Source organism: Vitis vinifera, chromosome 18 (genome assembly GCF_030704535.1).
Source record: "Vitis vinifera cultivar Pinot Noir 40024 chromosome 18, ASM3070453v1".
NCBI lineage: Eukaryota > Viridiplantae > Streptophyta > Magnoliopsida > Vitales > Vitaceae > Vitis > Vitis vinifera.
Window position 1 is genome coordinate 34,258,348 of NC_081822.1, and position 72,089 is coordinate 34,330,436.

The 72,089-nt window shown below is 34.4% G+C and overlaps 2 protein-coding genes and 1 pseudogene across 16 annotated transcripts; 2 read left to right on the plus strand and 1 right to left on the minus strand.

Moving 5' to 3' along the window:
- The first annotated feature begins 6,579 nt into the window (after nt 1-6,579).
- Nucleotides 6,580-30,760, plus strand: LOC132253206 (uncharacterized). 15 transcript variants are annotated; one of them, XM_059734769.1, is made up of 18 exons: nt 6,580-6,925; nt 8,060-8,163; nt 8,365-8,505; nt 9,101-9,181; nt 9,268-9,332; nt 24,443-24,690; nt 24,782-24,994; nt 25,060-25,152; nt 25,251-25,364; nt 25,463-25,840; nt 26,361-26,585; nt 26,701-26,948; nt 27,061-27,240; nt 27,341-27,445; nt 27,514-27,583; nt 27,744-27,836; nt 27,932-28,029; nt 28,159-28,252. In XM_059734769.1, the coding sequence occupies exons 6-17, from the start codon at nt 24,481-24,483 to the stop codon at nt 28,025-28,027; spliced, it is 2,025 nt and encodes a 674-aa protein (XP_059590752.1). In that variant the 5' UTR covers nt 6,580-6,925; nt 8,060-8,163; nt 8,365-8,505; nt 9,101-9,181; nt 9,268-9,332; nt 24,443-24,480; the 3' UTR covers nt 28,028-28,029; nt 28,159-28,252. The 15 variants fall into 15 exon arrangements, 12 of the variants coding, with proteins under 12 accessions (XP_059590752.1, XP_059590749.1, XP_059590750.1 ...); XM_059734764.1 differs by having other exon boundaries at nt 6,581-6,925; nt 24,432-24,690; XM_059734762.1 differs by lacking the exon at nt 8,365-8,505 and having other exon boundaries at nt 6,583-6,779; nt 6,866-6,925; nt 8,060-8,144; nt 24,432-24,690.
- An 11,501-nt stretch (nt 30,761-42,261) lies between these two features.
- On the minus strand, nt 42,262-44,664 carry LOC100260112 (valencene synthase-like). The gene is made up of 7 exons (XM_002274745.4): nt 44,503-44,664; nt 44,138-44,411; nt 43,674-44,046; nt 43,376-43,594; nt 43,159-43,297; nt 42,829-43,077; nt 42,262-42,726 (listed from the first exon to the last, which is right to left on the minus strand). Exons 1-7 carry the CDS (start codon nt 44,623-44,625, stop codon nt 42,436-42,438), a joined length of 1,668 nt encoding a protein of 555 aa, XP_002274781.1. The 5' UTR covers nt 44,626-44,664; the 3' UTR covers nt 42,262-42,435.
- A 16,763-nt stretch (nt 44,665-61,427) lies between these two features.
- LOC100251749 (valencene synthase-like) lies at nt 61,428-64,727 on the plus strand (annotated as a pseudogene).
- Nucleotides 64,728-72,089: the final 7,362 nt, after the last annotated feature.

Here is a 72,089-nt window from a genome sequence, read left to right on the forward strand (position 1 = left end):
GAGAAGCTTCCTTTCACACTATGGGCTTACAGGACCTCTTTTCGTACCTCTAAAGGAGCCACACCTTATTCCTTAGTGTACGACATGGAGGCAGTGCTACCTGTTGAGATTGAGATGGGATCATTGAGAGTAGCACTAGAGCAGCAGATTCCCGAGATGGATTGGGCTCAGGCTCGATTTGATCAGCTCAATATCCTAAATGAGAAGAGATTGAGGGGGGCAGATCACGTCCGTGCATATCAGAGGAAGATGGCCCGTGCTTTCAAAAAGCGGGTCAAGCCCAAACCACTACATGTAGGTGACTTAGTTTTGAGAGCCATCAGAGGATTGATCAGAGATCCTAGAGGGAAGTTCAGACCCAATTGGAGCGGACCTTACTTCATCAGAGAGTTGTCTCCAGAGGGCGCTGCATGGTTGATGGATTTAGATGGAAACCAATTCTCAGAGTCGACCAACGTGGATCAGCTAAAGAGGTACTATGTTTGAGTCCATGGTCGCAGGATGGGTGGCCATCATTTCGGTTAGCTATATCCCTTTATCCCCCTTCTGATATATACAGTCCGTTTGCTACCCCACTTGAGCCTCACACACGCATTATAGCTTTTCTTTCTCATTGAATTGCTCGCACTTTCATATCGGGATCGGGGCCCTTTAGTGTGTGCATGCATTGTTTGAGAGTTCCATGAGCCTTAGACATAGGGGCGCATTTCTTCTCACTATCTGTTCTCATCACTACATCATTGCATTTCATCTCATCTCACTGTTTGTGTTATTCATCTCATCATCCTATCCTATCTACTGTTCGTTTCACATCATCTTCTTTCATCCTGAAGGATGATCATCCTCAGTTCATTACATGGAGGGTAGTCATGTCATTTCCACTATCTATCCTATGGACACTGATCCAAGGATCCTCAGTTTGAGAAGGTCACCTCATCAGGGAGAGTTTGTGATATATTGATATTTGAGAGCATGTTTATTCATTTTTAATCCCGTTTTTGAGTCTTCTTTGTATGCGTTCAGAGAGCATGTACAGTTCATTTATATGTTGTAAAAAAAAAAAGGAAAAAGAAATAAAAGCATGTGTGTATTGTTATCTATCACTGAGTATGTATTGATATTCGAGGGTCACTTGATCGAGCATGTTTGTTGATGGGAGTTCGTATGTGAGCTTCCCGGGATCCCTCAGGCTTTGTATTCATTTTGTCGTATATCTTGTGAACGGGATGAGTGACCTTCTCTTAGGAGCTTTGGCTCATTGTCCATTCCATCATCGTGTTCGTAGTTGACGTGACTTCACTCCATGTTTGATCCGAGTCGATCATTACTCCTTTTGGTGTTATTTGCTTCATTATCATCATCCTCGTTTTCGTTTCTGATTCATTATTCTCACTTCACCTCTCATTCTTTTCCTACAGTGACCCATCTTGGGTTTGATACTTCCTTCACATCATCATCACACATCTCACTATCAGTTTGATTTGCTTCATTTGTCTCCTCATTTACACTATGTTCACATTAGGCACCATTGGGTATTTGGGACTAGTTTCCCTTCATTTCTATCACCCTATCACCCTAGCCTACGTTACGTCCCGTGTCTTAAGACCACCCTGAGGCCATGGGATCAGATGTCGTCTTCGACAGCCTCTGCTTGGACAGGTGTTTGAGATCTGGTTGCTTTTTAGATATTGTCATGCTTCTTCTTCTGGGAGACGTCTTTCTGATGGTTAGATTCGTTTCAGTTGTGTTTGGATTATCGGGATCGTGCATTTGACGGAGGATGATTTGATGACACTTGGCCTTTTCTGGTTTATCACACATTCGATGTTGATTACTACTCAAAAAGTGTTATTTGATAGCTTATAATTAATCATTTTAAACACTTTTGAGTAGTAGTTTTGACCTTTTAACTCAATTGGCATGTTAAGGACCCTTGAAAGCAATTTTAATCACTTTGTGTAAGTTTTGGTGTTTTTGTTAGTAATTTGATCACCAAAGCAAGTCAAGATTGAGGAGAGTTATGAGGAATCTTGGGTAAAGCTTAGAAGTCATTTGCCAAGAGTAAATCCGGAATGCAAGGAGAAAAAGTAAAGAGAATCTGCCATGAAGCATATTCTTGATGACAGTCGTAGCAGCCACTTTTGGAGAGTTTATGAAGTCCAATTGATGCATGCTATACACCATTTCAAAGCTTAGGAAGTCAACAATCCAATGCTTCAAATGGTGCACAATTTGGAGTTGAAACGAAGAAGTTGCAGCCATTGCAAGCCAATCACTCCCAGTTGAAGGAAGCATTTTCCAAAGTGTTGCGAAATCACCCTTTTGTTGCGAAGTGATTCCGCAGCCTTTTTGTACAGTGTGGTGTATTTCCTCCTGAAGATACCCGACATATGCCGCGAGAGGGAAGCTGGGAACCTCAAGGTGGAAGCCAACTTCGTAGCCCTGCGAGAATAGCTTGTTGTTGCGAAATGATTTCGCAGCCCTTCTTGAGTGTCTGCGAAATCTCGTAGACACCATTTTCTCATGCGAAATGGTTCTTGGAGCCTCCCGATATTTGCTACCGACATTGGGAGATATTTTACATCAGATTTTTGTTGTTTAAATCCCAAAATACTCCTTGCAAGCCACCAATTACAAGATTCCTTAGCTTTTAAGTTAGTAAAAAAGAGAAAATATCTATGTAATAATTAGTTTTATATTATGTTCATATATATACCTCTCGGGAGCATGTTCTTGGAGAAGAGATCCTTTTGTAAAGTTTTGGGTAAGCAAGTAAAGTTTAGTTCTTTGTATTGCCTTACCTTCTCACTTCGTATTTATTATTTATTACGAAGTTATGAACTCTCTGAGGAGTTTTCCCCAGAGAATGAGTAACTAAACCTCTAATTCCTTGGAGCTAAGGTTGTCGAGGAAGGTTCCAAGTGCAAGAATGAAAAGCTTTGTGGTTTTAGTCAGTAATGAAGAGGAAGTGAAATCCTTTAGTGATTTCTATGTTTTTAGTTAACTTAAAACACCTTAGAGTCACCTGGGCCAACACTTGGTAAGGCAAGTGATTTCCAACCATGGAAATGCTCTAGTTTACCCCTTGCGAGCCTCTGGGAGGTGACTTTAGGGTAGGATTTTCTAGAATAGCCAACACTTGGTAAGCTTTTGGACTCCAAGGAGACATCCATTAGTTATTTCTTGCGAGCTTTTGACGAGTAATCCAAGGTTAAAGATCACCTTGAATGGTTAAGGCTTAGTGAGAGGCTTAAGCCATTGCAAGTTGCATCAGTGAGAGAATTAAAGTGAAATCTAATTGAAGGATGTATCTGTACAACACCGGTTAGAGAATTGACTATATGTTGAATCTCTAACGCGAGGAAATGAACCATCTGACCGGAGCTATGTCTTTTGCATGAGGAACCACCCTAGTGAACCTAACTCTCCAAGGAATGTTTTTCTTCCTAAGTTATTCCTATTACTTGTTGTGTTAGTTAGTTTAAGTCTAAACCTTTGCCAATCAAAGTTTGTGTTTTATTTCTTAAGCTAACCTTGAAATGAAACAAGACCAATTCACTTTGAATTGGTATCATTGATAGCTTGTTAATCCTTCCCAGTGAACGATTCTAGAGCCGCTATACTATAGTAGCTTTTTCTTTGCTACCCTAGTGTATGGTGTTATAGGTTATAAATTTTGTTGATTACTCCCTCAATCAAGGAGCACCAGCTGGACACGAATCAGCTGAGACACCAATTGGGCACGAATCAGATGCCATACAGGGGCATATTTCCGTCCAGATGAGATTTACAGATCATGAGGGAGTTGCGTGCTTATCCTTATTTGCGAGATGTATGTAGAGATGATGATATATTCGCTATCCTCACGATGATTCCTTAGTGGAGCCAGGCCCGCGCTTTTAGATGCTTAGATGTTGTCATGCTTCCTTCCGAGGGACGCCTCTTTGATATGTGGGTTTGATTCAGTTGCAGGCATAGATGATTTAAGCTCATCTGATTTTGTGACATGTTGCATTCTTGGTGCCACACTGGGGCATATTCCTCATTTCGGTTGAGATGTAGAGATCCCCCACTGGTTTACATGATCATCCACGGATATGAGATACATGCTAGGTTGATGATTCGATTTTATTTTGTGCTGATACTCCGAGGAGCCTCTCTTGAGTCGTTCAGCCAGATTATTACTCTCTGATATAGTCGTGGTTCTTGGACGAAGTCATGTCGAGTGCTTGGATTCCCACGTCATCATTTTAGTGGGGTACGCGTAAGGCCTTTTACGCATCCCCATGATGTTGTTCTCGGGTCATCAGGGCATATCGGGTACATCTGATGCCACACTGGGGCATATTTCCCTCATTTAGCCATGGAGGCGATCGTTCTCTCACATGTCCGCCACAGTTTCCATCACTCGGCCGGGATATATTGTATTCGCCTCACTGACCATTATTCTTGAGCTCTTCATCGATATGAGCTATTAGTGGAGCGTCGTTCGAGACTCGTAGAGCCCCTTTCAGCCATTTCCAGCGGATTGAGATTTGCAACGGCATGCCGCACTGGGGCATACCCCCGTCCTTGAGTTTATCAGGCCTTTTGTGTACTGCCTCACTGCTCGATCTATTTCTTGATCTTTGTGAGTCATCATACCGGGGCATACCCCCTTTATCACATTTCCTACTGGGTCATACACCCTCTCTTTGGGTTTGCCATGCCTCGTGCAGATTCCATGATTGTTAGACCCATTTGCCGATCTTTATGAGCTATCACCTAAGGCATCCCCCTACTGTCATCTTGTTTAGGCTTCCAGAGCCATTACTGTCATCTTGTTTAGGCTTCCAGAGCCATTACTGTCATCTTGTTTAGGGCATCCCCCTACTGTCATCTTGTTTAGGCTTCCAGAGCCTTTATTCTTCCAGTTTAGCTTTTAGAGTTAGTTTTTTTGGGTTGGCTTCCAGAGCCTTTATTATTCCAGTTTAGCTTTTAGAGTTAGTTTTTTTAGGTTGGCTTCCAGAGCCTTTATTCTTCCAGTTTAGCTTTTAGAGTTAGCTTTTTGGGTTGGCTTCCAGAGCTGTTATTTTCTAGTTTAGCGTTTAGAGTTTAGCTTTTTAATTTGGCTTCCAGAGCTATTATTTTCTCAGTTGAGCATTTAGAGTTAGTTTTTTGGTTTGGCTTCCAAAGCCATTATTCTTCTAGTCTAGTGTTTAGAGTTAGTTTTTTTGGTTTAGGCTTCCAGAGCTATTATTTTCTCAGTTTAGTGTTTAGAGTTAGTTTCTTGTTTAGGCTTCCAGAGCTTTTTTTTTTTTTCTCAGTTTAGTGTTTAGAGTTAGTTTCTTGTTTAGGCTTCCAGAGCTATTATTTTCTTAGTTTAGTGTTTAGAGTTAGCTTCTTGTTTAGGCTTACAGAGCTATTATTTTCTCAGTTTAGCATTTAGAGTTAGTTTTTTTTTATTTGGCTTCCAGAGCTATTATTTTCTCAGTCTAGCATTTAGAGTTAGTTTTTTTGGGTTGGCTTCCAGAACCTTTATTCTTCCAGTTTAGCTTTTAGAGTTAGCTTTTTGGTTGGCTTCCAGAGCTGTTATTTTCTAGTTTAGCGTTTAGAGTTTTGTTTTTTGATTTGGCTTCCAGAGCTATTGTTTTCTCAGTCTAGCATTTAGAGTTAGTTTTTTTTTTGTTTGGCTTCCAGAGCCATTATTTTTCCAGTTTAGTGTTTAGAGTTAGCTTTTTGATTCGGCTTCCAGAGCCATTATTGTTGGTTTGTTTAGGGCATCCCCCTACCGTTAGTTTGTTGAGGGAATCCCCATTCTTTCAGCTATCACCACCGTAGATTTTCATCTATGGGCATTTTTATTGTATCACCATCGTAGGTCTTTACCTATGGGCCTTCTAGTTTAGCTTTTAGAGTTAGTTTTTTTTTTTGTTTGGCTTCCAGAGCTGTTATTTTCTAGTTTAGCGTTTAGAGTTAGCTTTTTGGTTTGGCTTCCAGAGCCGTTGTTTTTCTCAGTTTAGCGTTTAGAGTCAGTCCCGTCATTCAGAGTCACAGCTCCCAGCATTCATATTCATTGGCATTGCACATCTTACCCTCATGGTTTTGCACTTATTCTCACTCTCCTCACGTCATTACCCTGTGCTTATCTCATATTCATCTCGTAGTCCACATAGGGCAGTCTCCTTTGGACACGTTCTTGTTCGTACTCTAGGGTGGTTCAACCGTTACTCATCTTCGACATCGATCTTCGGGTCACTTTTGGAGACATCTTAGAGGGAGCTTGGATCCTTAGTGTGGCCGTAGAGGCATTTTGAGACATCATTTTGTTTTAGGATCAGAGCCTTTGTGTTAGTCTGTCAGCCTGAGCGAATTCGTGTTTTCACTACTACAAAAAACACAATTTATGGCGCTTGATTCTTTGGCGCTTTCAAATAAGCGTCATTACTTGGCTTTTAGAGTGGCAGTTGAGTAAATAAGTGGTCGAAGTTGGCGCTTAAAAGGAAAATTTTAGACCATGGCGCTTTATGCTGAAGGATGATGGTGCTTCTTATAGCACGATGTTTTATATAAGCGTTTTCATTTATCAATTTTTACCTTGGCGCTCTATAAAAGTGACATTAAAATAACACCTTTATATATGGCTCAAAAATTTCCCATTCTTACCCACGACCTCATAGTGCCAAACATTCCCTCCATTTTCGCAAAACCCCGACAAACCCTAGAAGCCCAGTTAACCGTAATCAACGTCGATCAATGACTCCAGATGAGGCTCTTGACATTGGAGATCTAGCTAGACGGTGTGTTTCCAAGCCTTAGTGTGAGATCTTAAGTATTAAAAATTGGAGATCATTTTTGAATCTCCATTTTGTGACTCTCATAACAGAGAATAAGCACTGAAACTCCATTCTTCTCTTACAAATTCCACCAACGAGCGACAAATCAGGTGATTCTCCACTCTTTCAACTCCATATTCATCATTTATTGCAAGTGTTCTGATGTTGGTCGAGTTTCAAATCGTGCCCTAATTTTATGGGCTGTAGTGGAGAAGAAACACGGTTCGTGGTACATGCTCTGTTCTACTCTGTTCTTGATTTGTTGATTAGGCATGAAATATGGGTTTTGTTCATTTTGATTTACCCATTTGTGCCCTGATCTGGTCACATTTTTTTACTTTTCTTGTGGCTGGTAGTGGAGAGTTCCAGCTGTGTGTTTTCTCCACCCTCAAAGACATCCTCCTTCTCGGTTGTGTCTTCTCACCCCTTATCTTTCCAATTTTTTTTTTTTTTTATTCCCATCTCCTTCTGTGCATGTTGAATGTCCCTTTTAAAATAAATTCCTCCACTCTCCAAAACCACCAGCCCCCATTTTCCATTGCAATTGGTGGCTGTGTCAATTGGTAACTGTGTGTGCATGTGCAATGAATGTACGTGAGAGACAAAACAAGTTCTACTGTTATATTTTTTTGGTCAATCGAGCATAAAAAAAATTCATAGGAATTGTTTTAATTCATATGTGATTCTTTATGATTAGTTTTTTTGAGAATTTGTACTGCTCCCGATTTTTTTTTTCAATGTATTTGTCCATTCTTGATTCATTCATTATTCTTTTATGGTTCTTGAAGAATTAGGCTGCATTTGGTTGGGTAGAATTGGATTTGGTTCAAAGTTCAATTTTTACGGAACTGGAGAACCAACTTTTATCTTGGAGTTGCTTACTTGTTCTTGAGGAATTTGGGTTTATGGCTTTTAAATTCAACTAGAAATCCAGTTGGTATAGAAAACAACCAAACGGTGGACTTGACACTGGGGCATCCACCACAAAAGGGGAAAATTATCAATTCCAAGGCTGCAAATTCTATACAACCAAATTCATCTTTTATGCTTTAATTTCTTTTTCTTTTTCCCTATAATTGGTTTTAGGAAATTTTGAGGGAAAATGTGAGGAAAATTATCATACGGTGCTAATGAGATGATGTCTTTTTATTTTTTCAATTACAGTCAGTTCACATGAGGAATTACGAAATAATTAATTTTTCCTGTCATGACACAATATATTGTATCTTATTTCTTATGTTCAGGATTCTATTTCAGTTGAAAAGGAGGTTAGCATCAGCAAGAGCATTTTAGCTTGTCCTATTTGTTATCAACCATTCACATGGAATGGTAATCTAGGTTTATCAATGTAAGCCATATCTATTATTGCCTTAAAATGAAGACATGTCTTTATTTTTCTGATAATTCTTCTACACCCTCCACCTTTTATATGCTAATTGATATTCTGTCATGTCCTTTTAAATTACCTTTTGATTTATTCTTTGTCAAGTTACAAGCTAGTCATTCTCATTTACTTAGTTTAATGTTTATATTGGATGGTTATGGACAGAGAATCTATGTGAGGGTCTAGTTTCCACTATAGTTCTTGTAAGAAGGCATGCTTTGGTAATGAAACACATCTTGACCTGACAGTAGCCAGTGGGGCCAAGGAGTATGATGAATCCATGCCAGCTGCAACAGAGATATTTAAGTACTAAGAAATTTTTTAAATAGCAATCAAACACGTTTCTATGAAAGGATGGAGTGGGTTGGTGGATCATATAGAGGATAAAGGGTCAAATGTCCATCTATGTGACACCTATTTAGTTTATGCTTTTAGGAAGTATATTTTGAATTTATGTATAGTATTGCTGGTTGCATTTGGAAGCAATTTCAAGGAAAAATGACTCATAATGGCTGCTGGAGATTTTTGCTTGTGCGTTTGGTGATGACTGGTCTCACTTTTCCTTTCCTTCTTATGGTGCTCTTTTTAAAAAAACCAATGTATGAGGCCCTTTTGGTTACTGAAGGCTGATCCAAGTTGAAAATGTGCAGCTCAATGTAGCAATTCTCTTTCTTGGGAATTTTCTTTCAAACAAAAATACTGCATATTTCTAAGCATTTGCTTTTGTGCCCGTGTATGCGAGAGAAAGAGAGCATGTTCCACTAAGATCTCTTTTGGGTGATACATAGACAATATTGGGAATTTAGATGGATGGTTCAAACTATGATACGCTGACCTTTTTCTTTATTCAGTAATTACATTTTTATGTAGTCTGATGCATTTAGTTTATCATAATCTGTAGGTGCATGACCTTTTGACCCTATACAATGAAATTGATGTCCCTCCAAAGTGTTTGTTATTTAAAATTCCTTCAACTTGGCAAGTGAGTATCTGAATTTAGTGCTTGGTATATAGAAGCTAATAACTTTCATCCCACTATGGTCCCTTAATAGTTGGTTTTCAATTCAGGGAATAGAGGCCTCAAGGTTGCTGGAATCTGAGGGCATACAGACACATTTGACTTTTGTTTACAGGTTAGTTTTTCAAGACAGATTATCCATTCTATTACCCAAACCTTGGTTTATAATATGCAAAAAGTAATTGTGTGTAAGATGAAATAACTCAAGGCTAGTTTGAAATTCCACTTTGAAAATCAAGTGATGGTTAAATTGTTTCTCATGATTTGGCAAATCAAAAGGTTTTCCTATGCATTCATCACTAAATATTTCTTGATACAAATACACCAACTACTAGGTAGCTGCCAAGAAGCACAAGCACCATTGTATCTCCATGCCTTGATTCCTCATAGTCCCTCCTATGACACTCAAAGAGACCCATGCATTGCTTTGTCCTAAATGAGCCATGAAAAGCATAATGGTGGTGTATCCATTATATCCACATTGGATCACTATGAATATGCCATGACAGAAACTGTGAATATGCCATGATAGAAACCTTAACCATGAAATGAGGTTGATACTAATATGTTATTCAGCACTTAGGAGGAGTTAAGAGCTACAATTGATATTCTTTGCCTTTTTCCTTGTTATATCTCTCATTCTTATTTTGATTTACTGTAAACAACAACCAACTTCCATATTTGTTTCCCTTTTATACATGTACATGTACAGTGAATCTCATCTTAAAACCTTATGGCTAATCATTTGATGACTTGATCTTTAAAATTTAATATCTCCATTTAAAAAAATAATAATTTTCCACTAAATAAATAAATAAATAAATTAAATAATAATAATAATGATAACAATAAAGCTAATTATCTTTTTCTTTTATTAAAAAATAAAATATTCCGGCATCAAATTTTCAATCTTTTATTAAAAAATTGATTTTATTAAAATAAAAATAAAAATCTCTTTTTTTTCAAAAAATTATCTTATTTTCCAATCTAAACACTTAATATTTTATTTTCAAAAAAAAACATTCAAGCGTGAACTCCTACGTTTAAAAAATATCCTAATTTTTTGATTTAAAACTTTATCTCTCTAATAAAAAAATGATTTTTCAATAAATAATAATAATAATAATAATAACAATGAAGCTAATTCTCCCTTTTTTTTATTAAAAAAATAAAACATTCTGGCATCAATTTTTCAATCTTTTATTAAAAAATTGATTTTATTAAAAAAATAAAAATCTCATTTTTTATTAAAAAAAATTCTGATTTTCCAATCTAAAAACTTAAATTTTTTATTTTCCAAAAAAATAACATTTAAGTGTCAACTCCTCCGTTTAAAAAATATCCTGATTTTTTTATTTAAAATCTCTCTAATAAAAAAAATAAATTTTCAATAAATAAATAAATAAATTAAATAATAATAATAATAATAATAATAATAATAACAATAATAACAATAAAGCTAATTCTCCTTTTTTTTTATTAAAAAAATAACATATTCCGGCATCAATTTTTCAATCTTTTATTAAAAAATTGATTTTATTAAAAAATAAAAAATAAAAATCTCCTTTTTTATTAAAAAAAAATCTGATTTTCCAATTTAAAAACTTAATCTTTTATTTTCCAAAAACAAAAAAAAACATTCAAGTGTCAACTCCTCCGTTTAAAAAAATCCTGATTTTTCGATTTAAAACTTAATCTCTCCAATAAAAAAAATAATTTTTCAATAAAAAAATAAATAAATAATAATAATAATAATAATAATAACAATAAAGCTAATTCTATTTTTTTTTTTAAAAAATAAAATATTCCGGTATCAATTTTTCAATCTTTTATTAAAAAAACTAAAAAAAATCTTCTTTTTTATTAAAAAAAATCTTCTTTTTTATTAAAAAAAAATTCTGATTTTCCAATCTAAAAACTTAATCTTTTATTTTTTTTAAAAAAACATTCAAGTGTCAACTCCTCCATTTTAAAAATATCCTGATTTTTCAATTTAAAACTTAATCTCTCCAATAAAAAAAATGATTTTGCAATAAATAAATAATAATAATAATAATAATAATAATAATAACAATAAAGTTAATTCTCTTTTTTTTATTAAAAACATAAAATATTATGGCATCAATTTTTCAATATTTTATTACAAAATTAATTTTATTAAAAAAAAATAAAAATCTGATTTTCAAATCTAAAAACTTAATATTTTATTTTAAAAAAAAAACATTTAAGTGTCAACTCCTCCGTTTAAAAAGTATCCTGATTTTTTTTATTTAAAACTTAATCTCTCCATTTATTTTTATAATAAAAATAAAAATAAATAAATAAATTGAGGGTCATGCAAGTCATGCAACCATGCAAGTTACGTAAAGAATGCCTAAATGGTGACCTAAGTATGCTTACGGTGGGTCTAGGTGATCCAAAGTGTGCCTAGATTAAACTAATTGAGCCTAGATGGGTCAAATGTGCCTAAAAGGGTCTAAGAGTGTCCAAATGGGCTACTAAAACCAACAAATGGGTTATCAGTCATGACTTTTCCTTTGCATGCTTATCCACCTCCTCCTGAACCTTATATTCTATTATAAGTAGTGACATTCATATTACTAGTTTTCTAGGTGCAATTCATTTGCATGATCATGTCACCATGGTTTTCTTTTAGTTCTCTTATTATTTGTTTTGTAAGATAATTACTTATTGTGCATTTAAAATTGTCAAATCATATTAATTTGATTATATTTACTATGAACCCTTTTTGTAGAAGATGTTGGTCTAAGTTGTGAAAAGGTTCTTATGGCTCCATCTTAAATGTTATATATTTGAGATAAACATGATAGAATGAGAGTTATGTTGCTATGTTATAATAATTCAATAAATCATTATGATGTTTTAATTTTAATCAAACATGCATGCATGAAACCTTAGAGCTCCCATTCAAGTATCATTGGAAGACAAAAGGTTCTCTTATTACATAATAAAGACATTTAAGTTGTCAAATGGTGAAAATTGTCTATCTAGGCCATTTTCAAGTTGACAACTTTTAAATTTGTCTAGCTTGTGATAAAGTTCTTTTCTCTACAAATGATGCTTGAATTGTCCAATAGGACAGTATAGGAAAACATAATATCTATGAAGTTAATTCTTTGTTCTTAATTCAATTTTTAGAAAGTTTGGTAGTCTTTCCTCTTGTTCTCTGGGTGCATATTTGGACAAGGTTACATATTGTGCCTTGTCCATTTTGTGTACTTGGAGAACTATAGGAAAATGCTGCCGAAATTTCTTTAAAATTAAATTGAGTACAAGGCAATTGATACATAGGGATTATGTATTCCTATATGGGATAGGAACCACTACCTAATTAAGGATGTTGGAGATGTTAGAATGCATAAATCATGCATAAATCACTTGCTTGTACTCATCGAAAGCTTAGCCATATTAGTTCACTTTTTTAGTTCATGTTATCATTGTCTCCTCTAGGAGCAAATTCAATGAAATTGATGAAAGCTTTATCATTGAGTATCATCCTTCTACTTACCTTTCTTATTTTGTGCTTCATCTAACAAGTGAACTTTTAAGTCTCATTTTAAGTACTCTATCAAATTTTGATGGAGTAAACCCATTTTTTCCTATTAATTGAAACATTTGGAAACTTTTGTTGTTTTCCATAGTGATATTTATGTATTAGTTGGTATTATCTCAATTATTACTCTTTCATATGTCTATGTTTGATACTATTCAACAATCAAGATGATGTTAAGAAGATACTTAGATTTAAAAGAAATGATTTTCAACCCATAATTAAAAAGATATTTCCATCCATGTGTCTTGCTCATCTTGTGGCATTACAGAAATTATGTGATTTAGTATTTTTCAAACTTTTTAAAATTTCAAACTTGGTGTACTTGAGAATAGAACACAAGATTGAGAGTTACATCTAACTTTTGATTCCTATTCATGCACAAACCAAACATAATGATGGAATTCAGATCCATTTTTTATTCTAATTTTTTAATAACCTAATATACTAATTATATTTGTTGTCATATTGCTTATAGTTAGATGACTTACACATTATTGTTTTTTGGATTGGTAAAAGTATTTGTGACAATGTTTGAAATTTGAAATTGGTGGATCATATATTTTGAGGTTATTAATAGGATAGTTATTAATAACTTTAGTGGTTGGTGGTATCTAGGAGCTTTGTTTCTCTGTTGTACATCAAATGGATCGCTCTTGGATGACAAAGGATAGGAGATCAAAGGATTATGCGGATGGGGTAGAAAGCTTTCTCGCATTCGCATTAAAACATTCTGCATATAAAAACTCCATTAAATGCCCATGCCTTCAATGTGGTAATATGATATTCCATACTTCTCAAAAAATTAGAGAGCATTTATTTTTCTATGGAATTGATCAGAGTTATCATACATGGTATTGGCATGGAGATGCCGCTCCAAGTGGACCACCAACTAGTCGGGCAGAATGTCATCATACGGTTCAATTTACTGATGTGGATAGTACAGTAGAAATGGTTCAGCTGCACATGATGATTGTAAGAATGACCCAGAATTTTATGAAACATTGCTTGAAGATGCCCAAAAACCTTTATATCCTGGTTGTAGAAACTTTACAAAGTTGTCTGCATTGGTGAAATTATACAACCTGAAAGCACGGTATGGATGGTCTGATAAAAGTTTTTCAGAGCTTTTAGGAATTGTTTGAGATATGTTACCTCTAAACAATGAGTTACCCTTGTCTATGTATGAAGCAAAAAAGACATTGAATGCATTGGGAATGGAATATGAGAAAATACATGTTTGTCCGAATGATTGCATATTGTATAGGAATGATTTGAAGGATGCATCTTCATGTCCAACTTGTGGAACTTCACGATGGAAGTTAGATAGAACAAAAACTAAAAAGAGGAAGGGAGTCCCTGCAAAAGTAATGTGGTATTTTCCTCCTATTCCAAGATTTAGAAGATTGTTTCGGTCCCCAACAGTTGCAAAATACCTCATATGGCATGCCCAAGAAAGAGAATTTGATGGAAAATTACGTCATCCATCTGACTCCCCATCATGGAAACTAGTCAATCACAGATGGCCTGATTTTGCTTCAAAACCTAGAAACCTTAGACTTGCTATTTCAGCAGATGGTATAAATCCTCACAGTTCAATGAGTAGTAGACACAGTTGTTGGCCTATTATAATGGTAATTTATAACCTTCCTCCCTGGTTATGCATGAAAAGGAAGTTTATGATGTTGTCTTTGTTAATATCGGGTCCACGACAACCTGGAAATGACATTGATGTTTATTTAGCACCATTTTTGGATGACCTAAAATTGTTGTGGGAGGTGGGGGTTGAATCTTATGATGCACATCAACAAGAGTTGTTTACATTAAGAGCTGTTCTACTGTGGACAATCAATGATTTTCCTGCGTATGGAAACTGATTACTACCAAAAAGTGCTATTTTGTAGACCTAATAATAATGGTTTTAAGCACCTTTGAGTAGTAATCATATTCATTTAACCCAATTAATTCATTAAGGTCCTTAGTAATTGGTTTTAACCATTTTGTGGCAAGTTTACATGTTTTTATCAGCTTATGAATCGATTCAAGCATGCCAATTGATGGAGGAGCTACTTGGGCGAGTTAAGCAAGGATTTTGTACGTTTATAGGCTTGAATTTCAAGTGGAAACACGAGCACAAGCAATGGAGAAGAGGAAAACAGAGTGAAGAAAACAGAGTGAAGAAAACAGCTGCAGTCTTCCTTTGAACTTTTGGAGCACTTCTCGAAGTCCATTTTTTGCATGCTATATATCATTTGAAAGCTTAGGAAGTCAAAAATCCAACGCTTCAAACCGTGTATGATTTGGAGCTGAAATGAGGAAGATATGGCTTTTGGAAGGCAACTGCATCATGTCAAATGACCAATTTCGCAAGGAGATTTTCTTCATGGTGCGAAATTTTGCCATTTCGCAAGGGGATTTTCTTCATGGTGCGAAATTTTGCCATTTCGCAATGTGAATTTCACATTGCGAAAATTTCGCAAGGAGGATTTAGGCACATTGCGAAATTCCTTTGAATCCCCTGTTTTGAGACGTTGTTGATGTTATTCCACTACCGGTTCTCCAAGATATTTTGCTTGATTTTTAGCTTTGTAAATACCTATTTTACCCTTGTAATCAACCAATGAATAGGTTGTTTTTGTAATAGCTCTTGTAATTTAGCTTGTTATTGTCTTTAAATAGAGGTGAAGAGCCTCAGACAAGGATATAAAATCTTGTAACCTGTAACTTTATAAGTTATAAGTGCACTTTTGTTCAGAAGCTTCTTTTCTCTTTTCTTTCTCATTTTCTTAGTAGCCAAACACCCTTGGAGGATGAAATCCCCAAGGATGAGAGGCTAAAACCTTTTAGTTTCTTGAAGTAATGGATGCCATGTGAAGCTCCCGTGTCAGGATGGAGATTTCCAAGCCATGAATGTAAGTAGCTGAGCGTCATAAATGTTTTCATTCAAAGTAAAGCTTTTAATCCCTCTGACTTGCTTTGAATGGCCAATACTTGATAACCTTTTGGTCTCAGTGGATTCTTATTGTTAGATCCACTGATGTTCATTAGTTATCTCCTACGAGCCATTGTATTGCAAGTCGAGGAGATGACCTATATCATTAAAAGAGCATTTATGAGGTTCAACTACCCTTTTTGTAAGTTTTCAAGGACTAAAACTCAGTTGTTAAACTCATACCGGTTCGGGAAGTAAGCATCACCTTAGTTGCTTCCCCAACTCGAGGTGAAGAGTCCCAAAATCTCCATTTTTACACAGTGAGTTAAGCATGGCTATCCAAAGCTTTGAGAAACTTCTTTTTCCATCTTTTAACCTATTTTCATGTTGGTTTAGTTTACAACACCTTCATCTTTTTATGTTTTCATCTTAACCTAATTTTTATTAAGAAAAGTTCACTCCATCCTCCGAACTTCACTAGTTAAAGTAAAAACCCTTCCCAGTGTTCGATCCTAGAGCCATTATGCTACAGTAGCTTTGCTACTTTAGTGTAAGGACCTTAGGTATAAATTTTGTTGATACCCTTACATGCCAAGCTACCAAGAGTCGGGTTATCAAATGGCGCCGTTGCCGGGGAAGGTGCTACTTCACTGTGAATATATCAGCCGGAGGTAACTTGTGAGACTTCTCATGAGTGAGGTGAATTCTATCTCATTTTCCTTTTACTAACTTTTTATTTTATTTTATTTTTCTTTGTTCATGTGTTAGTATATCTTTTATTTAGTTTTTAGTTAATCTTAATAATTTTTTTTTCTTTAGAATTTTATTTTCTTTTATTTTCTTTTGTTTTCTCTGTTTTTAATTCACAAATTGCTAGTTGTGCATGCCATATTGAATATGAGATAGCAGAGGAAGCCATGAACTTCAGTTATGTGGCTGAATTTTCAAGAGAATGGGGTGAACCAAATGCTAGAGATATGGGAAGAATGACGTCTCAACCTAAAGCTAAGGGTGAGATGTATATTTTGAATGATGGCATGGACATGAAGGCAAAGATTGCAGCTATGGAGAGGAGATTGGAAGAGCTAGAAAAGAACCAGATGCAAGAAGTGCAAGCCATCTCTCAGACACCATTGCAAGCTATGCTTTGTGCCATTTGTCAGTCTTTTGAGCACTTAGTGGAGGAGTGTCCTACCATTCCAGTGGTAAGGAAAATGTTTGGTGATTGCAACACCTACAATTCCAATTGGAGGAAACATCCAAAGTTCTCTTGGAAACCACAGCCACCTCAGTACCAGCAACCTGCTCAAGCACCACAGCAAGCCTTAAACCTTGAACAAGCTATGATGAATCTTAACAAAGTCATGGAAGATTTTGTTGAACCTCAGAAATCCATCAATGCTCAGCTCAGTCAAAAAATATCACTCCCTGACAGAGTAGAGAGTTCATTGAATAAAAAGATGGATGGAGTGCAACATGATCTATCTCAAAAGATAGATAATATCCAAGATTCAATCTTAAGGTTTTCCAACCTCAACACAATGCAAGAGAAAGAAAACTCTCCTTCTCAACCTCATCAAAATCAAAAGGGTATCCATGAAATGGAGGCTAAGGAGGGAGATAAAGAGGTTGATCTGCCCACATGCAAACTAGAGCATGAGGTAGAGAATGAAATAGAGAAAGAAAAGAGGGAGGAAATCAAAGGAAAGAAAAAGGGGAAAAGCATAGAGAAAGATGACTATATAGACGAAGAACCTCAGAAGATAGTCATCAAAGAAGAAATAATGAAGAAACAGATGCATCCATTTTTCCCCCAAGCTTTGTATGGCAAGATCATACAAAGCAAGTCTCAAGTGAGGGATGCCAATTTTGTTTGGGATCCAGGGGGAATTCAGCATGAAGTGGGTGTGTGAGTGAGGATGAGCTAAATAGTTCATCTTCTTTTTGGGGTACATGCTATCAGCTTCATTTAAATTCTATGCTTTCTTTAAATTTATGCATGTTTTAGTTTGAATTCTTAGCTTTAATTTAGTTTTAATATGGTTTTAAGATGAGTTTTGAAGTGTTCATGCAGGTACGATGCTTGCAAAAATCGAAATGGAGGTGAAACAAAGGAAACAGGGGAGCCAAAATGCATAAGCAAAGCTCTCAGTGGAATTTCGCACCATGAACACACTCAGTGCGAATTTTTCGCACAGTGACAGTGCATGGTGCGAAAAGGAATTTCTATACATTTTGGAAAGCCAAGCCTCCCGGGATGCTATCTTTGCACCTCAATTACCAGTGCGAAAACTTTCGCACCTTGTTTATCTTGGTGCGAAATGATTTTCAAGCTAATTTCTAAAAACAAAGCTCTCGGAAAGGCCTTTTTCTTGAATTCCATGTTTTTCCAAGTTTAAAAATTCATGAATGCATTTCCAAACCTTTTGTTTTCAAATCCAAACCCAATTTTAGAAATCCCATCCATCCAAAACTTTTTAAAAATCAATTTTCAAAACCATTCCATGCATGGCCGTCCACTTTGATTTTCATTTTCCATCATTTAATTTTGTTTTTCATCATTTAAAAACTACCCAAACACCTCAGGAATCTTGTTTAGAGCCTAACCATACCTTTTAAAAAACCATTTTTGAATTTTTTCCCAAAACTTGGAAAACACACAGTCGGGCTTCAAAGGAGGTGAACAGTGACTGTGCCAATTTTGGCACTCACTGTTCACTCCTCCTTTGTTTTCCCCTGTTTTAGCCAAAAATCTCCAATTTTAACACCCCTGCAAGCTACATTCAAATGTCATTGCAACTTATATGAATATACCATCATGGCATGGACCCTTTGAGTCTTGTCCTCAGCTGCTCAAAGTGGGGCCCACTCATCATTTTTGTAAATATTTAGTATAAATTCCTCTCTCATTCAATTTTTGAATTTTGAAACAGGTGTTCAACCTTCTCAACTCCAAGTCCACATCACATGAGGTACCACTTCCTTCCTCCTTATTTTCGATTCAAACATTGAGGACAATGTTCATCTCGGTTGGGGGGAGAGATGAGGAAGTAAGTATTAGTTTAAATTTTTATCATACTTAGTTAAATTAGCTACTTTTTTAAATTTTTAAAATTTTTGCTTTAAACTCCATGGATATTAAGGATTAACTCTCAAAATTAAATGAGAGAAGTCGAGTTTCAACTTGATTACATGAGTCTTAGAGTTTGTATTATGCTCTTCTAAAAGTTGATGAATGGTTGAAGCTCCCATTGCATGCAAACTTATCTCTTCCACCTTAAGCTATTCGCACACACATACATTAGATTCCGATTATAAGATGTGAAACTATCTCACCCTCTAAGCTTGAGAAATCATAATTTGTCACCTTTAACCTCTCTTTAATAGTGTTGGGACACCTCATAAAGACCAATGAGTCTTTGAAAAAATAGAAAAAGAAAAAGAAAAAGAAAAAAAAAAAAAGAATAAACTTCTTTTCTTGCCTTGAAACCTGAGCATGGTCCGAAGGGGTGGCGAAAGCCTTTAAAGCCTGGTGCCCTAAGCCTTTATTGGTTGGGAGTCACCGATCCTCTGCTTGTTACATGGGTGAATTGGTTAAGTTTAGTAAGTGAAAAGAATTGTGAATAAGAGGTGCGTTCCTAGCCTATCAAGAGATGGTTAATTTTGCTAAGCTTAAAGAAAGACTTAGGTTGGGGGGAGATGATAGTTATCCATACTATACTCGGAAGCTAATCACATTAACACTTAGCTTGTAGTGGAAGAATTTGATTTGGATCTTTTGAGAGTGGAAATTCTTTTGATGCTTAAACTTGCATAATATCCATTCTTTGTACTCTATGATCAAGTGAATGCTTTGACAACTCTTATTATAGGTTGAGTTTCACATCTTTATTGATCCATGGATGTCCATCATGCCACTCATATCATTTTTTGGAGTGATTTGCATGATCCCTTTTATGTATATTATTATAGTTTACTTAGTTTTTATCTCCTCCATTGCTAAGGGACTAGCAATGAGTCGGTTGGGGGGTGTGATTACTACCAAAAAGTGCTATTTTGTAGACCTAATAATAATGGTTTTAAGCACCTTTGAGTAGTAATCATATTCATTTAACCCAATTAATTCATTAAGGTCCTTAGTAATTGGTTTTAACCATTTTGTGGCAAGTTTACATGTTTTTATCAGCTTATGAATCGATTCAAGCATGCCAATTGATGGAGGAGCTACTTGGGCGAGTTAAGCAAGGATTTTGTACGTTTATAGGCTTGAATTTCAAGTGGAAACACGAGCACAAGCAATGGAGAAGAGGAAAACAGAGTGAAGAAAACAGCTGCAGTCTTCCTTTGAACTTTTGGAGCACTTCCCGAAGTCCATTTTTTGCATGCTATATACCATTTGAAAGCTTAGGAAGTCAAGAATCCAACGCTTCAAACCGTGTATGATTTGGAGCTGAAATGAGGAAGATATGACTTTTGGAAGGCAACTGCATCATGTCAAATGACCAATTTCGCAAGGAGATTTTCTTCATGGTGCGAAATTTTGCCATTTCGCAAGGGGATTTTCTTCATGGTGCGAAATTTTGCCATTTCGCAATGTGAATTTCACATTGCGAAAATTTCGCAAGGAGGATTTAGGCACATTGCGAAATTCCTTTGAATCCCCTGTTTTGAGACGTTGTTGATGTTATTCCACTACCGGTTCTCCAAGATATTTTGCTTGATTTTTAGCTTTGTAAATACCTATTTTACCCTTGTAATCAACCAATGAATAGGTTGCTTTTGTAATAGCTCTTGTAATTTAGCTTGTTATTGTCTTTAAATAAAGGTGAAGAGCCTCAGACAAGGATATAAAATCTTGTAACCTGTAACTTTATAAGTTATAAGAGCACTTTTGTTCAGAAGCTTCTTTTCTCTTTTCTTTCTCATTTTCTTAGTAGCCAAACACCCTTGGAGGATGAAATCCCCAAGGATGAGAGGCTAAAACCTTTTAGTTTCTTGAAGTAATGGATGCCATGTGAAGCTCCCGTGTCAGGATGGAGATTTCCAAGCCATGAATGTAAGTAGCTGAGCGTCATAAATGTTTTCATTCAAAGTAAAGCTTTTAATCCCTCTGACTTGCTTTGAATGGCCAATACTTGATAACCTTTTGGTCTCAGTGGATTCTTATTGTTAGATCCACTGATGTTCATTAGTTATCTCCTACGAGCCATTGTATTGCAAGTCGAGGAGATGACCTATATCATTAAAAGAGCATTTATGAGGTTCAACTACCCTTTTTGTAAGTTTTCAAGGACTAAAACTCAGTTGTTAAACTCATACCGGTTCGGGAAGTAAGCATCACCTTAGTTGCTTCCCCAACTCGAGGTGAAGAGTCCCAAAATCTCCATTTTTACACAGTGAGTTAAGCATGGCTATCCAAAGCTTTGAGAAACTTCTTTTTCCATCTTTTAACCTATTTTCATGTTGGTTTAGTTTACAACACCTTCATCTTTTTATGTTTTCATCTTAACCTAATTTTTATTAAGAAAAGTTCACTCCATCCTCCGAACTTCACTAGTTAAAGTAAAAACCCTTCCCAGTGTTCGATCCTAGAGCCACTATGCTACAGTAGCTTTGCTACTTTAGTGTAAGGACCTTAGGTATAAATTTTGTTGATACCCTTACATGCCAAGCTACCAAGAGTCGGGTTATCAGAAACTTATCTGGTTGCACAGTTAAATGATATTTTGCATGCCCCATATGTGGGGAAGATACCTACTCTCATAGATTGAAGCATGGGAAAAAGAACTCATATACAGGTCATAGACGATTTCTTCCTTGCAATCATCCTTTTAGGAAACAAAAAAAGCATTTAATGGGGAACAAGAGTTTCGGTCACCTTTGCAACCATTGAGTGGAGAGGAAATTCTAAGGAAAATTGATGTCATTTGTAATTCATGGGGAAAAAATAAGATGACTCAAGGTAAGTTGAATGTCAAAACTAGAAATTGTTGGAAGAAAAAGTCTATATTCTTTGATCTTGAGTATTGGAAATACCTACATGTTCGTCATAACTTGGATGTAATGCATATAGAGAAAAATGTTTGTGAAAGCATCATCAGTACCTTACTTAACATTCCAGGTAAGACAAAGGATGGACTTAATTCTCGTTTAGACCTTCTGGAGATGGGCTTAAGGTGTGAATTAGGGCCAAGGTTTGAATCAAATCGAACTTACCTCTCACTTACATGTTACACACTATCTAAAGTGGAGAAGAAGCTTTTTTGCCAAACTTTATCACAATTAAAGGTTCCTAAAGGTTATTGCTCTAACATGAGAAACCTTGTGTCAATGGAAGACTTGAAGCTTTATGGTTTTAAATCCCATGACTATCATGCATTAATGCAACAGTTATTGCTAGTGTCATTACGATCAGTTTTACCAAAGCATGTAAGACATGCTATTTGTAGATTGAGTTTTTTTTTCAATGCTCTTTGTAGCAAAGTGGTTGATGTGCCTGCATTGGATAAGTTACAAAATGATGTAGTGGTGACATTATGCTTACTTGAGAAGTACTTCCCACCTTTCTTCTTCGATATCATGCTCCATCTTACTGTGCATCTTGTAAGAGAGGTCAGACTTTGTGGACCGGTTTACCTAAGGTGGATGTACCCTTTTGAAAGATTCATGAAAGTTTTGAAAGGGTATGTGCGAAATCGTAACCGACCCGAAGGTTGCATCGTCGAATGCTATATTGTGGAGGAAGCTATTGAATTTTGTACAGAGTACTTATCAAATGTAGATGCAATTGGGATTCCTATTAGTGTAAACATTAACCAAAAAATTGGGGCACCGATACCTGGAGGTCAAGTTGTGATCGTTGATTCTAATTTGTGGTTGCATGCACATCATTATGTTTTAGAGAATACAACTATTGTCCAACCTTATATCGAGTAAGAACTACTAACACTTAATATTTATTTGTTATACTTAAATTAACTACAGGACAAAAACTTTGAAATTTTTATAAATAATTGCATAGAGAGCACATGGAATGGTTGAAATTGAAAAATCCTCGTCAATCTAAAAGACAAAAGTGGCTCCAGAATGAACACATGCGAACATTTACTTATTGGTTTCGAAAAAAGGTATCAAATTGGTGCTCAAATTTGAACTATTCTTTTTACTAATGTTGAACATACATAGTAACTATTATTTATAATTGCAGATTGAAGTTGCAATTGGTAACAATGAACCTATATCTGAGACCCTTAAGTGGATAGCTCATGGTCCTAGCCACTATGTCTCGAAATATCATGGATATGTCATTAATGGATGTCGATACCATAGTAAGGAGCGTGATGACTTACGAGCTACCCAAAATAGCGGAGTTAGTATTATAGCTTCAACAATGCAAATTGCAAGTGCCAAGGATCAAAAGCCAGTGTTTGGTGAGCTTTGTTTCTACGGGATTATTAACGAGATCTAGGACCTTGATTATACCATGTTTAGGATACCAGTTTTCAAGTGTGATTGGATTGATAATAAGAATGGCATAAAAGTTGACGATCTTGGCTTTACATTAGTTGACTTTAATAAAATTGCTCATAAATCAGATCCTTTCATTTTGGCATCTCAAGCCAAGCAAGTATTTTATGTGCAAGACCAACTTGATCCAAGATATTCAGTTGTTTTGTCAACTCCTTAAAAAGATTTCTTGGATAAGGAAGAAAGTGATGACCTTGTGGACAATTCTATTGAACACCATCCCTTTATAGGGACATTGCCAGAAGTTGAAGCGTTTGATGCAATGGATGACTCAGATGCAATATGTATAAGAGGTGATTGTGAGGGGATTTGGATTGAGAACAAATCCTCTATGTAGCTGAATTGTAAACTTATAATAATGATGTAGAAATAAAGGATGCCGAGTGGGTTGCAGATCCCACAAAACAGGTAATTTTAATTCTTTTTGTTTCCAAAGAACATCAAGTTGATTGCCTAAGTTGATGCCATTTTGACATTATTATTACTATTATTTATTATTATTATTCTTATTATTATTTTGCTTCTACATTTGACATTTCTTGTTATTAAAATTTGATATACTAAAGCAAATATCAAGTATGATTCTTGTAAAATTCTTATATGTAAATTTTAGTTTTGATATGAACTAGTTAACAATTCAGTAAGTTAAATATGCAATTCTAAAAGGCTCTCATAGGAAAATTCAAAAGAAAATGACAATGGATTAGAAAAAAATAATAAGAGAAACACATACTAGAATATAAAAGTTCATAAAATAAAACAAATTTAAATTAAAATAAATCAAATGAGCAAGAAAGAGGGAGAAAAAATAGCTAAACTGAAATGTCAACTTCGTTATGTGATGAACCATTCCAAAAAAAAGGTCCATGAAATGTATGATCTAAATACATACAATTCACTAAAAAAAAGTATTTGAAACAACAAAAGGTCCAAATAATTGAAGCACACAACTAAATGAACTTAATTAAAGACTATCGTTGTCTCACTTTTATGGCACAAGTGAATAAGAAACTGAGAATAGATAAGGCCATTTCATTGGTGGCATTTCATTATGCAATGATGAGGGATTGTTTTGTCTAAAATTTTCTTTTTACAACTCTTCTCTAACACGGTTATATCTAATATAATGTTAACTAATCTTTATTAGTTTTGTTTTGTTTTGTTTTTTTGTTTTTTGTTACCAGAATGGATCCAGAGAAAGGAGAAAAAACCACAAAAAGGAAGTACAGAGGAATGACACGAAAGTCCATGATTACCAAGAACAGAAGCAAAGGGATCAAGTTGCAGGTTAAGTACAATCTTGATGGCATTTTCATAGGAGAATCAGCAGTTCATCTAACAAGCTATTTAGGCGTATTAGCACACACTATGGTGCCAATAAGATATCAAACGTGGCATGTTGTACCTAAACAGTTGAAGGATAAGTTATGGGATAGCATTGAGGTAACACATTCTTACCTACATCATCTTTATGCAAAACATCAATCATTCCTAACCATATTAAGTTACTAACATGTATACTATTAATGTGTAGGGTGCTTTTTCATTGAATCCCAAAAGTAGGAGGAATTGTATGCTAACCATTGGAAAATGTTTTCGATCATTTAAGAACATGCTAACAGTGAAGTACATTCTTCCTTTCAAAGACCAACCGGAGCTCCTCAAAAAACCGCCAATTCAATATATTTTTATTGAGGATGAAGATTGGAAAATGTTTGTTAAAGATCGATTGTCTGATAGATTTAAGGTATAATTACAACTCTTTACATATCTTGTATTCACATTCATTAATTATGCATTTTTAATTTATAGGAATATCGAGAAGTTCAAAAAGAAAGAAGAAAGAAACACATTTATAATCACCATCTAAGTAGGAAAGGAAATGCTGGTCTTGAGGAAGAGATGGTAAGTTTATACTAATTTATAGTTTATTTATTTATTTTATACATAATACATAATAGTGTTATATGCTTATTACATTATACATTGTCTCCTTTTAAAAGATGGTTGCAAGTGGGTCAACTGAAAGTATTGATCGAAGCATATTATGGAAGAAAGCAAGAGAAAAAAAAGATGGCACCTTTGATGAAGTGGCCATACCAGTGATTGAAAAAATAGTAAGTGGATATTTTCAACCTTAATTTCATTTATTTATAATAGCTAATTTATGATAACAAATTTATAATTGAACTTCATAATTAACATTTTTTTTAAGGATAAGTTGTTGAAAGAGTCTCAAGAGAATGGTAGGAGTGTCAATGGGAGTAATGATATACTTGTAGAAGCATTGGGTACTCCTGAGTATAGTGGTCGAGTTAGAGCCAAAGGGAAGCACCACATACCTCGTCAATATTTTAATAGTGCTGTAGATCGTGCTGTTAGGGATTTTATAGCAGCATCTAAAGAAGAGCAAAGAAACTTTCAAGCAGAAGTGCTAGCAAAACTGTCTCAAGTGGGAGTAGTCACTCCCCAATCTGATGTTAGCAGTTCGAACATGAAACAAAAACAGCTTCTCCTACTAGAAGTAGTGGAGAAGCCAATCCGTAGAGGTGAAGATGCAAGTCCACTAGTGCCAATAGAACCAAAGAACAAGGTATTTATCTAGTTAATTTGATGATAATTTTTGTTGTAATAGGAGATATAATTTAGGTAAATTTTTTTGTTTGAATTTAATTTAATTGTTGGTGGAACATATATGGTTTTCTTTTATGTGGTGCAATATAAGAAAATCAAAAAGTTGTCAAATTTTTTTTTAGCATTTTGGGCATTTACAAAATAGATAATATAATTTTGTTGTCTACATAATTAGATCATATGAGATTTTTATTTCATATATTATGAAACTTTTTAATGTTCAATAATTATTTTGATTGATTATGCATTACTAACCTCTTTTATTTTAAGAATAGCTATTCTTTATATAAACACATAATAATTTGCATGCCTTCATTTAATCTTTCCAATGTGATCTAAAATTACTTCATATCTCACATTTTTGCTTGTACCTTATAGATGGCTTTCAATATTAACCAATGTTATTTTGAAGATGTAGACTTGAAAGAATGAAATATAGAATATTGGCTCATATCTAATAATATAACTTCATTTTGTAGGTTAGAAAATGTGAGTTGGCTGTGGAGACCAAGGAAAATATAGTGGCCGGTGGCACAATTATACTTGAATGTGGTCCCAACTATCTAGTAGTTGTTGATGCTTCTTATGATTCAAGTGCACCCCTTCCCATTCCTATTCCTGGACAAACTACTACTGTTAGGGCTGCAATTGGTTACCAAGTTTTGTGGCCAGCTCATTTAGTCATCATTCATACTCTTATCTCGGTGAGTAAATTTATTTACCAAGCTTTATGATAACCTTAAATTTTATTTTATTTTTCATTTTTTTTGTATATTCAACTAGTTGATTTGATTTGTATCATGGTTCTTAATTGTATAGACATCCAAGAAAGGAAAGAAACAAAAAGAAAATGAAGTTGAAGTCAAATCTAAGGGTGAGAAAGCACAAGATATCAAGAATTTTGAGGCATTGGTTGGCCTCATGCTGAGTACCTCAAGAGTACATCCTGTTGACTTCCCAGATGATGTTTTTGGTGAGAGTTTCAAGACCTTCCTAATGAAAGAAGATATGGACATGATTATATCATCAAAAGAAGTGTCATCCAATTGTATCTTATACTACATCTGGTGAGGGATTTTATAATTTTTTTAATTACTCTTCACACTTTTTTTAGGTAAAAGGTTATTTGCTAATGACCTATAATGATTGTTGATAACTTATTATGTGGGATTTAATTAGGCACCTGCATAGAAAGTTGATTGATGGAAAGCAGGTTGAACAATATGTTTTTGTCAATCCAGCATTGGTTTCAAAAGCTGGAATGGGAGAGGGAAGTAAAGAAAACAGGTCAAGGGTCATTGCGGATCGACTAAGGAATGCAAAACATGCTGAATATATGCTTATTCCATACAATCCAGAGTAACCTTTTATCCCAAATCTCGATATATTGTATATAAGTTAGTTTGTGATGTATTAATTTGTGGATATTATATTACAATTTTTTTTCTTTTTTCTTTAGTTTCCACTGGGTCTTAGTGTCACTGGAGATGAAGAGAATGATTGCATATTACCTTGATCCAATGGCTTGTCAACCATGTGATGATCTTAGGGAGATAGTTAACATGTAAGTGTGTACTTCTCATATTTTAGTACAATGCATATTATCTATAGAACATCATTTCTTTTTTATAGGGCAATTAGAATCAACCCACCAGAAAAACAGAAAACATCAAAGAGAGAGCCGACTTGGGTGAAAGTGGTTGTAAGTACTTATTCCTTTAGATTAAAATATATTGTTTGACCACTTAATTCACTACACAAAATTAGGAAATGGGCGATGATTAATATGATGATCAGTTAGATACTAAAGAAGTAAGAACATCATGCTATGTTTGTTGTAATTGTTGATACTTTTGCCATAGTGTCCAAGACAACCAGGTAGTGTGGAATGTGGGTATTACGTGATGAGATACATGAAAGAAATCATTGCTAATCCAAACCAACTAACATCAAAGGTTTGTATGCAATGCAATTCATATGGTTGGTCATTTTTCTATAGCACTTGATTTTCCATTTCAACTTAGTGAAGATGTATGTTATTCCATTTCAGTTTAATGGGAGAAAAACATATAGTGAAATGGAAATTAATGAAGTTCGCTCAGATTGGGTTATGTTAATGACTCAATTAATCATTACTCATGTTTGAAGGTACCTTGTATGACCTATAGTCTAATATAACTTCATATTATTCTAAAGATCTAGTGAATATTTTGTTAATGTTAATTTTATAATTTATTCTTAGTCATGATTTGTTAATATATATCTTGGTACTCCTAGTTGGCAGTGTTTTCAATATGGATCATCCAATGGTTGCTCTATTTTGATGGATGTGTAATTGGCAAATTGAGAGGTGAAGCCTAGTAGACATGGTAGGTGTCACACCCTTTGTGTATTTCCTGTATACATCCTTATTAGTTGGATTTGTTGAAATCCTAGTGTTGTAATGGTACGAAAATTCATGCATTTTCAAACTATTTTTAGGAAAGTCTTTAGTCTCATTACATGTGCATGCATTAAGAATATGTCTATCCTAAAAAAAAAAACATTTTAGATCCTTAAGATCACTTGCTGTATAACTTTTTTCAATTTAAATTTGTAGAGGCCTCCTCCTAAACTAATGGGCTTAAAGTTTAAAATATCTTATACTTATATTTTCTTTGACATTAAAAAAATAGGAAATTAGATTAAGACTTCTTACAAATAAGCCTAAGGAAAAAAAAAAAAAAAACATCTCATTCTCTCTAAATAGGCCTCCAAAGCCTCGTTGTCTAAAATAGGGTATCAACTTGAATAATAGCTCCTCAATCTAAATGCAATTCTAAGGAAAGAAACTAGTCATTTTGATATAATAGTTTTTTCCTCCACCAAGGCCCTTTTAATTTTAGTTTGCTAATGACTGTTACAAAAATAAACCATTTGTCCATATCATGTAGTTTTTTGCTATATTTGGTGTTATTTTACTCTTTTAATCAATTAAGTATTGCCAATGTATTATTTTTCATGGATTCATAACATGTCAAGTTAAAATATCAATTTAATTATAATGTTTTACCTAAAATTAATTTTTCTTTATTCCTAGTTTCTTTATCTCAATTATTCTACTACCTTTGGCTACCAACCTTCTTTGAAATTAATGAGCTTATTGAATTTAATGTGTTAAAACTTTTAAGAATCTAATTTTGTTGCTAAATTGTTTATTGTATATTCTTCAGGTTGTACTGAAAGACATAGGTCATTCTCTTAAGTACGTCACTACTACTCTTGCTTATTCAGACCTAAACATGTTCAATGACATGAAGGACTCCCTGCAATAGTTGAAAATTTTCATAAAAGAATGTTGAGGTAAGATGCTTAGGTTATTGTTAGTTTTATGAATAAATTCCATGTTTACAAAATCATTTCATGTAAGTTTCATATTTAGGATGTTTACTTAGGATAATAGATATCCTCACATGATTAGATGTTAATGTACCCATGCAAGCTAGCTCTTCTCTTGACATTATACTTCATACCAACTACATTAATTGGTTAAATAGATAAAACCAATGAATTGTAAATTTCATCTATAATAGATATTAACAGTAGGAAGAACATAGATATTTTAACTTATAATTTCAGAATTTTTCAAACTTATAGTTTTTTCCTTTTAATTCCTTACTTGCTTTCTTTGCAAAACATCCAGTGTCTTGTAGGACCTATAAGAAGGATGAAAAGATGTTAATGGTTGAAGTTTCATGTATAAGATATAAATCATACCAAAATAGTCACTAAGATCAAGACTTTTCTTTTTTTGAGTTTTTTAAGAGTTAGAGACATTTGTTTATACATATAATTGATGACTTGTAAAGGCCAATTGGGTGGAAGGGCTAAAAGACCATCATATAATGGAGATAGTTGATGAACAATGGGTCATTTAGCTAATTGTAATTCATAGTAATGCCTAATTAGGGAGGAAGGCAACCACATGGATATACAATCTTCATTGATGAAGGGAAACCACCTAACCTAGTTATTTAATTGGTTTAATTCTATCCATAATAAGTTAGTCTAAGAAAATGATTAAGTGTATACATGCTTTAAATTTAAGACAAGACCCAATATGTTGATAGCGTATTTTGATAACCATAGGTGGAAGTCATCATCCATTCATGGTTACAACATGAATGATAACATGAGTTGAAAAAAATTAATTATTACATTCAACCCAAGTTAGATATACTTATAACATATTTTGATAACCATGGATGCAAGTCATCATTCACTCATGATTACAATATGAATGATAATATGAGTTGGACAAATTTAATTATTGCATTCAACCCAAGTTAGACAAAATCAAATATTGCATTTGGGAAAACACTAGAAAGTGGTTTATTGATTGCTTTCTTAAACACATAACAAGAGTTCAAGGAATATTTAGAAATTTGGTGTAACAAAATTATTGGGGTTTGTTTAGTTCTTCCAACATGTTAAAATTTATTGCAGTAGAAGAAATATATCTTGGAAATTTAAAAAATTGGTATATACACATTTCATTTATAGAGTTGTTTTTTTATTTTACTATTTGTCAATATTAGTTATATGTAACCTCTCAATTATTTTTGCAGGTTGAGCATCTAGAATGTGACTTGTAACCATCCTTATACATTTTGAAGAAAGATGATGTAGAACTAGATGCAGCAAAAGACTATGAACAACTCAAAGTTGAAAAAGAAGTTGTAAATTTTTTAGTTTTTTGAACAATTTCAACTAAATTTAATGCTAAGAAAATTCATATTTAATTATGTCTGTTTATTAGTAAATTTTAATAGTGAAAGAGAAACACCACAATTAGTACTTTTTCTCCTAGGACTTTCTTAAATTAACTTTTTATTACTCATTCATTGTTTGTGAAAAATTATAAAACAGGGCATAATTAGGACTTTTATGGGTTATTAAAATTTCGAATGAGATAAGATGACACTTTTTTAAAGCGTCATGCTTTGTTCTCATAGGATAATAAAGGCAGAAGATGACACTTATTATGAGTGTCAACGTCACTTTAAAATATACAATGACGCTTTTCATAAGCATCAAGGTTGAGGATTTAAGAACATGATGCTTTTCTTGAGCGTCAAGGTTGAAAATTGCTATAAGATGACACTTATCATAAGCATCAAGGTTGAAGATTTAAGAACATGATGCTTTTTTTGAGCGTCAAGGTTGAAAAATGCTATAAGATGACACTTATCATGAGTGTCGATGTTGCTCCTACCTATACAATGATGCTTTATTGAGTGTCAATATTGAGATGAATGAAATTGCAGACTTACAATGACACTTATAGAGTGCCAAGGTTTAGAATAATGACGCTTTCTATGAGCGTCATGGTTAACCGCCAAAGAAGATGGCGCTTTTGAAAAGCATCAACAATTGGAAATTCATAAGATGTCAGTCTAAGAGATGACGCTTTTGGAAAGCGTCATCTTATATCTATCTTGATGCTTAAAAAACGTCATCTTTTTACATTTTCCTTGTAGTGTTTGCTAGTGTCCCTATGGGGGTCTCCTTGGTTCTTCGGTAGAGTTCACTTCATTCCACTCACTATTCACACTTCCCTTTCACTTCAGTGTTCATATTCCTTGCACTCGTGAGTTCTACCGAAGAGGGGCATATTTGTAGACCCCCATTTAGGTATGGGTCACTTCTTCTCTATTTGTTTTTGCAGATCACATTTTTACCCAGGTGTCACTATCCCAACGGGCCACGTGTCACATCCTTAGTGGCCATAAGGAATCAACTTCGCTTTTTGAAGCTGCAAAAGGAGTGGGACAAAAAGGTGGCTATAGAATGAGTGAATTAGAAAAATGTGGCTGTAGAAGGAGTGGAGCAGAGAAAAGGTGGCCGCAGAAGGGGGATAAGGGCAGAGAAAAGGTGGCTGCGGCAGAGATGGTCGAGAAGGTAAATCCAGAAAGAAAGGCAGAGAAAAGAAAGGAAAGAAGGAAGAAAGTTTTGTGAGGGAAGAGTTGGCTAGATGAGGGATTTTCGAGAGAAAGGAGATTTGCTCGGCAAGGTCTTCCATGGCCAGGGGAGAGTTCTTGACGGCAGAGAGAAAATCCATTGAGAGAGCTGAGACTTGATTTCTTTTTGCTTGAGGAACCAGGTACGTACACAGTTTTCTCCTCGTCTCTCATTATTCACTGATTTTCCATAACATAATGTTGTTTAGGGTGGATAATGAAGGCCACCAGTCTGCTTGTTGAAGTATGACCTTGCAAACGTGTTTGCCATTGTCCATTTTAATTTGATATGTTCCTGTTGTGGTTATGAAATGCTTGAGAGTCATGAGGGTGGCTGCATCCGATATGGTTTACCCACCTGCTCAGAAGATTTATGCATGATTCATGAAGTGGATTTTCTGATATTTTCCTTTATTTATTCATCTTCTTTTACGTTCTGTTTCTCTACTTCCCCTGTTTCTTGATGTCCGTTATGGTACGCGTCCAATTTCTCATCCCCGCTCGAAAGAGATCCTAAAAAACCTGGGGTAGTTGTCATGGCGGCAAAGCTCACCTCATCAGCCTCTCCATACCCATTTTCATTTGTTATTCATCGTTTTATCCAATATGCCTACATACCCATCGTTCATCTATCTATCTCTCTCTCTAGGTCGTCATATCCATTTTCCTCACTCGAGCTTGCAGGAGTCAAGCATCCTCCACCACACCTATCCGCCTCTCATTCATTCTCCATCCCACTCCCCCGCTTACATGGAGTCTCACGGGTGCATGCCATCCTTCACTCCTTTGCATACCCATTAAAACCACTCACCCAAGCCCCCATGTCCATACAGTCCATACCCATTCTTCATGCTACTCACAACCATGTTAATTCCATCCGGACGCATCGCATCCGGAATTCCTCCCGCCGCCATTCCACCCGGACGCCCATCGCATCCGGAATTTCTCCTCCGCTAACACTCCACCCGGACGCATATCGCATCCAGAATTCCCCCGCCGCCATTCCATCCGGACACATCGCACCCGGAATGCCTCCCGCTCCTCCGCTAACATTCCACCTAGACGCCCCAACATCTGGAATTCCTCCCTCCGCCATTCCACCCGGACGCCCCCCGCATCCGGAGATTCCTCCCGCCGCCATTCCATCCGGACGCATCGCATCCGGAATTCCTCCCCCCCAACATTCCACCCGGACATCTCGCACCCGGAATTCTGCCTGCCGACGTTCCGCTTTCCCCGGATATCTCATCCGGAATCCCATTTTGTAAATTCTTTTAAATCCTGGTACTCAAATAATCCCAATTGTCTCATACTTCATCCTTAGAGTTTCTTTAGGTTCCAAAATCACATTTTCAATAACACTTTGCCGCCGCTTTTATTTCTGGCAAGTAATTTACATACCTCCTCTGTTTTTAAAATGTTTTGAAATAAGCAAGGAATCAAATTCCGTAATTCCGAACGATGGAGTTATCGGAATTGATTCAGGTAAGATAAAATGGGCTTTGGTGGGGGCCCTACATATGTGAATTCATGACTAATTGATTGATTGATTGATTTGCTATGTTCCATGATATGCATATCACCATTTTGTGTTTATTCACTAACCTCATTCTATGATAGCGCGTTGTTGTTTGTTGCCCAGGTACGCATTCACTCATTCTGATTATTCACTATACATACTCTGATTCTCATATGTGCATGATAGTTCCGAGTATTCATTGATTTCCTAATTAATTGCCATGACTACTTCATTTTATTAGTAGAGACTCATTTTAGGGGCTTAGAGGGGTGCTACGGTTCATACCGTACCTTCCTGATAAGTAACCTGACCCCCGAACCCGATCTGTTTTTTCGTAGACCGACCTTTTCCAAAACAAGGAGTCACACTTAGGGTTTTTATTTCTTATTTTGTTTACCCTTAAAAATAAAACAAAAATAAGTGGTGACTCCAAATCCGCTTTTTTTTTAGCCGATTAAATCATTATTTTTCAAAATAAAAATCGAGCTTGCCATCGAGTGGGAAACGCATTGAGCCGAAATGCGGGGTCCACAATTTCATAGACAAAATATTTATTAATTGTAATTGTGTAAAGAAGGAGATTTTTTTTTTTTTTTTTTTATGAAAAATAGATTTTAAAATTTGAGAATGGACATTTTATCAAAATTCATTTGTGGATAAAATACTCTCATTGAAATTTTAAAGAGGATAGGCAATTACTAATGTTTTAAAAGCTCTAATTTCAAAAGATTAAGTGGAAGAGGGCTATAGGCAAGCCCATAGCTTCCAAGATCGAGCCCATCTTGATTTTGGGTACATCACCATCCTAAAGAGGGGATGACCCAAGGAATTAAGGGATATGGACTATCCTTTATGGATGAGACTATATATGTTTGTGGTGAGAGCGGCCAATCCTAAAGATGAAACTCTTCACTTGTTAACATTTATGTCAAGGATCTTTGTTACACACTTAACTTGGACATGAAGAGGTAGAATCACTTCAAGTAGTACCAATTGCATGGGTTAAGGGCTAAACAAGAAAGGTATGTTGATCAATGCCTTAGGTTAACTTTTAAAGTTTAAGGCAAGTTTATCAAATAAATAGGGTCTCTATCTTAGTAATAAGAGTCATGACCTGCCTAAAGTAGGGTTGATTCTTATGATATTAGGACACCTTGCAAAAGGACATGTAGTTTCAAAGCACTACATTTTTGCTAAATTAATTACCAACTTGCCTTGAATGCTCAGTTCCTTTTATTAATGCATGGAATTATTATATTTATTACTGGTATCATATCTTTAACTAGTCACCTCTTATTTCATGTTTAAATTGGACCTAGTTATACAATGAAAATATCTCGATATAGTATTAATTGGATAGAAACTGATTTAGGTAGAGTTTGTTATTTCCATGAACATGGTCATACTGGTGAAGTTCAGCTTGGGGTTGAAGTCATGGAGATTGTTATTTCCTAGTCCAAAAGCTTGAGGAGTACGTGCGCATGATGGTATCATTGAAGGCTAGGAGCGAAGGCCTAGTAGTGATCACAAGACATGTTTTGTTTGGCTACTTCAACCGGAATCCAATTGGAGATGTTGTTTACTGAGAAACCACAAGTATTTCATTCCTGATATTTTGGGCTCTTTGAAAGAGGTTGAGCCCAACTATGATTGGGTCCACGTGCATGATTCCAGTTTGCATGGCCACCTTTCTTGGCCCATTTCCAAAGCCCACAATCCTTAAAAATTGATTTTCAAAAATCTAGTTTCCAAATAATTTAACTCTCTAATCTTTCATCTTTAAAATTTTTAGGTCCTAAATTCCATTTCTCAATATTCATATTTATTTATTTAATAATTATTATTTTCGTTATTATTACTATTCTATTTATTTCAAAATTCCACTTTTAAACAATTTTTTAAAATTTCGGTTTTCAAATTTAGTTTCTCATTTAAAAAAAAAAACCCCAATATTCATATTCATTTATTTAATTATCATTTTGTTTTTATTATTATTCTTTTTATTCATTTGTTTATTTTCCAAAAACCCAATTATTTTGCTCTGCCTTCAAATCACATCCCCAAATGGGCTCAGCCAAACACCAGAGTAGAGTAACTCAAAGATTAAACCCCCAAAATAAAAAAGGGAAATGTTCAGACAATCCAAACCAGCAAACTCAAATCTACCTCACTCTTACCTGTCCATCTCAAGCAGCATCCCCAAACCCCAGTTGCAGTATCCGTAAAAACCCTTTTTATCAAATCGACCCGAATTTGCAGTAAAACCCCGCTAGTCTTCAAAATTTTAGAAACCAAACATATGGAAATAGAAATAGATTATAGGTGGTGTCTATGTCTTTATTCATTTATTATTTATTATTTTTATTTTTTTTCGGCTTCCAAATTTAATTTATGATTTAAAAAATTCTACTATTCACGTTCACTTATTTAATTATTATTTTTATTATTATTATTATCATCCTATTTATTTATTTATTTTAAAATTCCATCTTTTAACTATTCTTCAAAATTCCAACTCCCGAATTTAATTTATGATTTTAAAAATTCCACTATTCACGTTCATTTATTTAATTATTATTTTCATTATTATTATTATCATCCCATTTATTTATTTATTTTAAAATTTCATCTTTAAACAATAACAATTTTTCAAAATTCCAAATTTAATTTCTAATTTCAAAAATTCCAATATTCACGTTTATTTACTTAATCATTATTCTCATTATTATTATTATTATTATTATTATTATTATTATTATTATTATTATTATTTTATTTATTTATTTATTTTAAAATTTCATCTTTAAATAATTTTTTTCCAATTTAAAAATTTTCAATATTGACATTCATTTATTTAATCATTATTATTTTTTGCTATTATTATTATTCTATTTATTTATTTATTTATTTTAAAATTCCATTTTTAAACATTTTTTTTCAAAATTCCAATTCTTAAATTTAATTTCCAAGACTCCAATTTTCAAATAATTTTCGAAACTCCAATTTTCAAATAAATTTCAAAAATCTAGTTTTCTCTCGATCAGTCTTAATTTTATTATGGTTTTCAAATAACTTTATGTTTCTCTTTATTTTGCATAAGTTAGAACAAATTTTTCATAATTTTGAAATAATGAAATTTGTGATAAATTGGGTTTTGGTGGAGGCCCAACATCCAAGTTTTAAAAATAAATTTGAGTGAAGTGTGGAGTGCTATCTAATGACTATTTTTACCCTATTTAGTGATGCATGTGTATTATATTTTATATTTATTTATTATGCATTAACCCTATTTCTTGATAGCGCATTGTAGCCCAAGTACGCATCCACTCCCATTCTGGTCATTCTCTATGCACGTTCTGATTTCGATATGTGCATGATTGATTTGAGTATCAATTGATTTTCTTATTGATTGTCACATCAGTTTCATTTTATAAATCCGATTTTAGGGACTTAGAGGGTGCTGTGATCTTTTCTGTACCTTTCCGATAAGTAATCTGACCCTTAATCCCGATCCGGTTTTTCATGGACCATCTTTTCTAAAATAAGAAGTCATACTTAGGGTTTTATTTCTTATTTTGTTTACCCTTTTTAAAAATAAAACAAAAATAAATGGCGACTCCAAGTCATGTTCTTAATAAATAAAAATTATTTTCAAATAAAAAACGAGTTCGCCATCGAATGGAACTCATTGATCCAAAATGTAGGGGTCCACATAACCAAATCTTAACTTCTTTAGAAATATTATAGTCAAATATTTACTCACCTTAACAAATGATAGAAGAAATATAGTTGCCAAATCTTAATTTCTTTACAAATGGTATAACAAATATTTACGACTTTAACAATTGATAGTAGAACAAATCTTAATTTCTTTACAAATGGTATAGCAAATATTTACCACTTTTAATAAATGATAGTAGAAACATATTTGACCAAATATTATATACTCAACCTTTTTTAAATTATTATAAGCAACCACTCAAATATTTTGCATTTCATATAAAATATATATATATATATATATATATATATATATATATATATATATATATATATATATATATATATATATATATATATATAATAAATTATTAAAATAAGGACCTAGGAATGCGACAACAACGATGAGAAGAGTCAATACAATGTACGTGAAAAAAAGGGAAATTTAAACAAGTCAAACTAAAACTTTAAGCCCCAAAACAACTCCAACATATCCACACTCAGTAATACCAAGTGGGGCCATTTGCAAAACACTTGACCCTTTTTTTCATATTAACATCCAAAACCCACAACATCACCTCACATCCCTTTCTATATATAGAAGAACACTGAAGGTCGTTATTCAATGGTGATGGTCCCCCACTCCAAACCAACGTCCAACACGGGTGTACTTCCTTCCAAACTTTATTGTCTCTTTATAAAATAGACTTGCTCATTTAAATAATTATTATTGGTTCAAATTCAGTTCTAGTATTAATAAAATGGAATTGGATTTTCATACTAATTAAATAAAATTGTAAAAGTCTTATTTTCAATAAAAACTAAAAAAGAAAATTCATTTTTTTTTTGTGAATAAAATTGGATCTGAATATTTATTTTTTATTAATAAATTTGTACAAATCTTTTTTAAAGTAATTTCTAAATATTTTTTTAAAAATAAATTTGTAAAAAGATTCTCTTGCACATAAGATGAGATTTGGATACTTTCTTTTAAAATAAAATTGTAAAAATCATGTTGTAACAAAAATTATAAAAGTATTCACTTCTGCATAAAAATAAAAAAGGAATGTTTAGTATATGTATCACTTTTTGGCCAGGAAAATTATCATGACCAATCAGACCAATCAGACTGGGTGCCATTTGTGATGAAAACCAAGTAGCACAACGACGTGATGTTAGGATAGAGCCCTTAAAAGCATGACATGATGTAATAAGTTTGGAATTTATTAGTTATTTAATGATGTTTTAGTTTCACTCTTACCTATCCTTATTACATGTATTATACTTTATGAGCATTCTTACCTACGTATTTTGCATTGTACGTGACTTAGGTGCATTAGGAGTTGCACATACGATCTAAGTCATGGGTTCCTTACAAATTGATGACTTGTTCACAATCGGTTCATGGGCCTAGGCAATCCATTAGAGACTATAGTGAACCACCTCCTAATTGGAGGGATAACTGGTCTTGGCTATTGGGATGAGTTTCCCATGGTGAGTGCACTAGTGTGTAGGTTGCACATTAGACAGGACCTATGGTGAGTTATGACTTAAGGCTATCAAGTAGTCATGACTCCACTAAGATGTTTCATTGTGTTTATCTCTCAACCTTGAGAGAGTAATAAGCTTATGCTGAAGTTAGTAGTGGCTTTGACCTACGGGTGAGATTGTAAGTTGATCATATATTCCCTATGGATTGGGTCATTGTTGATGAAAGCCAATAGCAATAGGTATTCTCAATAGGTATATAGAGGCAACATGATATCTCTTAGGATTAAGATAGTGTGTCCCCTTGGGTGATCCTAAGGAGATGTGTTCATGGTAACTATGGCCATAGTAGTTCCTTAAGTGGAACTTGACATAGGCTCTTTGAGAGTTAAAATATGTCAATTGAACACACAATAGGAGGATCTATAACTCAAATATGGTAGAGGTAGTCTTGAAAGGCTGATAGTTTTCACCTTGTTAACTAAGGACACTAGTTCATGGGGAGATTAAACACAATGGATAACATGTCACAAACCTAAGCACTTGGTGTCTCGTTGTTATTTACATAGGATACTAGAGTTCAATTGATTCTCTATAGTGGAATGTTGAATCAACTTTAGAATTGGATTATAAGGAAGCCAATATTCCTATGGGTCCCAATCGTCCTCGTTTTGTGCTCATATACCTTGTTAGAATTGGTTATGAGGATTGGATTTGCTCTAGGTTCACTATTATTCATAAAGATGTTTTGGTAATTATGCAAGGTAAGTGAATAAGGTATCTAGATTGGGCTAATTGATTAATTAGTAGGCCCTATTGGTTTAATTAATCAATTAGGTCCTCGTTTTAGGTTACATTAAGTAACCTAAGCCCTTAGTGGGCTCAAGTCACCTAATCCTAATAGGAAACCCTATAAATACCCCCTTAGGGGTTAGGGTTCCCATAGTTTTTCTAGAGAGTCATTTTCCACCTCCAGAGAGAGAGAGAGAAAGAGTCATAGCTTCCACCCTCCCTTCCATCCCCATCGGAAGTCTGCCAAGATCAAGGTTCCAATCATTGGGCAGAAGACTTCGGGTTTACAAGACTTCTATGATTTCCTTCTTTATTTTCCCTATGCGGATTTGATTCAAGAACATTTATGTATGAGGTATGGTTTTCATTATCACTTTTGGATTCCTTTGAAAGTATAAAATGTTTTATTTATTTATTGTGTATATGATTTAGAAAAAGCCTAGGATAGTTATGCATGTTCCTAACCTATCCGAACTTGGGAAATAGAGAGATCTGGGTTTTTCCCTTCACGTGATCGATCGTATAGGTAGGGTCTATACCAAAAATGATACTGAGTTGTTGTGACCAATAAGATCAAGTGCCATCTGTGACGAAAACCAAATAGGACAACAACATGACTGATCGTGCAGGTGCACCTTACGTTGAAAACGATACTAAACTGTCATGACCAATTGGATCGGGTGCCAACTATGACAAAAACCAGATAGGACAACTACATTTGTTTTTTTGAAGAAAAAGTAAATAAAAACCATTTTTTTTATATTTTTATGCAGAAAAAGTAAATAAAAAACATTTTTTTATAAATTGAATAAAGTGAAGCATTTTTTTCTAAAAAAAAAAACGAAATCAAAAATTTAGTTTATACTTAAAATAGATTGAAACCATCAAATTGGAATAATTTTTTTAATCCTTTGAATTTAGAAATAATTAAACCCATGTTTTTAATTAGTTTCATAAATCAATTTATACAAATTCTCTTATCATTTGTTTTTTTTTAATAATATTTTTCTGACATGATAAACACCATGACTTGTTTTATATTTGTGTTTTTCTTTTCTTGAGCATCCATAATCAATTATTTAATTGTCATAATTTATTTCATTTGCTTAGTAAAGACTATAGGTATATAAGCTTAGATGGTTGTTTTGTATGACTTATCTTTGTATTTTCCCAATAGGTAATTTGACTTCTAACTCAATCTTGGTTTATGAACTTGTCTTTTTTTTTTTTTTTCTCATTTTGTTTTCCTTTTTTAAAAATAAATAAAATAAATGATCACTCTAAAAAACCTAAAAAGGGTTTTCAAATAATCATTTTTCATAATAAATGAGTATCCTCATTGAGTAGGAACATGTGAAAAATTCATTGTGTTAGAAATAATTATCCAAATTTGTCCATAGGTAGTTTGGGTTCGAGCCAATCAATTAAATTCCTAGTAGATATTCTGTTTGGTATAGATTTTGTAGTCTTTCTTGTCTGCTTTGCTTAAGAAGAAAGTTGTTACTTATAAATATTATATATATTCTGTTGTGTAATGGTTAAAATATGAATTAATGCCTTGAAGTCAAAATAATGAGTCTTCGCTTACTGCTACCGTGCATTATTGGTCATTTGAAGTTGCATTCACTAAAGTCGTCTTTAAAAGACAACTGTGTCAGATGGCTTAATTTCAAAGCAAAATCTGAAATTAACATCCATCCTTTTCAAAAACATACATATGTCTACTAAGCATAATTTGTTTCATTGCAAAGTACATTTGATTTGAAGGCTGTCTTAATTTGTTTTTATCACCATTAGAACATAATCTTAATTAAAATATCACCAATATAGGAAATTATGGGAGAATTTCACTCAATGAATTTTTGTTGAAATTTTGATAATCTATCTTGATTAATCATGTTCTTTTGTTATTTTTTCAATTAATCACTAATTTTGGCAATTTATGGTAATTTCAACTACATTAGGAAGGGAGGTGGCTACTTCGCCACCTAGGCTACTTGGCCTTATTGTTTACAATCACATGTACTATATTTATCCTATTCTTATGACATATTTATGCACAAGATAAAATATTAAATAAAATGTTTAAAAATGTATTAATTTTAATTATCTTTTTTTTTCAAATTTATTTTAACTTATTGTTAAAAAAATAAAACCTTATGATAATTCTTTTTGTAAGTCTTTTTTTTTATACCTTGTCTATATCAATTAAATAATGAGGAAGAAATAATGTTGTAAATGAAATTATAAATACTTATTATCAAATTACATGGAATCATATATATTTTATAATTAAATGCATTTTCAAGCTCTATGGATTATTATTCAATATCACAAATGTTATTATATATATATTATTTAAAAAACTTCTATACATGTATTATTGTTTCATTCCAAGATTTTTTTTTAAAATATAATCATCGATCCTTCTATAATTTTCAATATTGTAATCCTTGCTTGGAAAATGATGAGTTGATTGAATTGATTCTCCAATTTTTTTTTTTTTTTTTGGCAAAAATTTAAACTCTGCATAGTTTAATGTGCTTGAACTTTGAATTCCAATCTTATGTAATATCATAACTTATATAATAAAACTTTTATCATGTCTAATATTATAATAATAATAATAATAATAATAATAATAATAATCATATTTTACCCGTTAGGATGAATTTTTTAGTGTTTTATGTCTTTGTTTGCTCTGAACCCTCTTCTGCTAATAAGGTCATATAAGCGGTCTGACCAAAACATCTTTTTCCTGGTAACTTCCATAGTGAATACACGTGTTGTTTGAATTTTCTCCGCCAAGTGATTTTCTATGGAGAATTTTCTCCCTCACGTGAACTTTAAATGACAGAAAAGTATCAAACTTGATCCATGTGTTTTAAACATATATTAAAATGGATGCGACCAAACCGAGAGAGAAACTAGTATCAAACATTGTAACAATATCCCATATTATTACAATCATTTTTATTCATCTTACTCCTTAGGTATGGCAAAATATGTAGATGCTCATCAACTTGATCCATTTGGTCATGCGATAGGGTGAATGAGCAGTGATGCAACATTATTCTTCATCACTTTTCCAACATGAGTGTACCCATCTCCCCCCGTGTAGATCACATACATCACTCGAGAAAGATTAAGCACACGCATAAGGAGAGGCATCGGAACAGCCGTAGGTCGTAGGAACTCCTCATTAATATCCTTGCATGCATCCTCAACTTGCTTCTGAAACTTATCGTATACCTCTTCCTCAGAGGCACCGTATTGCTTCATGTAACATTCAACGCCTGAGGCAACATGTCCTCTCTTTTGCTCAAACTGCATATATGGTTTAGAAGAACAGTGCAGTAAATATGTTTGATTGAGCTTTAAGGTTAAGGTCAAATTATAGCTTAACAAGAAATACTATATTCACAATACCTTATGTGAAGTGATGTCATCCATAAGCCTAGAAATTACAGATGATGCAGTGACAATCTTGGGGTTAGTGATCACCCAATCAAAGGCCTCCTTTGTTACGATTTTTCCCATACCAATGAAAGACGTGATTGTAAGCATGGAGTCACCTGAGCTTACCTGTGCTACACTCATATACTCTTCCACTGTTGGTATGCGTCCTTCATGGAGCCATTTAGCCTCATGAAAATAAGCTCTAGCTTGGTTTTTCATCTGTCAAACATTCAATCAAGTCACATCTATATCCCAACGATATGTTAGTATACAAAACAAAGTCAATGCAGAATGTCCTACTGCTTCTATGGCATATTGAACCCGATATTGGTTTCCTTCTTTCTCCATCTCTTCCTCAATTTCTTTGTACACATCTAAGAGTGCCACATAAAAGTGTTTCATGTATTCTGGAAGGTGATCTATGCTGTTAATATCCCACCTGAAAATAAAACCAGGCCTGATTTAAGTATCACATACGGTATAAATGATGAAGGTTGGTAATTTGCATGTATCAAACCTCTCAATGGCCGCGGTGAAGAGCTTGAGTTCTTCAAATGTGCCATATGCGTCATATATATCATCCATAGTGGATGTCAAGGCAATTGTTTTGGTTAGAATTCGTCTAGCCCAGACATATTGAGGCTCAAAGTAAAACCCAAGTATCCAGAAGTAGCATTCCACCAATCTATCTCGCGCAAAAGGTAGCTTTGTAGCAAAGTCTAATTTTTTCCACCACCTAAAATTCATTGAAACAATTAGCTCAGGTTAAAATGAGAAGGTAACTACGTATATCTGCTAGTGATTTGAAAGCAAACCTAGAAATATTGCTTAGCTCCTCCTTGTGTAGGGACTGCACTAGATTGAAATCTAACTTGGCCAGCTTTAGTAGAGTTCTGTCATGCGAAGTTTCATCCTGGTAGATAGATATATACCACCTTGCCTCTAGCCTCTCTAAACCTCTTCTAATGGGCTGCTTCAAGGCATGAACAACTTGTTCTGCAAAAGGATATTCTAAATGTTCTACCATGGACCTAAGATGGGTGGTGGTGAAAGCAAGTGCTTCATCCAGTATGTCTTCTCCACGAACTCTGAGATGTGCAGCCTCATACAAGCCTAGCATGCCTCTTACATCACTGATCAAAGCTTTCTTGAAGTTACCCTTTTCATCCTTGAACTCATTGAACAAGCCTACACAATACCGTAATTTAAACATACATAAGATTGGAATTATGAGAAGGATACATTTTAGCTTATACATGACAATTCTTTGGGCTCTTACCACATGAAATATTGAACCCAGCTTGTCTTAGTAACCGAAATTGAAGAGCAACATTATAGATATCACCTTCCATATCATCACCATTAGGATAGCTATCATAAATATGTTGTAACACTTCTTCTATCTCTCTTTCAAAGTGGTATGCCAGCCCAAGACGTTGCACAGCATCGATAAATTTTAGTTGTTGGGAAGTGTTACCAGCTGTATTCATTAGCTTCCTTCGAATTTCCTCTTTCAGATCTTCAAGCTGCTTCTCTTTGCAGGCACGTGTTACCTATGGCAACCAAGTAATTTTACTAAACAACACATCAAGAAAAACAACCTTCGAATATACAGGTATTTAACACAGATTTTCATTCAATTACCTCGTCTTCGGGAGTGTGGGATAAGAACTGGTCACCCCAAATGTTAGGGTGATACTTGACCACTGGACGATTTTCCAGATCAGGAAATTGGCCTAGAGGGCTTGCTAAGACTTGACCCGACATGTTAATTTTTTGGAATGGTAGTAGAACACTTCTTTGAAAACTGACTTGCAAAGTATGAGTGCAAAAGCTTGGGAAGCTCCATTGCATTTATAGGGGAGCAATGGCCTCCTGAAGCTGTATGTTGTTGAATATAATGTATGAAAGAGATTGATGACATGAAAGAGAAACCCCTTGCCTAAATTCACGCAAAAGCCCAAACCGTTAGGGGCGGCTAAGGTATGAATTGGACCTTTTTTTCTATTCTTTTTTCCTTTTTTTAGAGTCTCTTGTCCTTTTTTTATGTACTATTTACTAAAATTAGAAAGAATTGGTCAGTAGCGTGCAGCGGTTGTATTAAGTTGAATGGTACGTGGGATTTGGTTTAGTTTTGGGGCCCACGGTGTGAAACAGTCGTGCTCAGAATAGACTATAAAATATTGGTCTGCTTGAGTTTCAAACAATATCAATCCGTAGGTATTTAATTCAAACAACGTGCTAAGTTGATTGGGAAAATGGGACTAAGTCAGTTCAATGAATGCGGTAGATTTAATTCAAAAATATAATTTATTATTTAATGCTACCTAATTCTATCTAAAAAAAGAAAATCTTATCATCAACTACCCTTATACTCTCATTATTCATATATAAAAAAAATATATTAATTTAATACGAAAATTAAATAATTTCAATTATCATATTATAAAATATGTAAGATGGAGGTTATGACCGACGTTACTTTGTTAAAGTGATGGTTTGGTGTACATGTTAACTACAGAACATGTTTCTGTTAGTAGGTATGGCGTAGGGTGACCTTTTGCTGTGAGTTAATATTTGTGGTTCAACGTGATATTTTGTTATCAATTTTTTTTATTCTTTTTATTTTTATGGTTCAAAGTGACTTTTGCTAATAATTAATATTAGTGGTTAAAACTGATATATTTTTCATAATTTTTTTACTCCTAGAAATGACCTTTTTTATTAATTAATCTTCTTGTTTGAACGTGACACTTGACCAGGAATTTGTTTGATACAATTGTATAATTACCTTATGCATGTATGTCAAACTATTCTCTTAAACCAAATAGAACAAGGATCAATATTATAATCTAAGCATCATTTTTTTTTTTTTTTTGTGAATCTTTTGTTTCTTAGATATAAACAAGCATCTTTGAGACAAACGTACAGGCATCTCTTTGACCAACAGGCATCTTATCATTCAGCCCCTTACAGAATATAGACAAATATATATTGTTTGATATAAACATCTTTTAAGACGACGTACAGGCATCTCTTTCACCAACAGGCATCTTATCATTCAGCCACTTACAGAATATAGACAAAATATATATCGTTCTTTGGTACCCACTCTTTATTTTAGGTACCTACCCACTTAAAAAAAAAAATTAAAAACTTACTTGTTTGTGAGAAATAATCACATGCAATTCATACATATCTAAATATTATAATTTTTTTATAATTTATTATTAAATATCAAATATAATTTGTTATTTAATGCTACTTAACTCTATCAAAAAAAGAAAATTCTACCAACTACCCTTATACTCTCATTATTCATATATACAAAAAGGGATACTAATTTAATATGAAAATTAAATAGTTTCAACTACCATATTATAAAATATGTGAGATGTGTTTTGATAAATCAAATTTGAAGATCAAGTTTGAAACTTTTTGAGGGAGAAAATTTAAAATTTCTATTATACGAAAAAGATGAAAGATTTCAAGTGATTACAAGTGTCAAAGGTAATATTTGATATTTTTTATTTAAATATAAATTTCGTAGGTAAAAATGTGATGTTAAATAACGAATATGTAATGATTTATAAAATTTAAATTTTAGAATTTTTTATGAGTCTATTATTAAATTTTGTTATCAAATTGTTATTAATATTTTTATATCATTTTTTTTTGTAAGTTCATAGATTAAATTTGAAGATGAAGTTTTATATGTCTTGAAGAAGACATTATATGAAGGATGTCAAGTGATTACAAGTGTTAAAAGGTAACATTTGATATTTTTTTTTTTTCATTTAAATATAATTGTTGTAGGTATAAATGTCATGTTAAATGACATTTAAATATGTAATGCTTTATAACATTTAGATTTTTGAATTTTTTATGAGTTATTATTAATCAAATTGAGACAATTTAGTCATTTTTTATGAAATTGTCATCAATATTTTTATATTATTATTTTGTTTATTTGTAGATTAAATTTGAAGATGAAGTTTTATATATCTTGAAGAAGGAAAACAATGTGAGAAAGGGTACGAACAATATGAGAGGGGGTACGAAAATTGTGATAGATGATATGAACAATGTGAGAGGGGGTACAAACATTGTGAGAGAGGGTATGACCTTTGTGAGAGAGTACAAATTCTGTGAGAGGGGGTACAAACTTTGTTAGAAGGGGTACGAACTTTGTGATAGATGGTACGAACTTTGTGAGAGATGGTATGGGCTTTGTGAGAGATAGTACGAACTTTGTGAGAGAGGATACGTACTTTGTGAGAGAGGATACGAACTTTGTGAGAGAGTGTACGAATTTTGTGAGAGATTGTACGAAAGTAGAATATGAATTTGTCCTAGTTGGGCTAGATCTTGCCCTAACACTGGCTGCAACAAAGTTGAAAATCAGAAGCGACTTTTAACTAATTGTCGGGCAAATTCAACGAGAGTATGAAGTAATGGACGAACGCATGGCTCGCTACCTCACCATGGTGGAAGATCGCTTGAAAAATCTAGATGAGTGGATTGTTAGACTGGTACCCCGAAAGGAGAACATGAAGGCGGATGCATTGGCCAGAATAGTTGCCACTCTCCTTATAAAAGAGGCAATGATGTTGTCTATCTACCTCCAAGCCACACCATTAATCACACCTGAACTAGTGTGCAGTACCAATGAAGCAAACCTTGGCTGGATGCATGACATCGTAAAATACCTCTAGACGAGGGAATTACTAGAAGACTAGAAGCAAGTGCACAGACTCTGCGTGCAAACATCCCGCTTCACTTTGATCAATGACCTGCTTTATAGATGATCATTTAGAGAACCATACCTAAGGTGTTTGAGCAAGCCAGAAGCCAAGTATGTCCTAGCCGAACTCTATGAAAGCGTATATAGAAATCATACAGGCGAACGAACCTTGGCACATCGTGCTTACATGCAAGGGTACTATTGGCCCACCATGAAACAAAACGCTGAAAACTATGTTAAGAGATGTGACTGGTGTCAAAGACACGCTCCCATTCCCCGTGTACATTATGAAGCTCTCATCCTGGTTACAAGCCCTTGGTTGTTTGCGCAGTGGGGGATCGACATAATCTATCCCTTGCTTGTTGCAATAGCGTAAAAGAAGTTTTTACTCGTTGCAACTGACTATTTCAGCAAGTGGGTGGAACAGAAGCCTATGCTAGCATCAAAGATAAGGATGTCTTCAAGTTCGTCTAGAAAAACATCGTATGTCGATTTGGAGTTTTGTGAGCAATCATACAGTACCGTCTTCCGAACTTTCTGTTCGAAGTTAAACATCAAGAATCTGTATTCAACACTTTGCTATCCGTAGAGTAATGGGCAAGCTGAGGCGACAAACAAAACCCTACTGAATGCATTAAAAAAATTCTGGAAGGAGCTAAAGGAAAATGGGTGGATGAACTGCTCGGAGTCTTATGGGCTTATAGAACGACATCCAGATGGCCAACAGGAGCTACTCCTTTTGCCCTTGCTTATGGGATGAAGGTCATTATTCCAACTGAAATTGACATGCCTACCGCTAAAACAGTTGTATAAGATAAGAGGAACAATGATGAAAAACTCATAAGACAACTGGATTGGGCAGATGAAATGCTAGGAGACAAAACTATCTGAATGGTTTCTTACCATCAAAAGACGATCACTCATTACAACAAAAAAACACGACCATAGTTTTTTTGGCTAGGAACTTTAGTCCTCAGAAGAATATTTGAGAACACAGCTGAAATAGGAGCCGAAAAGCTTCAAGCTAACTGGAAAGGGCCATATGTTGTAACTAAGGCTAGAGACTTAAGGGTATACCATCTTCAAACACTAGACAACGTACCCCTGCTCTGCTCTTGGAATGTATCCAATTTAAAGCATTACTTTCAATAAAGTTTGCTTATGAAAACAATGTATGAGAGACAAACGGATAAAGTAAATATATTTGAAAAAATAAAGCATTCATTGTCTTTATAGATGTAGTAGTCTAGGCCACGTCCATCCATAATAAATAAATACAAACAAAGAGATCAAGCCTACTCGCCATAAGGACCGCCTTTGAAAACATCTCCTCCTCCCTCGGCAAGGTCGCCTAAAAACTCATCCTCGTCATCCAAAGGAAAACTGGGAGCATCATGGATGAAGCCATGTTTCTTCATACAACAACGATAGTCGTACAAGAACATGTCATCCACTTGCTTTTGGTAGTGAACCTCCAAGTCTTCTTTTTGAGAGGCAAACCCTGCTCGGAGATCTTGTAGCTCCTGCCTCAACTAGGCAGCCTCTTCTTCAGCCTTTTTTTTTTTTTGTCAACCACCATGGTTTCCTTCTTTTCAACCAGCTGGCGAGCTTCAGTTTGAACTGTCTCATTCTCTTCCTCGGTTTTCCTCAACAGACCGATTTCTTCTTTAACAAGCTTTTGGGCAACAATGGCTTCACTCTTTGTCGTCTCCAAGCTGGCAAGAAGATTCTCATTCCCATCCATATTATGGGCAAAGTATGGCCTCATGGTCTCGATTGTTTCCAATCGATAGAAAAGAGGAGCGTGCTACCGCATGAGGTTTCAGACTTCGACTATCACCTGAAGATGCAATAAAGAAATCGTTGTGAAACAAGAGGCTAAGGAAAAATGAGAAGAAAAGGGTAGGTGACTTACCATATTTGTCGTTTCAAAAGCCTTATAGTCTTGCATGGGAATAATGCGAGAAATGGCAATGTTCGGAGTGTCGTACAGAAGCCAGGTCATGAAAGATCGACTGGGATCGTTGTCTATCTCGATTGGGATTTGTTGAGTAGCTGGAAAGAGTACCCCATGTTTTGTACCAAGGACTCTCTTTCGGTGAAGACAGGGATTCACTTCAAAAGCTTGAATACCTCCTCCCGATTGGGGACATAGGTTGACTTCGAACAAAGAGAAAAAAAAGTCATGTATTCGAACGATTCCTTGTTGAAGTTGTTCGGGCTGATGAAGGGTCTCCTCGTCTTATGATAAGCATGTTCATCAACAGAAGGAAGTTTCTCATCTAGCTTAGGGGTGAAGACTATAGCAGTAGTCAGAGGAACCGACACGAGCGCAGAAGCTGAAGTAGGTTTTGAACAAGCTTTCTTAGAGGGGGTAGGGTTGACAATAATGGATTTGGACAAGCCCTTGTGTTGCCTCTCACGAAATCCGACCCTTAAGTTTGAAGCCATATCCTCTTCTTTTTCCTCATCACAAATAATAAGGGACACTACCTGGACAACCCATGCTTTTGGCTTGCCATTGGAAGATGAAGAAGATGGAGATGACGAAGATGATGAAGCTGATGGAGAAGATAAAGATGAAGGAGGTGGAGTCCTTACCCTCCAGATAGGCAAAGTAGTAGGTTTCTTCCTCTTTTCAGTGAGAGGATGGACAACAAAATTGGAAGATAGAAGACTAGTAGTCAGAGCTTGCCTCAATGTCCTTTCCTGATGTTTTTTCTCCCACTCCTCTAAATGTGCCTAACGTGCCTTATAATCTGCCAGACGAGCAACCTCATAGAATGGAAAATCCTTTAGCACGAAATGTTCACCAGGTACCAAAGACGGGGGAGCCAGATGAGGAAATACGGGGATGATGAACGACTTTGGATTATCGATTAGCGTTAGCAACTTATTATCTTACAGAAGAACTTTAGGGGCCCATTCGAATGCGTTTATTTCGAACAACTTGTTGAGTAGGTGAAAGAAGCCTTGTCTACCCACTCTACAAGGCGTCCCCGCCTCTCCTTGCCTATATCACACAAACAAAAAGATCAACAATAAATTGACAACGAGGAAGAAATAATTGCAAAATATAGAGAAAGTGATGGAAGTGTATCCTACTCGAAATCTCCAATGAATGTTGTGGAGAAAAGACTCCATTTGGTTCCTTAGACGAACCACTCCAAGGACCGGAGACTAGGACATGCCCCTTTACCTAGCCTTTGCATGAATCAGGAAAACCAGTCACCGGCTGCAAGTAAGGAATATGGGAAGAAAAGCTGAACCTTTCCTTCCAGCTCATTTTGACATTTTAAACAAACAAAACTTCCAACAATGAGAGATTCAACTAAAAGAGCATGTCTAGAACACTACATCCCATCAATACCCGGACAACGTTCGGATGAAGAAAAGCTGAAGGGATTTACATAAAATGAAGGAACTGCTTGAAGAGAGAGGGGATAGGTAGACGGAGCCCTGCAATGAATTGTTCCTTAGAAAAATACATCATGTTGTTGGGCAGGTCAACGGAGGATAACGCCTCGTCGTCTATTAGAAGGATAGGGATATTGTCTGGAATATGGAAATGATCCCGAAATTCCTGTTCAGATAGGAGACTAACTGGACGCTCCAAAAACATCTCCTCTTCATTTGAATAGAAGTAAACGGATTAAAGGGGCATTGTGGGGGGTTTCCCTTCATGTGTCATTTTCAAGCTTAAGACCCCTTGGTCGACCAGGACAAACTTGTAACCCGTCTGGGATCAATCCGTTTGGACCAAGATAAGTTATGTCTGACACAAGAAGTGAGAGGTTTCTCTTCTTCCACAAGGTCGGAGGGAATCGATAGGCTGGGCTCGTTGGACTCTCAGACGAAAAAATCAGTCTAATCAAGTCCTTAGGATTTCTGGCATGCATGATCAACTATGCTTGATGTCTGAGCGTTGGCCCATACACATGACATTTGAGCGGCGGATTAGACGCCTGACATCTAAGCAGCGGACGGGACTCCATTTATACCCAAAAGTCAATGTCAATTAATTGTTACACACAATCCCAGACATTGGCAAGCTAAATGGACAATTAGTTGCATGGTTTGAGATTTTGGCACATCAATAGATGGCACCAATCAACCGCCCTAAGGGCAATCATCATTACAAGAAAGACTAGAGTGTATAGTCAACACTATAGGGACAGTATCATCAGTTCTATATAAACCCCTCAAAAAGCACGAACAAGGTAGGCATGCCCATACACTCATTTTTTGCCACAAAAATAAGTTAGAGCTATCCTTAACTGACTTAAGTTTGGGAGGGATGTGCTCAAATCACCTGTCTGGACATCCTTTTGTGCAGGGAAGAAGTCTGTCTGATTCCAGTACAACTGGACGGACTCTCAAGAAGCACGAACGGAAAAATTGGGTGCTATCACATAACTTAGTGATTCATGCCCAATTGGTGTCTCAGCTGATTTGTGTTCAGCTGGTGCTCCTTGATTGAGGAAGTGATCAACAAAATTTATACCTATAACACCATACACTAGGGTAGCAAATACAAAGCTACTATAGTATAGTGGCTCTAAGGATCGTTCGCTGGGAATGATTTGCAAGCAATCAAGGATACCAATTCCAAGTGAATTGGTCTTGTTTCATTTCACGGTTAGCTTAAGGAATAAAACACAAACTTTGATTGGTAAGGGTTGAGATTTAAACTAACTAACTTAACAGAAGTTTGGAATAATTTAGGAAGAAAAGCATTCCTTGGAGATTTAGGTTCACTGGGGTGGTTCCTCATGCAATAGACATAGCTCCGGTCAGATGGTTCATTTCCTCGCATTAGAGATTCAACTTATAGTCAATTCTCTAACCGGTGATGTACAGAGACTCCTTCAATTAGATTTCACTTTAATTCTCTCACTGATGCAACTTGCAATGGTTCATGCCTCTCACGAGCACTTACCATTCAAGGTGATCTTTAACCTTGGACTTCCCTTTCACAAACTCGCAAGAGATAACTAATGGATGTCTCCTAGGAGTCCAAAAGCTTACCAAGTGTTGGTAATTCCGGAAAATCCTACCTTGAAGTCACCTACCAGAGGCTCGCAAGGGGTAAACTAGTGCATTTCCATGGTTGGAAATCACTTGCCTTACCAAGTGTTGGCCCAGGTGACTCCAAGGTGTTTTAAGTTAACTAAAAACATTGAAATCACTAAAGGATTTCACTTCCTCTTCATTACTAGCTAAAACCACAGAGCTTTGCATTCTTGCACTTGGAACCTTCCCCGGCAACCTTAGCTCCAAGGAATTGGAGGTTTAGTTACTCATTCTCTGGGGAAAACTCCTCAGAGAATTCATAACTTAGAAATAAAATGAAAATACAAAGTGAGAAGGTAAGGCAGTAGAAAGAAAAGACCTTTACTTCCTTACCAAATGTTTTCAGAAGAAAACTCTTCTCTGAGAACAGGCTCCCGAGAGGTATTTATATTAAAGCAATATAAAACTAATTCTTACACTGATATTTGGTCTTTTTACTAACTTAAAAACTAAGGAATCATGTAATTGGTGGTTTACAAGGAGTATTTTGGGATTTAGACAACAAAAATCTAATGGAAAATATCTCCCAATGTCGGTAGCAAGCTTCGGGAGGCTTCAGGAGCCATTTCGCAGGAGAAAAGTGGTGCCTGCGAAATTTCGCAGACACCCAAGAGGGCTGCGAAATTATTTCGCAAGACCAAGCTATCTTCACCAGGCTGCAAAGTTGGCTTCCATCTTGAAGTTTCCAGCTCCCTTCTCGCGGCATGGTTCGTGCATCGTCAGAAGAAGAAACACCTTACTGTACAAAAGTGTTGCGAAATTCTCGCAACAAAAGGTTGATTCCGCAGCACTTCAGAGTGACTGGCTTGTAATGGCTGCAACTTCTTCGTTTCAACTCCAAATCGCGCACCGTTTGAAGCATTGGATTGTTGACTTTCTGAGCTTTGAAATGGTATATAGCTTGCATCATTTAGACTTCAGAAAGTGCTCCAAAAGTGGCTGCTACGACTGTCATCAAGAATATGCTCCATGGCAGATTCTCTTTGCTTTTTCTCCTTGCAATCCGGATTCACTCTTGGCAATTGAATTCTAAGCTTTGCCCAAGATTCCTCATAGCTCTCCTCATTCTTGACTTGCTTTGGTGATCACAATACTAACAAAAACACCAAAACTTGCACAAAGTGATCAAAATTGCTTTAAAGGATCCTTAACATGCCAATTGAGTTAAAAGGCCTAAACTACTACTCAAAAGTGATAAAAAGGATTAATTAAAGGCTATCAAATAGCACTTTTTGAGTAGTAATCACTTAGTATCGGCTAAGTTCACGACTTGGAGAAAGGAAGCAGTCCACCTGACTCTAGTGAAGTTGGATGAACCTAACTCTAGTTGGGAACGACACCAACAAATTTCACTTTCATATGCATGCAATTCCAAAGTTTCACATTGAACCATAATTTTTGTATTCTTACATGTAAAAAAGTTAAAAATAAAATAAAATAAAATAAAATACCTTAATTAGTAAAATGATAAGTTTGTTGTATTATTTAATTATCTTATAAATGCATTAAATTTTTTACAAAATTAGTGAACCTAAGTTAACTATGTCATACTTTAATGAACTTGAACTTCCGATTTCAACCTAATAAAATACCATAACTTATAATTTTATGAAGTATATAACAAACAACAAAAAAGAAAAGATGAAAAAGAAAAAACTAAAATTAATAGCTAATAATAATAATAATAATTAAATGGTAATAATAATAATAATTTTCATAATAATGAATTAAATAATAATAACGCTAGCAACAACAATAACAACAACAATAATAATAATAATTTGCTATAGAGTGAAATCTTTAATTAATTTGGTGAGTATTGTAGTACTCCAAAACACCATTACACATTAACAAGGAGATCCAGATTTGTTGTAGACATATATTCTACATACATATGTATTTTAAGACTCAGTATCAATACTCCTCAAGTTGAATCACAATAATACATATGTATTAAAGAATATAATATAATAAATAATATATTTAGGTGATTTAAGTAATACATATTCTTATTTAAATATTCAGGGAATATTCAAAAGTAAAACACTATGAACCCAGAGAAACTAGGTGCTACATATGATGTGTCGCCCTTTCCATATTACAATGATTTATTACGTATTGTTCCCTCACCTTATTATAATGATTTATTAGATATTACTTCTTCCACAAGGCAATACATAGGGGACGATAATCAACTACATGTGTGTACTTGTTAATTTTTTAGTATTTTTGGATTTGGATTTTTCCGGAAATCATTTAACCACCTACTAAGTGTAATGAACCTATTTAAACAACATCCAACCCATATGAAGTCCCAACAAATTTTAAAAAGTCTAAAGAAATGGAGAATTGGGAGGATACGAAGAATGTGAGGATTCCTCACATTCTTCGTACCCTTGTTAATTTTTTAGTATTTTTGGATTTGGATTTTTCCGGAAATCATTTAACCACCTACTAAGTGTAATGAACCTATTTTAACAACATCCAACCCATATGAAGTCCCAACAAATTTTAAAAAGTCCAACGAAATGGAGAATTGGGAGAGTACGAAGAATGTGAGGATTCCTCACATTCTTCGTACCCTTGTTAATTTTTTTAGTATTTTTGGATTTGTATTTTTTCGGAAATCATTTGACCACCTCCTAAGTGTAATGAACCTATTTAAAAAACATCCAACGCATATGAAGTCCCAACAAATTTTAAAAAGTCCAAATAAGTGGAGAATTAGGAGGGGGCGAAGAATGTGAGGATTCTTACATTCTTCGTACCCTTGTTAATTTTTTAGTACTTTTGGATTTGGATTTTTTCGGATATCATTTGACCACCTCCTAAGTGTAATGAACCTATTTCAACAACATCCAACCCATATGAAGTCCCAACAAATTTTAAACATCCTCACATTCTTCGTACCCTTGTTAATTTTTTAATATTTTTGGATTTGGATTTTTCCGGAAATCATTTCACCACCTTCTAAGTGTAATGAATCTATTTAAACAACATCCAACCCATATGAAGTCCCAAAAAATTTTAAAAAGTCCAAATAAGTGGAGAATTGGGAGGGTACGAAGAATGTGAGGATTCCTAAATGGGCCTAGGTTGCCTAAGTAGGCCTAGTGGGCCTAAGTGGGCCTAGGGTGTGTAGAGAAAGATAAAAATAAAAACAAAAACAAAATCATGTACATGCAAGCCATACGAGCTATGCAACCATGTAAGCCATGCAAACCATGCATCCATGCAATTGCCAAGTGGACCTAGTGTGCCTAAATGGACCTAGGGTGCCTAAATGGGCCTAAAGTGCCTAAATGGGCCTAGGGTGCCTAAATGGACCAAGTGTACCTAAGTGGGCCTAAGGTGCCTAAGTGGGCCTAGGGTGGTGGCTAATGGGCCGAGTGTGCCTAAATGGGCCTAGGGTGCCCAAGTGGGCATAAGGTACCTAAGTGAGCCTAAGTCTAAATTAAGGCTGCCAAGAGTCACAATGGGGTTAGATAAATCCCTCAACCAAAGTCCCCAAAGTGGCTTAGAAAAGATAGGCTACACAAGTAGTAATGGGCCACGAGGGAATTGTTGTAAAGTACTAAACGAACAGGCAATAGGGCATATGTTAGTAGGACAAAATGGAGGGTCTACAATATCACATCACATATATGATAATGTTTGTCTTTTTAATTATCAATTTCATATATGCATAAGTCAATTGTAATTTCAATTTTTATTAATAATGTTTCTTATCAATTTCATAAATAATATTAATATTAAATTTCTTAGATGTTTTATCTTTAATAATTATAAATTTGATATTAGTTTCGTATGAGAATTTAAAATACATGTTTAGAAAATAGCTAGTGGAAGTGGAAGCGGTATCATGGGTCGAGATCCTTGTTGGAAATATTGTACACCTATGGAAGGGAACAAAAATGGAACAACATGCAATTATTATAGGTTGACAATAAAGAGTGGTAGGATTACTCGTTTTAAATTTCACCTATCGCATACAAACCTCATTCAAATACAAAAAATTGTCCTAACGTGCCTTTAAAAGTGAAACAAGAAATAAGATGACTTCTAAAGGAAAAAAAAAAAAAGGCAAAAGCGAAAAAGACTATAGATATAGAAGAGATCCAAGCTTACTTGCGAGACACAATGGGAGGAATACATAGACATGTAATTGATGAGGAGGATGAGGAAAACCTTGATGATGATGATGTGTTTATGTATCCGGCTGACATGCACCTTGATGAGCAGCATGCTTATAGAGCGGCGGTTCGAGCATCAAAAGCTATTGAATGGAATCAACAAGAAAAAGAACATTTTGTAAGAGACAAAAGTGAGACAGGTATATGCAAAATGGAAGACTAACTTATCAATTTGAATTATTACTATTTCTTATCAACTTTATCAATAATATTAAATTAACATATATGTTTAATTTTAATAATTTTAATAGGTGAGTCTTCACATTTAACTAATCCAATAAGGCATATGCGAAGATTGCAAAGTGTTTGATATTCGGATCCATCACCGCCTAGTGCACCCTCATTGTACAAATCTTTAGCAGCAAGACAGAAAAATATGAAAAATATTTTCAAAGGTGGTGCCATCAAGGAAACCATGAGACGTTTGTCAGTAAGTTCTTCATTTTTTAAAGTGTTGCGCCTAATAAAGCAGACTCTCACCACTTCAAGAACATGATTGTTGATGCACAACAAGTAGGTAATTACTATAATTTTCAAAATTGTATTCATTTTAACAATATCATTATTATTTATAAAGTACGATTGCCAAAAATGTTCTTATATGCTTTAATTATATATGGAAGGTAGGTATGGGTATAGAACCACCGTCTCCTTATGAAATCAAACACAAGTACTTGGATATGGAGTACAAAGACATGGAAGCTTATGTTAATATTCAAAGAGAAAATAAAAGACTTATGGATGCACGATTATGTGTGACGGATGGACTAGGCCTATGAAATTAAGGATAATTAATTTTATGGTATATTCAAAAGGTAGCACAATCTTCCTCAAATCTGTTGATGCATCAAATTATATAAAAGACAACAAATACATATATGGTTTGGTAAAGGATGTGATCAAGGAAGTTGGCAAACAAAATGTGGTACAAATAGTTATGGATAATGGGTCGACATTTGTGAAGGCGAGGAAGTTGTTAATGAAGAAATACAATTTATATTGGACTCTGTGTGTAGCACATTGCATTGACTTAATGTTCGAAGACATCGGTAAAAGGTCGAGTGTTGCACATGTGATTACAAAGGCTCGAAAGATAACCAACTTCATCTATAACCATAGTTGGTTGCTTGCGCAGATGTGGAAGGTGTGTGGTGGAGACATGGTTCGCCCTGGAACAACAAGATTTGCAACCAATTATATTTCCCTTGAAAGTCTTTTAAAAAAGAAGGCGAACTTGAATAAAGTGTTTATCAGTGATGAATGGGCACAACACAAGTTAAGTCGCACATTAATCAACAAAAAAGTTAAAAAAACTTATGTTTGACCATGCGTATTGGGAGAGAATGGGAAAACTAGTGTCAATCTATGAGGCGCTATACATGATTCTTCGCATTGTCCATTCAGAAGTTGTTCCTACAATGCCATTTGTGTACAAATTGATTTGAGTTATGAAAGAGAACCTCATTCGGCTTAATGCTAGAGAATGGGTGTTAGAAATAATCACAGATTGTTGGGATAGAACTCTTAAACATCCTCTTTATGCAGCAGGTAACTAAGTATTATCCATCTTCAAAAGTTATTTCTATTTAATATATTTTTTTCATAACATTCTAATTCTACATTTCTACTTTACTATTGTAGCATTCTTTCTTAATCCAATGTTTCAATATAAACGTGGAGCTGGTACTGATCCTGATCTACTTCAAGTTGTTCATGAAGTCTTTGCGAAATTAGATCCTACAGCAGAAATCCCAAGTGCAATTCACAACCCTCTCTTCACTCTCATTTGATTTATCATGAAATTTCTATAGGGCTTTTAGTTTTCATGCATGCTTCTTCTTGGTTACTCTGCTTAGTTGTTGAGAAAATCTAGATTTAGGGTTTTTTTTTTTTTCTTTTCTTCATAAGGACAGTGATTTGCAAGTTCTTAGTAGTTTTGGGTCCAAAAACAAAGCACCAGAAATGGAAAAAAAACCAAAAAGGGGGAAGAAGTTTATGATATTTTGCATTGGTGTTTTTCTTCCTCTTTCTTACTGATTTTGATATGGGTTTCTTGTATTTTTTCTGAATTCGACATGAGTTGGGTTCCAAGTTTGGTCTTGAAGCGATTTTTCTTATTCATTTTCCTTGATGTTCACTTGTATTTGTCATTATTTTTTTCACTATTTAATCTAAGATTCATTAATTTTCTAGTGATCTTCTAGAATCAATCTGATTTCAAACTTGGTTTTGAAGAAAATTTTCCTATTCATTATTGATTTTAGTCTGGATTGTCTTTTTTTTTTTTTCTTTTTCTTTTTTTCAGATTTTGAGGTGAATTCATTTCATTTCATTTCATTTCTTGAAATTGTTTCTATATTCATGAGGAAATTTTTAAGATTATTTGTCATTGGTTTGCACCACTTGCTAATTGAAATTGATCAAGGGATGTGATGCATCAGTACTGTTGGATGCGGTTAATGGAATCCATTCAAAGAAAGATTCGCTTTCTAATGAAACTCTAAAAGGCTTTGATATAATTGACTCCATCAAGGAAGAGCTGGAAGCAACCTACCCTGGAATTGTTTCATGTGCTGATATTCTTTTATTAGCTGCCAGAGAAGGTGTTGTTCGGGTAAAAAGTCTCTCTATGTGTTCATGTTCTTGTATGTACGCTATTTGATGGTGTTATGAAGCTTTGAATTTTAGGCTGGTGGCCTATTCTACCCTCTGGATATTGGCAGGAGAGAAAACAGTTAGGCTTTTGCAGATGTCGCAACATATGGATTCTTTTCGCCTAACAGTTAGGCTAAGAATAACCTTAGCATCTTTTGCATCAAGGGGATTCATTGAGAAGGAGACTGTCAGTTTCTTAGGTATTGTCTTTTTCTTCCTTTCTTTGTCTTCTCCATGAAAGTAATTTATGGTTTTGAGATTTGGATTGGAGTATATCTTTAATTTGATATATATATATATATATTTGTGGTCTTTTACTTAATTGGTTTGATTATAGGCTGTGTATTTTTTTTTTCTCTATTTTGGTTGATAAAAAACTAAGACTATGAAAAAGGATAGATACTTTGAAGCCCTTATCTTGCGTTGTGGTTTCCAAAAATGGAGAATCATATGTTCTTGGAATTATGAATCTTTTATATTAACACTAGGCTAATATAGATCACTTCGTGTGATTTCTTAGAATATTTCCTGGTTCATTAACACATCGTCTAGAGTTTCATCGGTTTTGAATGATCTCTGCTCTATTTAAAATGATTGTGATTTGTGTTTCATTAATTTGATTTCTCTTTTCTTGCAAATGGATCACTGGTTTGGGACCTTTGGTGTTTGATTACTATGATTTTACGGGTTCTACTCTTGTTCTAGTTCTTGTAGTGTCACAAAAAATGGTTTTTGTCTGTTCCATTGTTTTGATTTGCAGGTGCTCATAGCATTGGAGTGGTTCACTACAAATTCTTCCTAGACTATTTTTACAACTTCCAGGGGAAGTAGGCCTGATCTAAGTATTAACTACACCATTGAGTTAGGTTCGGCTCAATTGTTCAGAGGTGGGCTGACAAGGAGAGAAGGTGTTGTATTCATTTCTGAGTCCCTTTATTACCCTTCATCAATTACATTACAATGAAACATTCTTCTCATGTAGTGTGTACTTTGACATGGTGGTTTTCATGTAATGGCTACTTTTAAAGTGAGTATAAACTAAAGGAGTATGCAAAGGAAATGACTACAAGCAATGAAGAACTAGTAGTCCAAGGATGAGGTGAAGAAGTAATGGTGGACAAATTTGTAGACTTCCATTCTGTATAATATACTGGTAAAGTAATCCTTTGTTGAAAAAATTATAACTCATGCAAATAAATTTCATAATATAATAGTTTTTTAATTTAATTAAAATGTAAATCTAAAAATTATGTATATGATTACAATATCAAGTTAGTTAAAAAAAATCTCAATTAAAAACAACAACAACTTCCAGATATATTTTTTTGTCTTATTTGTTATATTTTTTTTTTATTAACTCAATTAAATATGTTTTTTTTTAGAATAAAAGCTATTTTTCAGAATTCAATTCTAAACACAATTATGTTTTTCTAAAAACATAAAAAAATTGGTCTTAAAAACAGTTTTTCAAAACAGATTTCAAAAACTCTAAATAAGCCCAAAATTCTCCTAAAAAGTAAATTAATACTACAAACTCTAACCATCTACAAAAAGATCGATTTCTCTGCAACTACCAAGAGATTATAAGCGAGGAATATAAACATATCAATAATATTATGATAAAAATTTAAGGTCATTTGAATGTTATTTTATCTATTGAATAAAATTATATATCCTACAGTAACAGCTTATCCTTTTTGCTTTCAAACATAATTTGAGTTGAATGATTGAAAAAACTAAATACAATATGCACTACATGGGCATTTGGCTGCCAATGGAGGTTATGACTGACGTGTACTTTGTTAAAGTGACGGTGTATTTATGAATACAAAAATATGAGGTTATGACTGACGTGTACTTTGTTAAAGTGACGGTGTATTTATGAATACAAAAATACACTGGTTAATCCAACAAACATGTCTATAAGCTTCTCAAAATGTTCTCCAGCCCAAAATCCTAAACTGAACTTTCACCCTCCAATGTCAAACTTTCACCTTAGAACTTGGGGTAACCAGGTCATTACCTGTGCCCCAGTTCTTGTTCCAACCAACATGCCCCTTAGAGTATCAGCATGTTCTCCTGCCCAAAATGCTAAACCAGTGGTTAATCGTCCAACTGCAGATTTTTCACCTAGCATATGGGGTGAGAGGTTCATTAGCTACACTCCAGCTGATGAAGTAATTCACGATATCTAATATCTATCTATCTATCTATCTATATATGTATATTAACCATCTATCTCAGCAATAGTTTGTCTATGCAATTTGCCGGTACAGATAGCCCGTGCCCATAAAGAGAAGCAGGTTGAAGATCTGAAAGAGAAAGTGAGAAGAAGGCTAATAACTGCCGCTGGTAATCCCTCACAACAGCTGAACTACATAGATGCAATTCAACGGCTTGGGGTGGCATACCACTTTGAAAGAGAGATAGAAGAAGCATTAAAACATATGTATGATAACTATTATGATGTTGAGCATAAAGATGATGATTTATACAATGTTTCTCTTCAATTTCGACTCCTAAGACAACAAGGATTCAATCTGTCATGTGGTAAGGCATGAACTATCATCTATTAGATAAAATGAAATCTTCATAATATCATCACAATCTTATTCCGGAATGCTTTTATATCATATTTTTGTGAATAAATGTAGATGTATTCAATAAGTTCAAGGATCAAAAAGGTGGCTTCCAGGAATCTTTGATCAATGATGTGAGAGGCATGCTAGGGTTGTATGAAGCCACACATATCCGGGTGCGTGAAGAAGGAATACTTGATGAAGCCCTTGTCTTCACCACCACTCACCTCGAGTCGGCAGTAGAACATTTAGAATATATCCTCTTGCAGAACAGGTTACTCATGCCCTGAAGCAGCCCGTTAGGAAAGGTTTGAACAGACTAGAGGCGAGGTGGTATATATCTACCACAAACACGAAGCTTCGCATGATAAAGCTTTGCTGAAGCTGGCAAAGTTAGACTTCAACCTGATGCAGTCACTGCACAAGGAAGAGCTGAGCAATCTTTCTAGGTCAATTTTTAAATCACCCACGCATATACTTAGTGATTTTATGATCAGTTCCCTTACTGCTAACCATATTAATTTATTTTAGGTGGCATACAGAACTAGGCTTTACCGTGAAGATATCATTTGCACGAGATAGAGTCGTGGAGGTCTACTTCTTTGTACTTGCAATGTATTTTGAGCCCCAATACTCACGAGCTAGAAGAATTCTGACCAAAGTACTTTACATAATATCCACTATAGATGATATGTATGATGCATATGGTTCGCTTGAAGAACATAAGCTTTTTGCAGAAATGATTGAAAGGTTTTCTAATATGCAAATAATTCACCTTGATTTTGTCCACAATTTTGAAATACTCGTGTTTAAACTTAATCAAGACTTGGATGGTGTTTGTTTTTTTACTTAATTCTAAATAGAATCTTAATACTTAATAGTATTAAATATTAGGTTGTTTGTTTTTGTAGTATTTTATTTCTATTAAGTATTAAAAAGTAAAAAAAAACCATTGTGTTATTTTTTCTATTTAGAAAAAGCCACATATTTTGGCTTTTTCTATTTAGTAAAAAGTTTATAATAAGTCATGAAAAAGTAAAAAAACAAACAACCTAAATTCTAAAACTAAATGATTTTCAGCAAAAAGCCAAAAAAACAAACACCACCTTGGTGTTGTTTGATTCTCAGGTGGGATATCAATAGCATCGATCAACTTCCAGAACACATGAAAGTAATATATCAGGCACTCTTAGATGTCTACAAAGAAATTGAAGAAGAGATGGATAAAGAAGGAAAAGCATACAGCTTCCACCATGCAAAAGAAGCGGTACGAGATTTCTAATTGTAGCTGCCCTACTATTTGATTTGATGTTGGTTTATAGTGGCATAGAAACCTAGGGTTGGCAAATCGTCTGGATCCTATTTGTGTCATATCATAGATCGAATAAATAGGTCAACTCAAATATCACCTAATTATTAAACATGTAAAATATAACCTATTTAATAATTACATGTTATTTAATAATAAAATTGAATTAGATTTTATATGGTTTATATTATTGATCTCCCAACCTAACATGCTTGTGACTGAATTTTAATTAAAGTATATCCAAAATCAAGCTTTATATGAATCGAATATTGATTAAATAAGCTAGAATTATAATCAAGTTAATCAATATGATTATTAGATTAGGTCAATTTAAATCAAATTAGTATCATTCAAGTTGATAAAAAAATAATTTATTTATTAAATGGTTATACAGATTGATATGAACTTAACCTAAACTCACTTGCACTCAACCCAAATCCAAGAAAAATAAATGTGTTGGGTTCAAGTTATGTTTAGGAATCATATTAAGTTTACCTTCCGAGAAGTTTATACTAAAAATTAAAGCATAAGTAGAAGTATGTAATGTGGAGGAATGTTTTGTCAGATGAAAATTCAGATTGGCGCTTACTTTGATGAAGCACAATGGTTCCATGAAGGAAATGTACCTACCATAGACAAATACATGCAAGTTGCAAGAGTAAGCTCATCGTTACCCCTTACCACAGTCATCTTTTTCATTGGCATGGACGAGATCATAACAAAAGAGGCCTTTGAATGGGTTTACAATGACCCTTTTACAATAGCTTCATGTTTAATTGCTAGGCTCATGAATGACATGACTTCACATAAGGTATGCATGTAGAATATATTACATATAAGTTCATTCGTGACAATTTGTATAGTAGTTTTTTTCCTCATCTTTTGCGTTACTATATGTGTATGCAGTTTGAACAAGAGAGGGGGCATGTTGCCTCAGCAATTGAATGCTACGTGAAGCAATATAGTGTCTCAAAGCAACAGGCTTATGACGAGTTTAACAAGCAAATTGCAAATGCATGGAAGGATATTAACCAAGGGTTCCTCAGACCTACTTCCATGCCAGTCCCAATCCTTACCGGAGTTCTCAATCTTACATGAGTGGTAGACATCATTTACAAGGAAAATGATGAATACACTCATGTTGGGAAAGTGATGAAAGATAATATTGCATCCTTGCTCATTGACCCTGTGCCAGTATGAGCAAATGAAAGTTAATTCCAGCTTCTTCCATATGTCAGCAATGGAAATTAAGGGAATAATATGCATTGATGGCATTGTAATAAGATTGGAATAAGTGCTTTGGCGGCTAGTTTCTCACAGTTTTAGAGTTTCATTGAGAAAAAGGACAAACAGTTTGAATGAAAGCGGATTGGCAAGGCCCTCTTCTCTATAACGGTCTCATCCAAAGAAAGACAATCTTGAAAATCTAAAGCCGTAAGCTTATGGAACTCGTAACCCAAGCATAACTGATTCCCAGCATATTCTTTGACAAGCTAAAGCCACAAGCATATTTTAGGAGTAAAATTTCAATCGACAATCAATCATTGAAGCAACTTATCTTTAATTCTTCAGGATTCTGAAATTATATCAACACTCCCTTGATCAACCATTATATAACTTGACCATCAATCAATCATTGACTAACCTTAAGGATTGATTGTTAGTTGATTAATGATGTCACTGTTAAAGAATAGAAAGAAAATGCCTAAAGTATCTTTTATTTATCTTAGTATATCTTATCTCATTATCTAATTATTCTTAAGTAATTTTTTAATATAAAGATTTAATTCATTCTAATTAAACTTTCTACAAAATAATCTACTCCTAATTCTAGTCAAATTACTACCAACTAAACTTAATAAAAATTTCTAAAATACCATTGATCCTAATTTAAGATTTTTATATATAATTAATTTTAGTTAATTTTAATTAAATATAATAATCACAATTAACCTCAAAGTATCATTAATTAGAATAATTAAATAATTTTAGATAATTAAAATTAAGATATTAAATAAAAATTAAAATATCATCTTTTTCTTCCTTTTTTAATCTTCTTCATCTATTGCCCAAATGAAAACTTAAATTTCCAAATCAAATCCTAAGTGGAAAAAAAATATTAATTTTTTAAAAAAAAATCTTTATGCACGTCCCAAATGAAACCTTAAATGGACAAAGAAAATCTAATTTCAAATCTTTATGCTCTTCCTAAATCAAACCTTAAATAGGAGAAAAAAAAAATTACACCCTAACTCTAATCCTAAATTTCCTTTTTAATTTTCGTATACTTCTGAAATCAAATCTCAAATCAAAGAAAAATATTATGAAGACTAAATTTTCAATTTTAAACCGAGATCTTCATCAAATACCATTCTTCGTTCCCACTCTAAACCCCAACTTCTCTCATTTTGATTCCTTGACCTCTCTCACAACTTTCTCTATCCTGACACAATAACGTCATCAAAAAAAAAAAAATCACGAAGTCTTTATTATATCATGGTCGCACAATCCAAGGGTGCACCAAGTCCCTAAGGTAAAAAGATGTGTCAAGTAACAAAGGTGCACCACTTTAAGAAGAAGAAAAGAAGATAGGAAGCAGTCAAGTTTTAGATAAAAGTGCACCAATTGAAGAAAAATATAAGTAAAGTGCACTGCTTCGGTGAGAAGAAAGGAAGGTTCTCCAATTTTAAGTGAAAAAACATGTGCGGCCTTGGGAAGGAAAGAAAGGTATGCTAGGAATGCTGAAGAAAATAGAGGGCATGTACGTTGACTCAACCATTGAATGCTATGTGAAGTAATATTGTGTCTCAAAACAATAGACTTATGACAAGTTTAACAAGCAAATTGCGAATCCATGGAAGGATATTACCCAAGGGTTCCTGAGACCTACTTCCATGTCGGTCCCTATCCTCACAGGAGTTCTCAATCTTACACGAGTGGTAGACATCAATTATAAGGAAAACGATGAATACACTCGTGTTAGGAAAGTGATGAAGGATAATATTGCATCCTTATTCATTGACCCTGTGTCGGTATGAGTAAATAAATGAAAGTTAATTCTAGCTTCTTCCATATTGTCTGCAATGGAAAGGGAATAACATGTATTAATGTCATTGTAATAAGATTGGAATAAGAACATGTACCTACCATACAGTAATACATGCAAGTTGCATGAGTAAGCTCGGCCTTCCCCTTGGCCACAACCATTTTTTTTCATTGGAATAGGAGAAATGATAACAAAAGAAGCCTTTGATGGGGTTTACAATGACTTTTTTACAGTAGCTGTATGTTTAATTACTAGGCTCATGAGCCATGAACGACATGATTGCACATTAGGTATGCGTGTAGAATATATTACATCTAGGTTCATTCATAACAATTTGTATAGTGGTTTTTTCCTCATATTTTGCATTACTATATATTTGTGTGAAGTTTGAACAAGAGAGAGGGCATGTTGCCTTAGCCATTGAATGCTATGTCAAGCAATATAGTGTCTTAGAGCAATAAGCTTATGACGAGTTTAACAAGCAAATTGTGAATGCATGGAAGGAATTAACCAAGGGTTCCTTAGACCTACTTCCATGTTGGTCCTAATTCTTACCGGAGTTCTGAATCTTACACAAGTGGTAGACATCACTTATAAGGAAAACAATGAATGCACTCATGTTGGGAAAGTGATGAATGATAATATTGCATCCTTGCTCATTGACCCTGTGCCAGTATGACCAAATGAAAGCTAATTCCAGCTTCTTCCATATGTCAGCAATGGAAATTAAGGGAATAATGTATATTGATGTCATTGTAATAAGATTGGAATATGTGCTTTGGCCGCTAGATCCCTGCAGTTTTAGAGTGTTCTGCTTTAAATAAAATGCTTCCTTGGTTGAGAATAAGAACAAACAGTTCGAATAAAAGTGGATTGGCAAGACCCCCTTTTCTATAATTGTCTCATCCAGAGAAAGATAATAATGCAAATCTAAAGTCGTCAGCTTAAATTTTAGGCATCAACAAGTCAAGGTATAAGTCCATACCCTGGCCTCAAACAAGCCGAAATCCAAGTCCATGTCATAGTTAAAGATAAACCAACATCCAAGCCCAACCCAAGACATGGCAACGTCTAAGCTCAAGTCAAGATATGTCAAGGTCCAAACCTAACATAAGACAATACTAGGATCTGAGCCCGACCCAAAACATGTTAATGTCCAAGTTCAGGTGATCAAGATATGCCAAAGTCCAAGGCTAGCTTAAGAAACGCAGAGGTTCGAGCTGTAATTTAAGACACATCAAGGTCCAAACCAGGGTTAAGGCTTAAGAAAAGCTAAAAGAATCATAGAAGAGACTACACTCACAAGCTTACAAATTCATACCTTTTCTGCTTTTAAAAAAGAAGTTACACTAATCTTACTTAAAACATGAAGAAAATGAATGCATAGGGCCTTCCCCAAGCGGATGGAGAAAGAACTATTTTATAGCTACAAAGAAGACCTTTTATTGTTTTCCAAATGTTTCCCTAAACTTCAAGACACATGAAAGAATCACAGGAGGCATCCTAGGAATATCCTTTAGTAGAAGAGAATAAGAGACAAAAACACAAGCCCAGGAGCTTTTCCGCATTGTTGGGAAACATGGTGGCAGGGGAAAAAAGGTTCAAAGAAAATAAAAATCATGCTTCAAACCATGTTTGGATGGTCTTTTTGCATTTTCATTTCTTGGAAAACTATGTTAAGAAAATAGAAAGAGTGAAAATAGCAAATGATCATCTTCAATTGTTCTTTAAAAATTTTAAAATAAAGAATTGAAGAAAAATCACATAAAGGGCTTTGTGCAACCCGTAACATAATAAGAAGATGACTATCATAAATATAAAAATATGAATATAAAAAAATATGATATCAGATCTATGCAAAATAAATATTATCTTAAAATAAATTTATAAATATTTTTTTTATTAAACTAGGGATTATCATAAATGGATATATTTTCATATAAAAACTAATAACCTATTTTGTAGTGTGATTATATATATATATATATATATATATATATATATATATATATATATATATATATATATATATTTCTATTTTTAATAATAGAAAACCAATTTTAAAAAATTTGTATCATTATTTGATTGTTGTCTTATGTTTCCAGGTTTTAAAAACATGATGAAATAGAGAATGGTTTTCAGAAAAGAAGTTGAAATTGTTTTCATCAATTTTTAAGAACAAAACAAAAACATTAACAAAATTTTGTTTTTTTTTAAAAAAAACCCATAAAAAAGCAATGAAAATTTAACATGATATCTTTCCTCTTCTATTTCCACGATCCAATATTGATATGAATTGAAAATCTTCAAGTATGATCGTCTTTTGAATTACACTTGTTTTAAAAATTTTCTTTAATCTCTCCAAAATTTTTCATTAAATAAATAAATTTCAAATCAAACTATACTTAATACAAAGAATTATTAATTAATAAAAATAATTTCAAATCAAACTATCATGATGATTTAAGACAAATTATCTCTTTAATTAGGAGATAGTGCACTACAGTTTTTTATGAATTGTCAAAATCTATAAATTGACTGTAAATCACTTATCACCTTCTCAAAAATTTATGACTTATATCTTCTATATAACTCCTAATGCACTCAAGTTATATATAACATAAATGATACAAAATGTGATGCTTTGATAAAAAATTAATGCAAGAAGAGATAATAAATAGAACCAGAACCATAAATAAATAAGTTGATTAATTAATCTAAAATCTGTCACAAAATGACTTGCTTTATAGGGCTCTATCCCAACAAATACTAGCTCCCACAAAATTAAATTTTGAAGTTGACTTGGCATCCCACTATAAAGAGTCAACTTCACTGTAGTACCCTACAATATTAGAAGAAAATATAAACTTGGGTTTATACCCTATTATTCACTACATGAAGACTCCTCATGAATTGATGTCTAGAATCCGTTGAAGTATATGCTATCAACCTCTCAAAATTTTACCTTTTTAATCCTTAAGTTTTAGATCTTTCTATTATGTAATCAACTAACATATTCAATATTCTTTCAAGGTCCATTGTACTAATTAGACCCATAAGTTCATCCAAGGATTGAAAATTAGGACTCAGAACTAGTCTAAATATGTTGAACTCAAGTAATCATTCAAGAAAAGAAAGGATTTTCGCTTGTCGGATCTGTAAAAGTTTCAATGACTCTATTCTAACTTACATAAGATTACAAAATACAAATGAATAGTATTTAATTGGTTTCTTGAGAACAATCTTAAAGTTCAACTTCACATTCATGGAATTTTTTACAATCATACATTCATTCAACTTTTGTAACTATCCTATCTTTTCAATCACATCGACTTTTTTTTTTTTTGCTTTAAATACCTTTCTTGTTGACGGGATCCATTATCATTCAAAGCTCATTTTCTCGTATGGGTAAATTTTAATTTATTTATTATTATTTATTATTTTTTTTATCTCTTGTTCTCATGAATTCAATACTATATAAGAAAACTCAAAATAAATTCATTAAATTTATTTTTTTAGTATATATGATGAGCATTGTGTAGTTGAATCCTACAAGCTAGATAATGACAACATCACAAACTCACTAGCTAAGCAATCAACTCAAAATTCAAAAAACAATAAATAAATAAATAAATAATAAAATCAAGCTCTTCATATAATATTATTTATTCAAAAAATAGCTATTGAGTTTAGAAAAAGGTATTTTACAATTAGAAACATGATATAAATTTGAATGGATTTTTACATATGTGAATGGGTATAATTGATAAAATTGGAGATTATTTTTGCTTTTTTGCAAATATAAATCAATAACATTATGTTTTTTTTTTAAAACAAAGCAATTTAAAATTGAGAAATTATAAATTTATACTTATAATTTTATTAACTAAAATTGTTAGGAGTTGAATTTTCGACTGCTAGTGTAGGACCTTTCTCCTGAGCTGACACGTGGTTGCTTGCCTTACCCTCACTGGCAAACCTTCTGTAGACACGTGGCAGCCTTTGCCTCTATCCAGACGGGATCCACTGGCCAGTAACATACATGTTGGATCCATCTTATCCGGATCCAGCAATCAACGGCCAGATGCCCATGCTCTTACGAGGCCGTAGGACATGCTCCAAACAACGTCTCTGACCATACTCCACAATCCATCATTCGCCTTCCATTAAAGGCGTGCTAGTTGGGACATCTTCATGTCTTTTCAGGCCACCTGACACATTTTACACTCTGCCGCCTATGGAATGAAGTGATAGATGTGCAGCCCGATCGCCCCACTAGCAATCACCATCCATCACCCAAAAAAGTAATGATTGTGCTGCCAGCCTATGAGCAACCATGATGACTGTGGAAGTAAATGAACCCCACTAGCCTAGATGTGAGAACAAAAACTCCAGACTATATAAAACCCTTGAGGGAACTCAACGAAGAGAGGAGGTAAGACAAACTTCAGATTGATTCCTAAAAGGAAAGAGTAAAGAGAATTGTCAAAGTAATAAGAGCTTCGGAGGGTGTGTCCAGACAACCTGTCCGGACATCTTTTGTAGGAACAAGGAAGGAAGCATCACTCTTAGTTGATCAAGCACCAACGTCAGGGAGACACAAATATCCCTGTGGGTCGCGACTTCAACATTGGCGCCGTCTGTGGGAACTCGACTTTCTCCTTTACGAAGATGTCCACACCCTCAAGAAGTCGTTCATCAACTATGAGTAATGAAGGTTATTTTGACTAGCATAAGAGCATGGAAAGACGACAGCAAGAAAGCAAATGGCAGGTACAAGCCTTGCTCTAAGAAACGAGGAAACTCAAGGAGGAAAACAAGGTGTTGAGAATCCAAGTTTCATCCTCAGAACCTCCTCGTGACCACCGACCAAGAGACCAAGGAACAAACTCTAGGCATAACCAGGAGGCCACATATCTTGGAAGAGCGGGACCTCCCCCTAATGTACGTGGTGTATGGCCTAACAAAGGACCTTTACCTGCGTATCGCGCACCGCAAGACGAAAACTCTGACTCTACTCGTGTCTCATCAAAGAGGCAACGTGATAAGAGACCCCAATTATCTGACGCGATGCATGCAAGGTTAGGACCTTAAGCTCCCGGCAAAGATAGGTCGCACATAGCCATGACATAGGGGACATACCCCGGGCCCTCAGCCGCGCCCATCTCATAGGGTTATACCCCGCACCAACCACTACAACAAGTCGGGGGAGATCCAGCAAATGAAGCCCCCTCAATCTCCATTAGCAGATGATTGGACGACATGCTCTCCATGCCTTTCAATCCTCATATTATCAACTACGAACCCCCAAGAGGGTTCCTCGTCTCAAAATTTTTTGCGTATGATGGATCCAACGATCCGTTTGACCATATCATGAACTATCGGCAGCTCATGACTTTGGACATAGGGAATGACATGCTATTATGCAAAGTCTTATCCGCTAGCCTCCAAGGCCAAGCTCTCTCATAGTTTCATCGGCTCCCCATGAATTTGGTTGATAATTTCAGGGATCTGTTAGAAACCTTCGTGGGACAATACCTATGCATAGCTCGGTATAAGCAAAATATCGACACCTTGCAAAACATAAAAATGCAGGAGAATGAGTCCCTAAGAGAGTTCGTGAAGGGCTTTG

Bases quoted from the DNA above. Each gene is read 5' to 3' on its own strand.
- LOC100260112 (XM_002274745.4), bottom strand. From the start codon at position 44,625: ATGTCGGGTCAAGTCTTAGCAAGCCCTCTAGGCCAATTTCCTGATCTG. The intron at 44,047-44,137 runs GTAAGAGCCCAA...GGTATTGTGTAG, and splicing joins TGGGTTCAATATTTCATGTG to GCTTGTTCAATGAGTTCAAG. The intron at 43,595-43,673 runs GTTTGCTTTCAA...AATGAATTTTAG, and splicing joins GAGCTAAGCAATATTTCTAG to GTGGTGGAAAAAATTAGACT.
- LOC132253206 (XM_059734761.1), top strand. The intron at 9,182-9,267 runs GTGAGTATCTGA...TTTTCAATTCAG, and splicing joins AAATTCCTTCAACTTGGCAA to GGAATAGAGGCCTCAAGGTT. The intron at 27,584-27,743 runs GTAAGTACTTAT...CTTTTGCCATAG, and splicing joins CGACTTGGGTGAAAGTGGTT to TGTCCAAGACAACCAGGTAG.